The sequence below is a fragment of the Setaria viridis genome, chromosome 2 (assembly GCF_005286985.2).
Source record: "Setaria viridis chromosome 2, Setaria_viridis_v4.0, whole genome shotgun sequence".
Classification (NCBI taxonomy): Eukaryota; Viridiplantae; Streptophyta; class Magnoliopsida; order Poales; family Poaceae; genus Setaria; species Setaria viridis.
The window spans coordinates 14,897,084-14,965,491 of NC_048264.2; the positions used below are offsets into that span (position 1 = coordinate 14,897,084).

The 68,408-nt window shown below is 47.0% G+C and overlaps 9 protein-coding genes across 18 annotated transcripts in view; 4 read left to right on the forward strand and 5 right to left on the reverse strand.

Moving 5' to 3' along the window:
• Window positions 1-927, forward strand: part of LOC117842596 (probable 2-oxoglutarate-dependent dioxygenase SLC1) — a 3,508-nt gene extending 2,581 nt beyond the window's left edge. Inside the window, exon 3 of the mRNA XM_034723078.2 lies at window positions 1-927. This exon is cut by the window's left edge and continues 388 nt beyond it. The gene's annotated coding sequence lies outside the window, so the exon portion shown is untranslated.
• A 2,999-nt stretch (window positions 928-3,926) lies between these two features.
• On the reverse strand, window positions 3,927-6,119 carry LOC117846330 (uncharacterized). Its single transcript, XM_034727474.2, has one exon. The coding sequence runs from the start codon at window positions 5,044-5,046 to the stop codon at window positions 4,153-4,155; it is 894 nt and encodes a 297-aa protein (XP_034583365.1). The 5' UTR covers window positions 5,047-6,119; the 3' UTR covers window positions 3,927-4,152.
• Window positions 6,120-7,777: 1,658 nt separating this feature from the next.
• On the reverse strand, window positions 7,778-13,230 carry LOC117843135 (ACT domain-containing protein ACR10). Of its 2 annotated transcripts, XM_072292133.1 has the most exons (7): window positions 13,091-13,230; window positions 12,280-12,674; window positions 9,949-12,186; window positions 9,373-9,478; window positions 8,754-9,090; window positions 8,374-8,658; window positions 7,778-8,243 (listed from the first exon to the last, which is right to left on the reverse strand). In XM_072292133.1, exons 3-7 carry the CDS (start codon window positions 10,349-10,351, stop codon window positions 8,103-8,105), a joined length of 1,272 nt encoding a protein of 423 aa, XP_072148234.1. In that variant the 5' UTR covers window positions 10,352-12,186; window positions 12,280-12,674; window positions 13,091-13,230; the 3' UTR covers window positions 7,778-8,102. The 2 variants fall into 2 exon arrangements, with proteins under 2 accessions (XP_072148234.1, XP_034579591.1); XM_034723700.2 differs by lacking the exons at window positions 12,280-12,674; window positions 13,091-13,230 and having other exon boundaries at window positions 9,949-12,257.
• A 399-nt stretch (window positions 13,231-13,629) lies between these two features.
• Window positions 13,630-16,292, forward strand: LOC117843132 (protein SOSEKI 3). Its single transcript, XM_034723698.2, has 5 exons — window positions 13,630-13,883; window positions 13,973-14,121; window positions 14,261-15,290; window positions 15,580-15,870; window positions 15,968-16,292. Exons 1-5 carry the CDS (start codon window positions 13,630-13,632, stop codon window positions 16,044-16,046), a joined length of 1,803 nt encoding a protein of 600 aa, XP_034579589.1. The 3' UTR covers window positions 16,047-16,292.
• A 1,832-nt stretch (window positions 16,293-18,124) lies between these two features.
• LOC117843133 (uncharacterized) lies at window positions 18,125-19,912 on the reverse strand. Its single transcript, XM_034723699.2, has one exon. It carries the CDS (start codon window positions 19,812-19,814, stop codon window positions 18,441-18,443), a length of 1,374 nt encoding a protein of 457 aa, XP_034579590.1. The 5' UTR covers window positions 19,815-19,912; the 3' UTR covers window positions 18,125-18,440.
• A 997-nt stretch (window positions 19,913-20,909) lies between these two features.
• LOC117842197 (malate dehydrogenase [NADP] 1, chloroplastic) lies at window positions 20,910-25,286 on the forward strand. The gene is made up of 14 exons (XM_034722567.2): window positions 20,910-21,278; window positions 21,377-21,473; window positions 21,581-21,667; window positions 21,824-21,908; window positions 21,986-22,167; window positions 22,914-22,984; window positions 23,091-23,181; window positions 23,668-23,742; window positions 23,813-23,914; window positions 24,034-24,156; window positions 24,253-24,321; window positions 24,583-24,651; window positions 24,766-24,819; window positions 24,959-25,286. Exons 1-14 carry the CDS (start codon window positions 21,079-21,081, stop codon window positions 25,010-25,012), a joined length of 1,359 nt encoding a protein of 452 aa, XP_034578458.1. The 5' UTR covers window positions 20,910-21,078; the 3' UTR covers window positions 25,013-25,286.
• A 1,895-nt stretch (window positions 25,287-27,181) lies between these two features.
• LOC117843663 (probable pectinesterase 15) lies at window positions 27,182-28,708 on the forward strand. Its single transcript, XM_034724321.2, has one exon. It carries the CDS (start codon window positions 27,476-27,478, stop codon window positions 28,706-28,708), a length of 1,233 nt encoding a protein of 410 aa, XP_034580212.1. The 5' UTR covers window positions 27,182-27,475.
• LOC117843665 (uncharacterized protein At1g76660) lies at window positions 28,700-33,777 on the reverse strand. 9 transcript variants are annotated; one of them, XM_072292135.1, is made up of 5 exons: window positions 32,247-33,772; window positions 31,684-31,804; window positions 30,969-31,092; window positions 29,796-29,955; window positions 28,700-29,657 (listed from the first exon to the last, which is right to left on the reverse strand). In XM_072292135.1, exons 4-5 carry the CDS (start codon window positions 29,934-29,936, stop codon window positions 28,764-28,766), a joined length of 1,035 nt encoding a protein of 344 aa, XP_072148236.1. In that variant the 5' UTR covers window positions 29,937-29,955; window positions 30,969-31,092; window positions 31,684-31,804; window positions 32,247-33,772; the 3' UTR covers window positions 28,700-28,763. The 9 variants fall into 9 exon arrangements, with proteins under 9 accessions (XP_072148236.1, XP_034580213.1, XP_034580214.1 ...); XM_034724322.2 differs by having other exon boundaries at window positions 30,143-31,804; window positions 32,247-33,777; XM_034724323.2 differs by having other exon boundaries at window positions 30,334-31,804; window positions 32,247-33,776.
• Window positions 33,778-35,492: 1,715 nt separating this feature from the next.
• Window positions 35,493-36,787, reverse strand: LOC117843666 (uncharacterized). The gene has a single exon (XM_034724330.2). It carries the CDS (start codon window positions 36,690-36,692, stop codon window positions 35,712-35,714), a length of 981 nt encoding a protein of 326 aa, XP_034580221.1. The 5' UTR covers window positions 36,693-36,787; the 3' UTR covers window positions 35,493-35,711.
• Between the last annotated feature and the right edge of the window lie 31,621 nt (window positions 36,788-68,408).

Here is a 68,408-nt window from a genome sequence, read left to right on the forward strand (position 1 = left end):
AGTCAGCACGTATAGTACCTGCGGTTGTGGACCAAGTTGACCGGTCAAACCCGTAGCCCGACTGGTCCCATCTACTGCTGCTGCATGCTGTCTACCCTAGCTAGCTAATAAGCTATGCTACTTTATTTTCAGCTAAAAGAAAAAAATATTATCAGGATCGAGAAGCTTTATTTGTCTATATGCTGTGTCAAAGCAAAAGGCACAGGATCCATACGGTATAGGATACCCGTGCATGGAGATCCGTGCTGCATATGTAATCAGAGGAGCGGGCAGGGACCAAAAGCTAGGAAGCTTCGTCACCTGAACTGGAACCAGACTGAGCATCAAGCATTGACGGCTAATAAGGATCGAGGAGGGTCAACCAAACTACATTGCGAACGTGTATAAAAAAAAATTCATCCTCCACTACTATAATAGATCATCTCGAGTCTGCCGGATTCTAACCCTTATCGATACGGTAAAGTATAGTAGACGACAATAATCTAATGACCCGCAAATGTGCCGACTGTGTTGGATACTGAAAACGTCATTATCAGCAGTATCGGTGCTTCTCAACTACTGCACGGATAATATAGTATCCCTGCCGGTTGAGCCTTTGTGTTGGTCTGGATACCACTTGGAGACGACGAACAAAAGTGCAATTCACCGGCTTATCTAGCTAGTTATCGGTAGCAAACTCAATTCCAATACTTGTTCGAAGGGTGTGTTGGGTTCTGAGACGAGGTGGGATGGAACGATTCCACTCCGGTTTTGGGAGATGAGGCGGTTCCGTTTAGTATTCGATTGAAGTGGGATAGGTTCATATTCATTTCTTGTTTGTTAGGTGTTGAGATTGGTGGGATTGATGGTGTTTTTGACACCGTTAGCAACAGTGTTTAGTGGACTACATCTATTATTTAAGGTCCCAAATGTCATCCTCTATATTTCTTTTTCTTTTTGTCTTTTCATTTTTCCTTTTATCTTCTTCTATCAGCATCCATGGTTGCCCCGGCATCCTCCTCCACCCCAGCGTCCTCTTCCCCCGTCGGTTGCCTCCTTGCACGCTTCCTATGCCCCTGACCCCGTCGACCTCCCTTCCCATTAGTTCCCTCCACCCCAGCCACACCCCACATCCAACTGTGCTGACAGCCCGTTGGAGTAGGCACGCACATCGACAACACACTGAAGCCAGCTTGACGCGCCACCCCATTGGAGCTGGCTCAACCACCGCTTGCAGCGCCGTAGCACCGCCTGCTTGCCTTTGATAGGGCCGCCGCTCGCTCGTCATCGGCTAGTCTCCTCCGTGCCACCCTGCATCGCTAGGCCTTTCCCTCGCACACAGATGGAGAAGACGGAGCTGAGACGGGGCAAAGTGGGACGGTCCCTGTCCGCTCGTTTCAAGTGGATGGTCCCATCCTGCAACTGGAGAGAATATTCCCCTCCAGGAATGGATCCATCCTACCTGTCCTTCAACCCAACACTACATGAAACAGGGTGGACCCGTCCAGTCCCTCAACATCCGCCGAACCAAATACACCCTAAATGAATAACATAAAACATATCATATTCATCTACATAAAGATAGTTTATGTAGTTCTTTTCACGTGCAAATTTATCTATACCCCTCACAATAGTCCCACTTTTACCAGATAAGGGGTGATAGATTGTCTTACTACACTACCATGTAAAATTATATGTTCTAAATGTTTCCTCCACTTTGGAGCACCTCCACCAATTATAGGAAGGAACTTCAGCAGCCTTGTCCTAATTTATTTTTTTGGGCGGCCTTTGTAAATACATTACCTATATGGAGTTTTCAAAACTCGAACATACTTTGGATAGAGTTTAATGTTTAATTTTTAAATTTTAACCAACAAATGCGATTGTTGATTGAGAGATCATCTTTAACTAATGAAAACCACAAGTTGAAATTGTAATGTTCATATGATAACTATTTGGAGATGTTTGAAAGCAGATGCGTGTACAAATGAAGAAATTGCTACTAAATGCAAGCATGAATTAAAATACATATCATGGTGAAAAATTGTATTTAACCAAATATAATGTTTTTAGTAAATAAAACTAGAACGAATAAGTTTTTAATCTAAAAGGGAAATTAACATTAGTAAGTTACAAATAGTTGAATAACAATTTGAGAGCTCCAAAGTGGAATTACAAGATGAACTTCTATTAATTAAATTGATTCGTATAAAAACAATCTAGTGTTTCATATGAGTTACCATACATTGCTCATATGTTATAATTATTTTCATATCAAGTGCAATTTATGAAGTGGTTTAGCTGAATTCTAAAGTAATAGTAATAAAAAGGATTTAAACATGGCAACCTAAAAATTATGTTAAATGTGTGTTAGCATGGTCATTAACATTAAAATTGAGTGCATAAATGAATTTAATAATTTTTCTAGCATATTTACACATGTGACATGACTTTATCTTTTAATACATATTTTAGTAATGGCTTATGCTATCTTTATAATTAAATAAAATAAAAGGTATAAATACGAAAAATATGAACCATATGCTCAAAAAAAATTTACAATTTCAAATGAATAAATTTTGAATCATGAACATGTTTTGTTGTTTAAACAAACTCAAATTTGACATTTAAACACATGTTGCTGGAAAAGCCCCAAGTGTTGATGTACTTTAATTTAGCCATCTTTAGCAACTAATTCAAGTAACTTTTTACTAAACACAGAACTTTTGACCAACATGAAACTATATACTTTCATCTAGATATGTTGTGGATGTGTGAAAACTTTGTTTTGCTCAAAAATTTAATCAAACCTTGATCAAACCCCTGTTTTTACAAATTCTGAAAATTTCCAAGTCCTTCATTGGATTGCCCTAGCCTTGCTCTTTACATGCAGGCCAAGTGTGAAATTTTTAGAGTCATCAACATTCATTGGATTACCCTAATCCAACCATAGCAAAGTCGTAAATAAATATGTGACCTAATTCCGGGCAGGATTTGAAAATTTTTGGACTGTTTATAGTTGAGTTATGAATTTTTGAATCTTGTTATCAGAAATTTCCATTTCTGCACCTAGCTGTTCCTCATATCGATTCATGGGCTAATACCTTTTCTTGCAAAATCACAGAGGATATATTTATTTCTGGACCGGACCGTCTCATTTAACTGTGTTTGTAATATTTTCTTTTAAAATTTTATAAAGTTTGTTCAGTTATTTTTACATGTTTGATATTCCATCTTTGTAATTGAAGCTTATCTCTTGTTCTTCGGTTTTTCCTTTTTTCTTTTTTTTCTTTTTTGCGAACCGAGCTTGGAGCTTCCTTAGCCATGCCAAATTTTGAAGGTCAGCGAACAATATCCCGTTCTTCCGTGTTGTATTTGGTGATGATCAAGAAAACAGAAATGTGACTAAAGATCTAACCGTAACACTTTTTACATCGATATAAATTTGTTTTTAGGTATTTCCCAAGATGATAAGCACACTCATACATTAGTCAAACATTTTTTGCTCTGTACGAAGAATAATTCTCTTTGGACCTGAGGCTGAAAAGCAGATCCCTTGTGCTTGGATTGTTTGCAGGAAATAAAGGTACGATTTGCAAACATGCAATGTGTCGGCGATATACTGATGTGTGAAACGAAACACTCTGCATGGGGATTCTACGACACTATCCTGTTATGTGCATAGATTTTATTCAACACTGAAATTTGCTTTTCTGGTACTTCCACTTCTCTGGCAGCACTATACGAACTTTATGAAATGTAGCACTCCCTAGGCTAATTAGTTCATTTTTATATAGTAAACTCAAGTGGTCAATCATCCTGGGCAAAACTTCGGCCCATCGAACAAGTTTTGCTGCTTGCAGAGTGGGCCTTGCCAATGAGCCGGGGGCCAAATTCCAGCAAAGCAGCATGCAAGAGTCATGCAGGATCAAGAGAACAGAGAACTGAGATTAATTAAAACGACGAGACATACAGTACTGATACAAACCGACTACCTGTAGCTAGGTCCTGGTACGTACAGACACCTACGTACATAGGAGTATTACGCTTCCAACTAAGCACTTGAGACTACGTGCAACTCGACTGCTAGGTACGACGCGGCGCCGGCGACGGCGCGGTGCACGGTGGGCATCCATGACTAGCTAAAACATGCATGTCAGCTACTAGCTAGGCCTAGGTGTCGTCGTAGGACATGTACTTTGAGATGGCCTTGGTGCCCTCGGACATGGCGTGCCTGCCGAGCTCCCCTGGGAGCACGAGCCTGACGGCGCTCTGCACCTCGCGGGAGCTGAGCGTGGCCCTCCCCGCGGCCTTGGACAGCCGCGCCGCCTCGTCCGCCAGGCGCTCGAACATGTCCGCCATCATCATGTCCAGCACCCGCATCGCGTGCCCGGACACGCCCAGCTCCGGGTGCACCTGCTTCAGCACCCGCCACACGTACCGCTTGTACCCGCCCATGCCGCCCATGCCGGCGTCGCCGCCCGGGCTCGCCTCGCCCAGCCGCCTCCGCCGCCCGGTCTTCGCCTTGCCGCCGCCGCCGCCTCCACCGCCCCGCTTCTTCTGCTTCTGCGGCGTCGTCTTCGTTCCTGTTGTTTTCCTCTCCGACGCCACCCGCGGGGTCTCCGGCTCCTCCTCATCTCGCCGCCGCTGCTGCGGCGGCGGCTTCCTCCTCTTCTTGCTGACGTCCACGTCCTCCTCCTCCTCCTCGTTGGGCTCCTGGGTCTCCAGACTCTGCGGTGGTGGTTCTTGTGCGGCTTCTTCAGCAGGAGCCGGCGGCTTCTCCTCCTCGCGCCGGCCACCACGGCCTCTCTTGGCGGTGGGCTGCTGCTTCGCACTGGAGCGGCCGGTGGTGTTGTCGCTGTCCGGAGTAGTGATCTCGACGTGCACCACCTTGGAGCGCGAGACCTCCCCGGTGCGGGGCGCCAGGGCCAGAGCCCCTGGAGCCAGCTGCTGCTCCGGCTCACCGTCGGCGACAATGGCGGTGGTGACCTCCACGGTCTCCTGCACCACCTTGGTCTTCACCACGGAGCCGACCACCTTGCCACTACTACGCCGCTTGGGAGCCATGATGCCAACCAAATCTGCTACGCAGAGCAGAGGGTACTAACACTAACAGAGAATGCTAACACTAACAGTGGCGACGATGACAGACATGCAGCTCGGTGGGGAAGAGGCTCCTTTATGCAGGGCACGGCAGGGACACGTCACAGCCTCACACCAGGCCGGGGGTGGACACGCGGCTGCCTGGAAGGGCGAGAGGGCGACGTGGTAACTTCTGCCGCCTGGGGCTCCGGGAACAGGAAGACAGACACAGTTGCACTGCACGCTCGTGTCGCCGTGGTGACAGGTCCTCTCGTTGAGACAGGTCGATAAGATAAGTATGCAGGGCGAATGGAGGGAGAGGGAGGGATCGAGAAGGGCAGCAGCAGGTTCAAATTAATCCAGAGGACTCGTTGATCCACGCGCGCGCGGGCTCTCTCTCTCTCTTTGAACGGACGGCAAGAGCTTTGCCAAATTTTTATTAGATGGAAAAGCATAAAGAAAAAGAAAATACAACTAGCAGGGCCAACCGCCCCCCACTATGCAAGGAATAACTAATACTTAACTAAAAAATAGAGAGCAAAAGAACAACGAGTAAAAAGGAAGATGCTCGCAACTCAGAAAAATTGCATAGGTTTCGACCTGCACTCCGTTTGGATAACTTTAGTTGCTGGTGGTATTCCTTTATAAGATAAGCTACCTCCTTCACGATCGATGATTAAATGTCCTACGATTTCTTTCCTTTCATATGTTCCATAAAAAATATATGACCAATCCATCAAAAAATGATATGTTCTGTGTTGATATGAGTTTCCGGCCTTTTTTCCACCATCTATGAATGGAAGATGGTCCGTTTGTGACTGGTAGATGCGGTAGGGTAAACCATATTGCCAACTTATTCCAAACCGTTGCCGTGTAAGTGCAATTTTTGTATAAATACGTCGGCGTTTCTCTCTCTTGCGGTTCGAATCACGCTGGTCAGAAGTTTTGCGCAGTTCGCCCCACAATTTCGTAGGGACAGTCGTGTTCACTGCCGCGACGAACTACAGTGCATCGAGCTTTCTTAGAATCGTATCATAATATTTGACATACAGTGATACGAAGGTAGTATATCATACTACACCCACTTAATTAAAGTTAAATTTTTAGACAAAATTATTGACTTGCCCGTAGCCCTTCTAGGCCATTTCTCAATGGTAGTTTTATGGCTGCCACGTAGTCAATTGTGGTAATATGGGCATACTGTTTATGAGGTAAGAGAAGAAACTAGTTTCTTGGAGATGAAACCATGTATACACTATTTTCAAAATATTAATGTCTTGCATGTAGTCTTGGAAACAACAAAGTATGAAACAATGAATTGTATAATTTATTTTATCCTTGAATTAGATACAATCTTGTTTATGTGGTATGCTTGAAACATAAATATGAAACATTGCATTAAGAATGGTCTTACGTCTCTGTATGAGTTATACATTCATTTTTTTTCATTATTACCGATTCTGGCGTTTTTCGCTGATAAGTTAATGCCAACAAATAGCAACATAAATGTTGGGGGAAAAAAGGCATAAACTCAGAAGGTAGTAACCATGTGCAACGCCTCACATCTATTATTGTTGTGTCCAACATGCAGGACACCCACTTAATTATTGCCCGCTCTCTTTTAACTATGATCGAAAGGAGATCCAGTATGTACCTCCGCAGATGATCTGTATGTATAAGTATAATTTTTTCTTGTAAAGGGAATATGAATTCTACGCATTTAAATAGACCAACATACCAAGATCCTGTTTGTTTGAGCTTTTTGACAGCTTCTCAGCGTGAAAAGTCAGAAGTTCAAACAAACAACGATTTTCTCGTGTAGCTTCCGAAAAGCTGGAAGTTCAGAAAAGCTGAGTTTATATGGAAAGCTGAAAAGCTCAGTTTTATAAACTTTTCGAAGCTTTTTGAGCTTAGAAAACTAAACACATCTTCTAGAAGATAGTGTTAACTTTTTAGAAGCAAAAAAGCTAGCAACAACTTTTCAGAAAAGATCAAAAGCTACAAATCAAACAAACATGCCTTGACTCATCCTGAGCCCAAATTTTGTTTGAAGACATAACTTCAGTTCTAACTTCTAATCCCCGTAACCAATTCCCAAGCTACACTATGCGGCAGCTATAATCCAAAAGCAACTTAAATTATTCTCTAAATAAATCTTGAAACGTGACAATTAAAAATAAGTGTAAGTGTAGGACTGTTTCCTTATTATCAAAAACAAAATAATTTTCACTATCTTTCTAATTTCACTTGATTAGATTCTCTGGTAAAAAATACTCCCTCCATCCAAAAAATAAGTCATTCTAGGTTAAAAATACCTAGAGCCCCTTGATGCTCACTACCTTCCCAAAAAAAATGATCTATAGCAGTTTAACTCTTTAAGATACATTTTTGTACTTTAAAGAAAGACATTATATACATGGCAAGGATGCGCTCAGCACATAATTTATCAGTACTAGGCGACTACCACAAGACAGAAGTATACCTTTCCAACTGCTTTTAGCCTTTTAAAAACGAACTTCAAAGGATCCCCTATAATTATTTGTGAGCTTTCCATGATTTTTGGGATGCTAATATATCTAAAGAAATAGTGCTCCATATCCACACTGTGAATATTGAACCTCATATATCTTTGCTTCACTCCTTTAAAAATTGATCTTCAATCCAGATAATTGCTCATAACCACATAACATAATAGTGTATGAGAAGAAGATGAAGGTATGGTTAACACAGAAAGTTATATTTTCACACAGAATACTTGATCCTGGTTCAATGTATGTACACACATTGGTGATGGCCTGATGGCGAGCGAATTGAAGCTTGGTAAGTTGTTGTATGTTTAGGACCCTGTGTCCCAGTCAACAAATAGAGTACACTCAAGTTATCCAGGATTTAATCACTACAGTGTCTCTGGATTTGTTAAAAAAAGCTACATTTTAGAGTTACGTAAAGATCAGTTGGTTAATTTTACTTACACCTAAATTAGTTTTTGCAGGATTACTAAAGATAACGTTTCAGAATTCAGAGGCACAACAGCAGTGTCATCAGTCCCTCCCCATCAGCATGTTGGTGACTCCATCCACAATCTTGCTCCGCAGTGAAGATGAGAGATCATGCTCCTCACCAAAGTGCACCCTGTAGACTTCCCACTCCCTATCTTCCACAACGTGTCTGCCAATCTCAGCCTACAAACATCACGATGCTCCATTAGTTGTTACGAGATGCTTCTCATCTCAGTAAAAAATATATTCATCTATGATTGTAATAATTGTTAAAGATGCACAAGGATATACTGTACATTATATAGTACCATACCAAGAAGATTCGTTTCTGAAGATTCTTGAGAGCAAGGGTGATGTCATAGAACACCAACGGCCTACCCTTGCCAGAGACCTCAACGGGGTTTGCTACCAGCAGCTCTGTGTCAGGACCCCGGTCCACCAATGCCACACGCAGTGGTCGGAGGAGTTCCATCCTTAGGCGACAACACAGGGATCCCTGCCTTTGCAGATCAAGGATCTTCTTTCCATCTGATTGCACTACGAACAAATCCACATCACACCTTCGATTTTGGCTAGCATAGAATCGGCCATAGGAGATCTGACACCAAAGAAAATTGAACTTGCTTCTTCATTATTTTCCTTCGTAGGAGGGTGAAATACAACTGAAATTAGGCTTGTATCAATTGTAGTTACCTGAATGTTGCAGTCCTTGACTGTCCTCATGATGTCATATAGGAGGCCCTTACGATCACCACACTGAATCTGAATAAGAGTGTGCACAGAGCTTAGAGAGTTGTCCATTGTCACGGAGATGGTATCACCACCTCTTGTGCTGATTGACTGCTCCTCTATGAGATCCATGTTAAACATCTGTTCCACTACAGCAGGCATCAACGAAGCACAAGCTTGAAGGCAAGACAACATCTCTTCGGTGGCAAGATCTATTTCACGACTTGTCAAGGAGTCCCCTAAGACACTATCGAGTTTGTCGTACGCTTCTTCCCTTCTGCTCTTTGTGTGCAGAAGCTCCCTGAAATCATTCCAGAGTGTTCGTTTACTTTCTAGAGGAGATATGGAGCTCATAGTATTCTAAAAGGTGGAAATTAGTAACCATAAACCACAAACAGGCAGCACCACACTATGATGTTAAAAAAAGAATGGACGATTCCTGATATATCAGCAAAGATGCTTGATGAATAATATAATGTATGATTTCATCATATTATCATGGAGTAATAGTTTCTGGAATCAAGAAACAAAAAAAAAAGATCATTAGAAGGCACTGAAAAGGATGTGTTAGGAGATAAGAGACCTGGTATCTGTGATGAAGAAAAGGTCCAGCACATTCCCATCAGGGGTGGTAGAGACCTTCACCCTCCGAATCGTGAACTCTAGCTCACACAAGACTCGTGTCACATCTGTATACACAGAATTCCCAATACGAAGATCCAAATTAGACCTTTTCTAGCTGCATATATCTCCGATGAAACATCCCTTTCAGGACTAGCTGTCCTTGGTTACATTAAAAACCAAATCGCTAGATATGAAGCTACCTTACCTTACCTTATCTAGCAGTATTACTGCATAGTTGTACAGTGGGAGAAAAAAAGAATCCCCACAAGGTCCTATGTATTCAGTAATCAAATGGCAAAGAAATGCATGCTATGGGGTAATGAGAGACTGACAATTTTGTCACAAGATGTTTGAGTCTTTGAGAAATGAGATCAGTCAACGTAATTTTCGGTTGTCTGATAAGATGACTGGCGAAGAGGGAAACACTTTCCCCACTAATTTAGGCTAGCACTTTCCATAGAACAGAAAAATCAGGTAGCCTACGGAACTATGCAGGGCAAATCATTACTGAATCTATGGTAGCAGGTGGTGTTACCATGCAAGAGGCCCATCCGGTCGAAGCAGTATAGCTTGAGCAAGAAGAGCTGTGGCGGCGCGGGGTTCGCGGCGTCCTGGATGCCAGCGGCCGCGAGGCAGGCGGCGTCGAACCCGAACGGCGCCGCGACAGGGCAGAGCTGAAGCAGCCTATCCTTGAGGAGGTCCCACGGCACGGGCCGCCGCCCCCGGCCCCGCCGCGGCAGCACCCAGAGCACGATGTAGCACCAGCGCCCGTCCGTGCTCAAGTCCCCCTTGACGACGCTGAGGCCGAAGAGGAGGACGACCCGGCAGAGGTCGCAGCCGAGGCCCGTCTTGTCGGGGCAGCTGACGGTGACGACGGCGGGGTCGCCGGCGGCGTCGGCGTGGCGGATTTGCACCACCTCGTCACTGGGTATCCCCATAGTGCCCAGCTCCCGATTGCGGTCGGAAGAAGACAAGAAGTGGCGGCGATCTTGAGTGGGCTGCCGCGGCTGCGGGGACAGGCAGACAGCGGAGGCCGCGGTGGCGGAAACGAGAGAGATGTGGGCGGAATCTCGGCTGATGGATTCCCAAGATCCTTGTTGTTCTTCTTTTCATTTGGGAGAGGGGAGAAAAGGAATCCAAACAAATTTCGGGGGGCAGAAAAAGAAAGTGATTGATGTGTCGTGGACAAGTAAACAAGGCACATGGAAGGCTGAGAATGGTTGGGCGGTGAAATTTTTTCCTTTTGTGCACCAACCAGCCGTTTCCACTTTGCTCTGTTCGACTGTTCCAGACTGTTCCGTCACCTAGAGATGTTAGGATCTATGACTAATTTTTACTTCGGATCATATCGGATGTTTGATACAAATTAGTGAACTAATTATAAAACTAATTGTATAAGTCATGACTAATTCGTGAGACAAATCTATTAAGCCTAATTAATTCATGATTAGCACATATTTACTATAGCATCACACGGTCAAATCATGAACTAATTAAGCTTAATAGATTCGTCTCGCAAATTAGTCTTCATTTATGCAATTAGTTTTGTAATTAACCTATATTTAATACTCCTAATTAGTATCTAAATATCGATGTAATAGGGACCAATTCCTGTAAACAAACGGGGCTTTAGGTAGAACTTGGAAGAATTGCTTGAGGAAAAGTGCTGCCTGAAAGTTGTCCGCAAATTTTTGATAGAATCTGCCTAGCCTGGAAAACCTGAGAAAGTTAATCGATGAATGACTATGTCACGTATATGTAATTTTTTCAGTACATCTAATGTGATTGGTTTGATAATTTATATGACCCTATTATTAAAATATTGATATTAATTAATTTATAAGTCTATAAATTAATAATTTTCTATAAATTAATAAGTGTATAACAATATTAATAATTTTCAAATGGTGCCCCAAAGTATCTAGTTAAAACTAAAGAAGTTATAAAACAATGATAAATTAGCTGCACAATGTTTGTGCGTTCGGTATTCGTTTAAACGATAACTAGTAGTGAAAAGAAAGAAAAGGACGAAAAGGCAATACAAATAGCATTCTACATGCGTCCTGTAACTATGGTCAATTAACTAATGTAGTCATTACACTAATCACCGTTATTAGCTCAGGCAGCCGCAAGCAGCAACCCAAGCAGTCGATTTCGATCGCCTGGTGGAGGAACCAGCTGCCTGCGTCAGGCTGATATCGAGGGCTGCAACCAAACACACTCCAGGCAGGTGTCAGGCAAAATTAGCTCAGGGTTCCATCCAAACATACCATTTGTCCACGTTTTTAACCTAACCTAGGGTAGCTAACCTAACGTAATTTTTAGCCGTAGTTGCCCAAAGATGTACTGACGAAAGCATGTATTTTGTGATATCAAATAAAAATATACTTAAGTTAAAAGTGCCGACTGAGCTTTTAACGAGTCCAAAGTTGATTCGCACCTCCTAGTATACAGGCGCCTGAAAAATCTCACGCCAAATCGCAGTCGATGGTGACCGGATTGATTAGGAAACGGGTTTGGGCGTTTGGGAGTTCCGCAAATAACAATGATCCAAAGTTGCACTTGTGGGCAAGTTGAGACCGGGGTTCCTGTTAGTAAACATGCAAAGTCAAGGGGTCTACATCATCCGTGTCACCAGCGCAGCCAACTCACTGAATGAGTCAGTGAATAAGAGTGAAGGGATACATTTCCCGCTCCCCAGCTAGGACAGCAGCAGCCCATACATTTGGGTGGTCGTCCAGATTAGGTCGGCCCACCAAGGCCCAAAAAGGTACTGAATCAGAAGAGAGGAGTAATGCATGACATTGGCTAAAGAAAAAGAAAAAAAGTGAAGTCTAAGCAAGGCAAGAAAAGCGTACGTACTTACCTAGACCCTAGTAGGTGCACAGTGCGATCGTCGTACATCAAGGGCGAGGCGCTCTCCTCTTTATTCAATTATTCTCACGGACGGATGCAATGCAATTCCCTTTCCACATTTGCAGCACCAGCGTACCTGCACGCTGCAGGCTGCTCCACCGAACCTTACATAGCATATGATGAATGCTGCCAGGTTTGGTTGTTCGGTTCCTGTCTTGCTTGCACGGCATGCATATGCATCACAGATCCACAGCTCATACCTCGTCCGAATCTGACGCCAACCGCCAACGCCTGGACGCAGAGCAGGGGTCGGACAAGGCCATAGCTGCTGCAGCAGCAGCAGCTTCAGATTGCTCTGGCACCAACAGCTCTTCTTCCTTCAACACCGCGGACGCAGCTGCGTGTCTGTCAGTGGCAAAGGAAGAGCAAGTTACTGGTGTCAGCTTGGGAATGCAGGCCAGGCAAGGCGGCAACTTCCTCCTTTATTTTAGGTCAATTCTTCTTAAAAAGAGAGAATAAGATGGCCCCATTGATATTATATACTAAACTGGATCATATATCATGTGAACGAAAAGGTAGGGAAGAAATAAGAAAGTGACTACGCGGGGCACGAGGGAGTGAGATGCAAAGGCAGGTAAGCTCAGCAAAGCAGCCGTCTGTGACTCGCACCATGGATTGGAGGATGCCAGTATGGAGTAAACTACTGTCTAGCATTGAGCCTGCTTTCAACACCCGGTAAGTAAATATAGTCTCTGACAGCGCAGCTCAATGCGAATGCAATGTAGCCTCCCAACCAACCCAGCTGTACTGTACTAGCGTACCTTGCTCTGCTTTACTGCTCCTCCTGTTATTACCTTCTCGTGCCTCTGAGGACAGGACAGCAGGCCGTGATGCGAGTGAGATCCATGTGAGTGCTGGTAGCAACCAGCAACACAACAGCTAGCCCGCCCATATACCAAATGAGTACGAGTACCTCCTCCTCTCATACAACTATACAAGCTGAGCCTAGCCTCTCGTCTTCCTGGACAGGGGGAACAGATCAAAATCAGCTCTACGAGAAGGAAGCAGAAAAACGGCAGGCAGCAACAAGAGAAGATTTGCCAACCTCTGAGTGCTGGTTCTCGTGTTTATATAAGTAGGTATCTGCTCCAGGCTTCCACTCCCTCAGTCTGTCTATCACATCGCTTTCGCTAGCTTCTTCCTCACCACTTGCTTCTTTTAAACAACACAGGCTAAGGGAAGCTTCATTGCCATTCCCTGCAGCTAGCTAGCACTCTTCTGTTGCAGTGACTAAGCACTCGCTTCGACTGCATCGGTCTCATCTGCAGTCTTGTAAATTGCTTGGATCGTCCAAGCCGCCATGTCTTCGGAGGAAGGAGCAACACTAGAGGGAAGGGCACCTAGGAGGCGTCGTGGCAGCCCAGGCCAAAGTGGTGTGTCCATGACGGTGGTGTACTACCTGTGCCGCAGTGGACGGCACCTGGAGCACCCACACCTGATGGAGATGCGCCTCCCCTCCCCAAACGAAGCACTCTACCTCAGGGATGTGATCTGCCGGCTGGACGCGCTGCGAGGGAAGGGCATGGCTGCCATGTATTCCTGGTCCTGCAAAAGGTAACTGACCATCCAGAAGTCCAGATCGTTTGCTTCCTTGCTCGCTTGCTTCTGGCAACTGACATATGTAATGCACTGCAATATTGAAGAAGGTACAAAACCGGATTCGTATGGCATGATGTGCTGGAGGATGATATGTTGCTCCCCACACAGGGCAGCGAGTATGTCCTCAAGGGCTCCCTCTTGCTCCCCCACCACTCATCACCACCTGCGCTTGTAGCTGCACCACCACCTGCAGGTATATTATAAGTCATGCATGGCAGCCAATTGCGGCCTCTCATTTTTTGCATATTTGGCCCAAGTTGCTCTTCTTCAACCACTACTTACTGGATTAATTTACCTATTGCATGTTCCCATCCTGTAATTTGTTGTTTCAGATCATGACCACACGAATGTCGGCACAACCATTATCCAAAAGGTCCAATGCGTCAAGCCAACTCCTGATGAAGAGGCACCAACTCATTCCAGGGAAGGCTGGACTACTAATTCATCATTGTCATCTCCTCCCACGATCGAGGTTGATGTTGAGGTTGAAGCACCACCTCCACCTCTGCACCAAGAGCCACAGCCAGAGCTGTCGTCAATATCACCATCATCTTCTTGCACCACTGGGGATAGGGACGAGAAGGCAGCATCAGCACGTTCAAGCTCTTCAGGCAGCCCCGCCTCTCCTACTAAGCCAACAAGAGGATCAGCAGGAAGCGCACCTTCTACTTCAGGTAGCACAAGCTCTCCGACTCCTCCACCTAGCCTCATGCTTTACAACAAGCAGCAAGTGTCCATAATCACAGCACAAGGCGAAGCAACACAAACCCAAGGAACATCAACAGGGAGAGACCTTCACAAGAAGGATACTGGTTGTAGTACCGGTAGCATACTGATCAAGGCAACTGTGCCTGCCGATGATAAGCAAGCAGGACGGACAAGATCTTTCTCCTCCAGCACCAGCAGGAGTGGGACCTTGGAGTCCCTCATAAGGGCCGAGGCTCTTGGCAGAAGAGGTGCCACTGCTAAGAGGATCCTGGAAGAGGATGATGATGATGACAAAGAAGCAGTGCAGTCACTAGGCACAAAGCTGAACCCTGCCAACCTGCTGATGCGGCTCATGGCTTGTGGGTCGACGATGTCTGCAAGGCAGCATCTCCCTGCCTGTGGCCTCATGCGATCAACGCACAAGCCCCAGTACTTGAGCCAACATGTTGAGCTGCTGCCATCATCTCCAGTGTTGTCTCCCCTTGGCGCGCTCATCATGCATCCTGTAACTGCTGCTGGAGTTGGAGTAATTTCAGACTCAGGAGACTGCAGCAACTGCAGTGGGAGCATGCTCCAAACTGCAGTCAAGGGATGCGAGTCAGGCAAAGTGATGTCAACAAATATTAAGCACTCCTCATCTTATGACCAATACTGGTATGTAACCTGATTCCTTTTCTTGTTCTTCACTACCCTTTCCGATGAACAACTAGCTGATATTCTGATGCAAGCAAGAAACTTATGCCCACTCTTCCCCTTCACTAGCTGATATCCAGGCTTGAGGTTTAGCACATTAGCACAATGTTAGTCTTATAAACAAAAGCATTCCCTCATGCCCATCACTGTTTCAATGACTGTCTCCTTGACCATGATCTCTCTGTACGCAATTAGCTTTTTGCATACAGTTCTCTGCATAGATTGTGACCACAGAAAGAATACGTTGCAGTGTTTCTGAGAAAGAAGCCTCCGTAGGGAATTTGGATAATTTGGAGGGCAGAAGCAAAATTATCTCACAAACAATCAAAATGGCACCATGTCAGCAACCCAAAAGTGGGACATTGGTAACCATAACCACAGATGTCAGACATAACAATGGTGAACAAGGATGTAGCAATGAAGCTTCATCCAAGACTTTGTCAAGAAGTGCGAGCAAAAGAATGACCGATCCATCACCACGATCTACAAGAGTAGTAACATTTCATGATGAAAAAGAGAAAGCGGTTAAGATTGAAGAAAGGTCAGTAATACTCTCAATCTTTGCAGTTTGTCCAGTAAGGCAGTGTACGATTTTCTTTGTTTTTTATGAGGAATGAACCTTGCTTCCACCATTGCAGGCTTGCTTCTGGAGCTCGTGTCATAATCCAGTGTACGCCCTTACTCAAAGAAACTTATGCCAGTGCTAAAGCAATGTAACAGAGGCCGTTTCCATCTTGTTTGCCCCCTCTACCCTTTTTCTTTCTTGATAGTTCAATGTTATTGGCAGCAGCTGAAAGTGTGCGGTTCTATCAGATTTCTCATCAGGGTAATAATTAGCAGATGGGTTTCTGTACCTTTCAGGGTAGTTACCATTGTAATAAATGTCCATTGTCTGTCACCATAACACTGTACTCTCATTTCGGTAAAGATGTTTACACAGACACCACAGTTAGCATTCTTTCAGTTTTCTCTTATTTATCCTTCTGCTTCTGTAAGATTTCCCTCGTAGAGTCCCTTCTCCAAAGCAGTTGTTGGTGGCTGCTAGGAGTTTGGCAGGGAAAAGGGTGAAATAAACAGCACATCGCTGAGTAAATTCATGCCCTGGACATGATTACTGCCTCCTTTTTCGTCAGAAACAGGATTGAGCACTTCTCTGAAACCAATACAGGCCCTGCAGGGAAGCAAATTCCTTTTGCCTGCACTGTGCGTTACTGTATCAAAGGCAGAAATCAGAGTCGACTTGTCCACACAATAGGTTGACTCATGGATCACCTACTATCATACAGACTAAAGTCAGGTGATACTATAGTACAGCCAGTAGTAATGCCTGCGTGTGCTGCAATCCATCCCATCGTTGTGGTACTTGTAGATGCAAGTGCTTTCAATCTCCAGCCTGCTGTGCTTTACTTGTACCTGCTCTGCTGGTACCTGTTTGTTTCTAGATCTGCTGCGCATTGCTTGCTCTCAAGTCTCAAGTAGCAAACACCAGCATGTGCTCCATTCATGTGTTGTTCCATTTTGCTTCCAACATCATTATCTCAATGGGATCTCTTTCATCAGGTGACTGACTGTTTTTGCAGTCAATGTTGCTATTGTAACTGATTTCTGATTGGTTCGCCATTCATGGATAAACTGCAAATGCATGGCCACATAAATTCAGCTAGCAGCATGACATTCCTTTGCATGACCAAGTACTAGAGAGTGCCTTGTAGTGTGAGGCTCCCTTCCTGAATCCCCCATTCCACATCTGCCTGGCGCAAAAGGCCAGACAAGTAGCCCCGATAGGAAAAGGTCCAGGGCTCACCAAATGAAAATATGAAATCAAGTGTTTTGCTCGATTACCAAACTCCTTGAAGCAGATCAAGCTCAACATACTCCACAGAAACCCATTTCTGCAACAGTAAAAGTTATTTCATATTGAGTCAGTTTAGTATAAGCTCAACTTTCAAGCAACACTGTCACAGAGAACAAAAGTATATACATAAAAAAGTAGGGTTCGCTATCATATGTTTAGCAGTGTCATACAGCAACGATGGCCTATTGATTATGAAGAACCAATATCTGTAACCCTATATCAAAACAAACAAGCATAAACTCTGGAATATATATGCTCTAATGCAATTGCCTATTCCCTACCTTATCTACTCTTATCAGAACAAATTAGCTTGCCCCAAACATCATATATGTAAAAACAGATGGAGTAGGTAACTAGTAGTGATAAACTGAGATATGATGCAACATACTTTATACCTGGAAAGGTATTCTTGGTAAGAGAATTTCCATAGATTTAAACACATGCAGATAGTTGTAGCATTGAGCTATTTTGACCAGGATGTAGCATTGAACTATTGTAGAAGATTGCTCTGCTTCTCGGCTTATAAGCATCGGCCTGCAGGTAAATCAAACAGCAAAATCCCTGCATGAACTAAGATACCTCTTCACAAGCAAATAAAATCCACAGATTGTCCCAATGAAATATTTCAATTTCCTCATCACTTAGGTATTATAAGGGAGCATATAATTTTTAGAAAACAGTTCGCACCTGCTTTTATAGAAAGTACATAAAGAAGGGCGCATATATAACTTTATCTAGCAAGCAAATGCTCCCAAGGACTTCCATATTCTGTATATGTAGCAAGATGTATGTTCTCAGAAAGAGGATTCACAGCTGTACTTATGCATGTGCATCACTCAAACTCAAAGAACAGATACCCACAAAGCCAAAACACAGATGCAAATGAATCAATCATGATAATCACTTGTTTAAGTGCACTGTGGGAAAAAAACATAGTATATAGGTTATGAAATGAACTAAATAGTAAAAAATAATGTATAACAAATCCTTGTTACAGAATTTAGTTAAGGAACTGATCAGTTGGGTGGAACCAGTGCTGCCGGAAGTACAAAACTATATACATTGATGGTTGCCAAAATTTCCACGGAAGTGATAATGGCTAGCTAAATACAAACATCTACGGACAAGTCTGAGTACTAAATTGAGACAAAATGACATTTACAAGGCTTGCTTGACAAAAGCACGCCTTGTGATATCCAACAACTTATCTAGGACGTATCAACAAACAACTTATCTATTAGGGAGAAAAAAACAAATCACCGGAGCACCTCCGCCTTCTTCTTCCCCCTGAGGAAGACCTCCCTATCAACAACCTCGCGCATGTACCCATCAAACTCCACAGGAACCCCACCATTGAGCCTCCTCATCTCCAAGAACCACTTGCTGTCTGTCCCCCACAGGTCCTCAAACTCATCCAGGTGATGCACAGCGTGCTTTGCCTTGAGCGTCTCCACCAGCACACTGGTGACCCCCTCCCCTGCGACATACACCTGCCGCCCCGCATCAAGACCTTCCTCAACCCTCCGTCTAAGGTCCTCACCATTGGCATCAATATGGACTGAATCAAAGTCTGGTTGCATCCTTGAAACAATATCATCAACAATGTGCATCAAGCTCGGTGCCCAGCGTGTCGCCCACCGCATTGGGTGGAGCACGCCCTTGGCCTCACCGTCGCAGACATTGTACCAGTAGTTCCCTGGCTCCACGTCCCCGAATTTCCTGATGATGAGGGTGTCCCTAACCTTGGACAACTTGACAGGTACGAGCCGCGTGTCCTCAACGAGGCGCGCCCGGAGCTGGCCCTGCACTCCCCACCTGTCCCAGTCCGCCCAGAACTGGCTCTGCTCAATGATGGGGACCTGGGAGTGGAGGTGGTCGACGTCGACATAGAAGGCAAGGCGCTTGCCCTCCTCGGGCATTCCTCCCGTGCCCGCTGCGGCGTAGGAGGCAGCGAGGCAGAGGGTGAGATCAAGGACGAGGGTGCGATTGAGGTAGCGGGCCTCAGCGAGGGCGCAAAGGAGGCTGCGCAGGTAGTGCGGCATGGGCTTGCAGCGGTCGCCGCCGCCGAGGTAGGCGAGGTAGGAGCCCTGGGCGAACTGGGAGCGGGAGAGCGCGGGCGGGGGCGGAGGGGCGATTGTGGCGTTGGTGGCGGCGCGGCGAGGCTTGCGGGCGTTGGGGCCGGAGTGGTACTCGCCGATGGAGAGGACGGAGTAGGCGCACGTGTGGGGATCCCGGGCGATGGCGAAGCGGCGATAGTCCTTGGTGGTGGCCTTGGAGGGGGAGTCGGAGTCGGAGCGGGCGCGCCAGGCCATGTCGCAGGAGGCGGACGGGGGGTCGCCGGGGACGGGGCGGCCGAAGCGGGCGAAGTGGACGGCCGGGAAGGCGTCGATGGCGCTGCGCATCATGAGGTGGAAGAGGCGCGGGTCGGCGCAGTCGAGCGGGGAGGCAGGGTTGCAGGCCTGCTCCTGGGGCCTCTGGTCGGTGAGGGCGGGGGCGGCGCGCGGGGAGATGGAGATGGGGAGGCGGAGGAGCGTGGCGAGGAGGACGAGCAGGAGGAGGAGCGCGGTGGCGGCGTGGACGGAGGAGGAGAGGAAGGAGCCGCGCCCCAGCAGCGGGCGGCTCGGGTCCATCGCGGCCACACACGCACCGCGACGGCGACGAGATTTCTCTCTCTTTTCCCCCGCCCGGAAAGGCAACGACGGCGACGAGATCTGGTTGCTCAATGCTCTCACGCGCTGCCCTCTAACGAACATCAAGTGGGCCGCAACCAAACAAAGACCATGTGGCCCAGCCCACAAATACCGGCAGCCCGAGCGGGCAAAAAAGCTCGGAAGAAAGTAAAAGTACTTATCAGTCTAAAAAAAGGTAAAAGTACTTATCAGTCTTAAGAAAAGGTAAAAGTACTTATCAGTCTAAAAAAGGTTAAAGTACTTATCAGTCTAAGAAAAAAGGTTACTAGTACTTATTCTAAAAAAAGAGGTAAAAGTACTCTTGCGCGAGGGACACGTAAAGGGAGAAGTACGCTTCCATGGTCATGAGCGCAGGCCATGGATCGTGCTAATTTGGCTTCGTATGCCTGCAGGATTTTCCAACTTGACCTGACTTTGCGTGGTGGCGGATGCCTGCAAAGAGAGGATGGGGGGAGGGATGCAGATGACGATAGATCTCGCGCTCTAGGAGAGGAGGCCGCAGCGGAGAGAGGGAGCTAGCATTTTCGCCAGGTGTTTCTTTCTCTCAAAAGAGATTGTGAAAAGAAAGACAAGAAGGAAAAACGAAAGGAAGGAGCTTTATGTAATCGGAGGCCCGCACAAGTGGACTGATAGCTAGGAATTGAAGCTAGAGGGGCGCGTGTCGCCATATCGGAGTCGTGCGCGCAACCCATGCATGCACGCAGTAGGATTTCTAATAAGGTAGAAAAATGCACATAAAACATTTTTTGCCGAACGGTCCTGACATATAAAACATATGAAAGCCGCAAACACGCGCGCGGAACACCATCCAAGGCCGCGTCTGTAAAATAAGATATTTTTGTTCTTGGATCTAGTGAGTTTGCGACGTTGCTGCAAAATTCATATGTCGCGAGGCGGACTCGGTGCCAGGACCGCAAAAAATATATATATGTATGCTTCACGTGAAGAAATCAGAAACAGTTAGGCCAAAATCTTGGGAGGAGAGGGAGCGGAATCCATCCGATTTGGATGGGAATGGCCGAATGGGAGAGGGCGGGAAGATAACCAGGTGGCGGGTGGAGCTTTGCTGTCGTGCGTCAGCGGCAGCCTCATAAACCTTTAGCAGCTCGATCTCCTCCCTCTGGTCTCTGCTTCTCCTTGCTTCCGAGCAAGCCGTCCTGTATCCATCATCTTCATCTTGCTAGCTGCTTCCGAGTTCAGTCCAATGGCATTCATGGCGGCTGCAGCTGCTGTTCCTTCCTCCTCCTCCGCCTCAACCATCTTGCCGAGCCGACCCCAAACAAGTCCCTTCCAATTCCATGAGCACGCCGCCGCACGCCGCTCATCGCCGGCGCTGCAACGCCGCCGCCTGAGGTCGAGGTCGCGCCGCAACCAGCTGGTCTGCTGCTCCCTCGACGCCACCAAGTGCGGAACTGACAGCGGCCGGCCGGCCATTTCTTGTCTACTTTATTTCTCCTTTGCAGCTGACCATGCTCATGCATGTACGTGTGGCACGGACGCAGGCAGGTTGTGCAGGAGGAGCGGCCGGCGGCGGTGAAGGACGCGGCGGGGCGCACGGACTGCTTCGGGGTGTTCTGCACCACCTACGATCTCAGGGCGGTCGGTGTGCGACGACGCTCTTCATCTGAATTGTGGATTCTGCCTTTCAAAACTACTGACAGATTGAGATTGTTGTGTTCTTCCCTTCCAAATTAAATGAAATGTAGGACGAGGAGACAAAAACCTGGAAGAAAGTAGTAAACATTGCTGTGTCAGGTGCAGCCGGAACGATATCCAACCATCTCCTCTTCAAAGTAAGCATATCCAATCGACATGCTCTTCAAAGCGCGCAACACAATTTGAATTCTGCAGCATCACTTCTTTATTTCTATGTATTATTCACTTAAATCTGAAGTGCCACTACATACATACTCTCTTCGACGTACTCCGATTTCTGATCTGATCTGCAGCTTGCGTCCGGCGAGGTGTTCGGGCAAGATCAACCAATAGCGCTCAAGTTACTGGGCTCCCAAAAATCGTTCCAAGCGTTGGAAGGTGGCTGTTGCGTTCAGTTGTTGCTTCTGTCTGAAAAGTGAAAATTGATTAAATCCCAAGCGCCTGCGTACTTGCAGGCGTAGCAATGGAACTGGAGGATTCCCTGTATCCCCTCCTGAGGGAAGTCAGCATCGGCATAGATCCTTACGAGGTTTTCCAGGATGTCGAATGGGCTCTTCTGATCGGCGCCAAGCCCCGAGGCCCGGGAATGGAGCGAGCTGACTTGCTCAATCTCAATGGCCAGATTTTTGCGGAACAGGTATCAGCTAAAACTCCAAAATTATATGCCTGAATAGGCCACTAATGGTCCGAAAACTGCCCAAAACCAAATCGAACCTCCAACAAATTTCAGTCAAATTCACTAAAATTTTAAAGTGTAAATGTAGGATCTGACTTTTGACTAGGTCGCACATATAGTCATACTAGTTTTCTTATTATTGAATATTTTGAATTAATCAAACTAATTCCAACCAGCCCAAACCGTTACATTTGATAAACCAAACCAAACCCGACCATTATATATCTCACCCCATTGTCCACTAAACCAAGCTAGGCCAAGAAAACCAAACTACTAGAACCGGTTTGAGATCGAACCATTCCCAGCTTTACTGATTTTAGTGCATGCTAAAACTATACTCGCTCCGGTTATATACCTGATTTTTTTAAAAAAAAGTCTATTCAGTTAAGCCTGTGTTCTCAATAACTTCAAAAATTGGGGCAGTTTTGTGCTCCAAAATACAAAAAAGAAGCGTAACTCCGCCACACATAGCTTAAGAAATATGGAAACACAAAAAACACATTTGCAGATTATTTGAATAGTTAGCTTCCATAATATTTTAAATTTATTAGATATTATCAATATATCCTAATTTCCGATATAAAATGTTTTTAACCACATGGGGTACTTCAGACAGCAACCTATATTTATATATTTATTTGTTTCAATTATTCACTCATCCTATGACCCTAATGTGGTTTTCACTTCTTATTTGGTATTCTGAAAAGGGGAAGGCGCTTAATGCTGTAGCATCTAAGAATGTGAAAGTTCTTGTGGTTGGCAACCCATGCAACACCAAGTATGTACATGGATCCCATCCGTTTGGTTGCCGGAATAACAATATCCATTCACCATTGCTGCTTTGTGCTTAACACCATGTTTCTTAATTTGCTACTTAATTACAGTGCCTTGATTTGCTTGAAGAACGCCCCTGACATACCCCCGAAGAATTTCCATGCTCTGACAAGGTTGGATGAGAACAGAGCCAAGTGCCAGGTGCTTTGATTAAACTGTATTTCAAGTCTTGCTACAATCTTAGGCCTCGTTTGCTTCCGCTGACTTATTTTTAGCACCCGTCACATCAAATGTTTAGATACTAATTAGGAGTATTAAACGTAGACTATTTACAAAACCCATTACATAAGTGGAGGCTAAACGGCGAGACGAATCTATTAAGCCTAATTAGTCCATGATTTGACAATGTGTTGCTACAGTAAACATTTACTAATGATGGATTAATTAGGCTTAATAGATTCGTCTCGCCGTTTAGCCTCCACTTATGTAATGGGTTTTCTAAATAGTCTACGTTTAATACTCCTAATTAGTATCTAAACATTTGATGTGACATGTGCTAAAAATAAGTCAGTGGAAGCAAACGTCCCCTTAATCTGTATGGCATGCAGTGGTCTTCTGTTTTCAAGGAAGGTTAACAGATAGAACTAACCCTCCATGGACGTACATATTCTTGCCTTTCTTCTGTAGCTCGCGCTGAAAGCTGGTGTGTTCTACGACAAGATATCAAACATGACCATCTGGGGGAACCATTCAACCACTCAGGTGATACATCTTATTTAAGCATCTCTTCCGATTTTACTGGTGATTTGACTGTATTGTATTCGCTGATTAGGTTCCAGATTTCTTAAACGCAAGAATTGACGGCAAGCCAGCGAAACAAGTTATTGGGGACACCAAATGGTTAGAAGAAGAATTCACCAAAATAATTCAGAAGGTACATTTGCAGTTGCAGATAGTCCATCTCTATCTGTATATGCTAATATACACAGAGCACATACATGTAGTGAGAAAAAAAAAGATGATTTAATGTTGGGCAATTAAATTCACAAACAGCGTGGAGGTGTGCTCATCCAGAAATGGGGAAGATCTTCGGCTGCATCTACTGCCGTCTCTATAGTCGATGCCATGCGGTCACTCGTAACCCCAACCCCAGAAGGCGATTGGTTCTCTTCAGGGGTACTCGTACTTGGGCTTACACATGAATAATGCTGCTTCTCATGCAACATGGTATTAACATTTCGCTATGAAACTGTTTCTCTGAAAAATTTGAAGGTATACACGAACGGAAATCCTTACGGCATAGCAGAGGACATCGTGTTCAGCATGCCATGTAGATCAAAGGTAGTGATACTATGCCAAACCTGAATTGCCGTCATTACAATAGTAGGAGGTATTTTAGGTACGTTTGTTTGAGCTGCATTTTCTGAGCTTTTCTGAAAAGCTGGTGCTGGTTTTTTTTCCTGAAAAGTGAATTCTAACTTTTCAGAAGATGTGTTTAATTTTTTGAGCTTAGAAAGCTACCAAAACTCATAAAATTGAGTTTTTCATATAAACTCAGTTTTTTTTGGGCTTCTTGCAATTAACAAGTGAATTGTCATTCAGGGCGATGGCGACTACGAACTAGCTACGGATGTCATGATTGACGATTTTCTCTGGGAACGGATAAAAAAGGTTGTTGGAGTTAATTTGTTAGAAACCACTTATATCTGGTAAAAAGGAAAAAAAAAAGATTGTGCACTAGTATAAATTTAACTCGATTTGGTTGCGCGCGTTCTTCGCTTGCAGAGTGAAGGCGAACTGCTTGCTGAAAAGGGATGTGTTGGACATCTTATAGGACAGGTAAATAAATGGCACTCCAACTACTACACTCGAGGGGAAAATATGTTGTGATGTTTCTTGATCATAATCAGAATATGTAAAGCCCTAACGTCTTCTTTTGTTGTTTTTGATTTGCTTATGTGGTGTTGCATGCATGCAGGATGACGAATTGTGTGAAGTTACAGAGGATACGATGCTTCCAGGAGACAAGTAGAAAGGGAAATGTCACATTACATCAGGGGCATTACATAACACTCAAATTACACGGATTGATGTAGGTGAAGGAAAGGGAAAGTTAGTTATAGAAGAAGGCAAACGATGTTCCTACCTTTTTTTTTTAGAAACACAGAAATGCTGTTACTTATACTATATGTACCTATATTGTTTTATATTTATCGCAAGATACCTATAGGGGCTCAATAAGAGCCGGACTGAAATACTATATGATTTTGAGCTAAATAAATATAGGGGCTGAGTTGGATTGTGAAGGAGATATGATGGTCGTGATCCGTTACCATCCCTAGATACATATGATGCCATGTATAGAGACGGACTGAGATTGGTGGTACCTAGGTGATTGGAATTCAGAAGAAAATTCCATGCAACACAGCTGTAAATTTAGGGCCTGTTTGGAGTGGGGTGCTAAAATTTAGCACCCCACTTTTAGCCCCATTTTAGCACCTAGGTTCCCAAACAGGGGTGCTAAAGGGACGGTGCTAAAAGGTGCAAAAGATGCTAAAAGTGGTACCCCTGTCCACAATTTCCCATCGTTGCCCCCCCTCCCTGCACTCCCTCTCTCTTCTCCCCACCACACCCCCGTCGCCCTCCGCCGGCCACGCCGCCACGTCGCGCAACTCTCTTCCTCCCCAACCTCCCACGCCTCCCACCTCGCTCCTCCGCCGCTGCCACATCCCACTCTCAACGAGGAAGCCACAGGCGAGCCCCTTCTGCGCCGCCTGCGCATCCAGGAAGGGATGGGGCAACCTGGGCCGGCCGCCACCCATCCATCCTCCCCGCACTGCCGCATCCCACTCCCGGCGAGGCCTCCGCGGGCAAGCCTCTCCTGCGCCGTGTGCGGCATGAGCGCCTCGTCCTCGCCGGAGCCGATGGATTCGATGGATCTCAGCTCGCCGGACGCCGCCACTGCCATGGCTGCCTGGGGCGCTGATTCCATCGGGTTGCAGTGGGCGTAGGGGAAGGCAGGTGAGGCCCACAGCGCCGGTCGAGGAAGTGCCTGCGCGGGGCGGCGAGCTCGGCCGCGGCGGGCGCGGCGCGGGGCAAAAGCAGCGCTCGGAATAGGCCCGGCCATGCCTGGAGCGCGCGCTGTGCTAGGCCTCTGCCACAGCCGGCCCTCGAATTCGCCGGATTGGAGGCCTTGGTTGCCGAATTGGAGGCGAAGAGCTCGGAGCTGCAAGCGAAGATGGCCGAATTGGAGAAGCAATTGGAGGTGGCGAGGGCGGCGGTGAGGTTTGTAATGGCAAGAAGGATCTTGAGATTGGGATACCGAAGGAAGAAGTTGAGGAGGGGTAAAAGAGAGGAGGGAAACGAGGGGTGAATAAGTCTTTTGTCAACACAAGTGCTAAAGTTTAGCCTAGTTCCCAAACAGTCCAAGGGACTAAACTTTAGCCCTCCATTTGAGAGGGCTAAACTTTAGCACTGATTCCAAACAGGACCTTAGTTTCATATATATGAATGCCACGTGTCTTATGCTATCCAGTTACAAGCCAAGCCGGTCTTATTAAATCATTCTCCTACAAATGCAAAACCACCCCCTGGTTTGCATGAGCTTCGATATACAACATGAATAAAACTCCATGTTGCCACAAACAAGTAATAGTGTGAATCACATGCTTCCCCATTAAACTATCCTGCAGTCTTGCAACATCGGCAAAAACAGAGGATGCCATAAATAATGTCTTTCTTGAATCAACTTATAATGTGATGTGATGTGGTTTGAGCAAGCAAGTGAAGGGGTGATGGTTGTTGTACTAACCTATTCCTAAAGGTCTATTTGGATCCCATAGCTAATGGGTGAAAATGCTAAATTGTAGCACCTTTATGTATTAGCCTATCCAAATGGGAGGTCTAAACTTTAGCCCACCTCCAAAAAGTGCAAAAGCATTAGCCGGTAGAGAGGAGCTAATGGATGCTAAAGACTTGTGAAAAAGAAAAAAATAGGAGAGAGAAAGGAAGGAGGTGAGTAGATAAAAGTGACTTTTCATGAGTTTTAGATCTATCCATTAGCCATGTCTCCAAACATGAGTGCTAATGAGTGGAAGTGCTGAACTTTAGCCCTGCTAAACTTTAGCAATAACACATCAAACCCACCTAAGTAATTTTTATCCACCATGCAATGCCGACCGTCCTCCCCTCCCCCCATCATGCGCTGTATGTCTGCACAGAGCACTCGATCATCACAATCTGTTTTTGCTTTGCGCACACATTACGTTACGCATGGCTCATCATCATCACATTCATGTTCAAGCAAGGAGTGAAATCTAATCCAATGATCGTAACGATGGTAATGTCACACCACGCAGTTCAGTGTGCACCTCTCCTCCCCTTCTATCTTGTACCTTCTTCGTCATCGTGCCGTCGTCGTGGCGGTCGAGAAGAACACAAACTCTAGTCGTCAGCACTCAGCAGCTCACTGATCAGCAACGGATCGGAAAGGAAGATGAAGCTTGGGTGGCGCCGTACAAGAATTCCAGCCAGGGCTGCTGCTAAGCCGCTGGTGTTATGGGCAGCGTCGGCCATCTGCTCTGCCCTGGTCGCCGTGCTGCTCGCCTCCAGATCATTCTACATCCAACAGCAACCTGACACCTCCACCGGGGCGGCGGAAGAGGGCCGGCACCACCACCGGCGCCGAGCCTGCGAGGAGCATGCCAGATGGGTGGCCAGGATGGCGTCCCTGCACAACGCCTCCCTGGTCCTCACCGTCGACCGCAGGGGCTGCGCCAACTTTACCAGCGTGCAGCAGGCCGTCGACGCCGTGCCCGACCACGCGGCGGCGGCGGCGGCGCGCACGCTGATCGCCGTCGACGCGGGAGTCTACGCGGAGAAGGTGGTGGTTTGGGGCAACAAGACGGGAGTCACGCTCCAGGGCCGCGGCAACCTCGAGACCGCCGTGGCGTGGAACGCCACCGCCAACTCCAGCGGCGGCAGCACCTCCGCCAGCGCCACCTTCGCCGTCCTCGCCGCCGGCTTCGTTGCCTACAACCTCAGCGTCCAGAACACCGCCCGCCCCGCCGCCCCGGGGGACGCCGGCGGCCAGGCGGTGGCGCTCCGCGTCGCTGCCGACCAGGCGGCCTTCTACTGGTGCGGCTTCTACGGGTCGCAGGACACGCTGCTGGACGAGCGCGGCCGCCACCTGTTCCGGGAGTGCTACGTCGAGGGTTCCATCGACTTCATCTTCGGCAACGCGCGGTCCCTCTACCTCGGCTGCACCATCAGCTCCGTCGCCGACGCCGGCGCCGGCGGCGTCACGGGGAGCGTCACGGCGCAGGGCCGCGCCTCGCCGGACGAGAGGACTGGGTTTGCGTTCGTGCTCTGCAGCGTCGTGGGCACGGGGCGGGTGTGGCTGGGCAGGCCGTGGGGCGCCTACGCCACCGTCGTCTTCGCCAGGACGTACCTCGCCGACGTCGTCGCGCCCGGGGGATGGGACGACTGGAACGACCCCGCCAGGCGGCAGTCGGTGTTCTTCGGCGAGTACGACTGCACGGGCCCCGGCGCAGCCGCGCAGAGGGTGGCGTACGCGAGGCAGCTGGACGAACGGCAGGCCGCGCCGTTCATGGACGCCTCCTACATCGACGGCGGCCAGTGGGCGGTGCCCCCTCTGCTTCCGCCGGTGCAAGGCGACGACGTCATATCTGCTGAATACGCCAACACCATGGCCGCCGGCAGCATGTAAATGTACTGTACTATACTAGTACTACCCAAATTCAGTCTGCAGCTGCGATACAGAGTCAACCATGAGCAAGGTGAAAAGGCCACTGCTCGGTCGCGTGTCCCAAGGCCAAGGATCCGCCGCCGCCAACCTCACCGCCAGCCGCCGCATCGGCATTGTTTCCGAACACAAACTCGCCCCCGCTCTTGGCCACTTCATCGTCTCGTGTGTCGTCGTTCCTGCTCGCGCCGCCGCTGCCACAGCCACCGCCTTCCTCCGTGATGGGGATGCGCCCACCGTCAAGAAGCGACAGGCCATCATTGCGCGCTCGCACCGGGCGCCGCACCGTCCAGGACGGCGGCGACGAGGAGGTCGATCCCGTTCCCGGCGAGACGAGGATGGGGCTCCCCGGCTGCAGCTGGTACGCGTTGAGGAGGAGGCCCTCCGCGCCGCCGCCCGAGCAGTGCTGCTGCTGCCTGTCTGCCGCCGCGACCGGGGGGCAGAGGAAGCGGGCTAAGGGGACTTCCGGCGAGGACGGCGTGGTGGTGGCCAGCAGGTGCGGGCTGCAGCCGGGCTCCGGCGGTGGCGTGAGCGGCGCGGTGGACGGCTCGGTGTGCCCCGCGGAGAAGGCCGGCGGCGACACCAGCTGCTGCGGCGACCGGGCGTACGGGCCGACGGCGAAGATGGAGGCCGTGGGTGAGCTGTAGCAGCTGCTGATGCCGGCGTTCAGTAGGAGCACCGTGGGCGACGGCGACCCCGAGGTGAGCGCGGACGACGCGGGCGACGGCGGTGGCGCCACGAACGCCACCACAGGCTGCGGCGCGTGGCGGGCGTAGTGGTGTAAGCTGCTGGAGCCGGGCGCCGCCTGCTCGGCGCCCGTCTCCGGCGACGCGTCGAAGATGCGTTGCGGGTGGCCGTGGGGCCGGAAGCACGCGAGCTTCGCCTTGAGGCGCGACCACCATCGCGTCTTCTTCTGCATGCCATCATTCCGAAGTTCAGGCCCAGAGCAAACAGACAACTCAAATGATCAGAATTCAGAAGGATGTAGCTGGAAGGAATCCTTCCGTAATCAAACAAGTAAGACGACAGATAGCACAACAACGTCACGTACGGTGGCGTGGTCGTCGTCGTCGTCGTCGTCGTCGTCAAGCTGGTGGCGGAGGTGCTGGTGGCCCGTGCTGGTTGTTCTCGCGGCGGCGGCGAGGACGATGGCCGCGGCGTTCGCCGTGTCATCATCCTGCTGCCGCTGCATCCTTTTCCCAATTCCCTTTCTGCTCAATAAATCAATCGATGTCGATGGATCAGCCTTTTGCTTAATTGTACGTACGTATGTATCACGAACAAACGAAGCTCGCTAGGCTGATGGTCTGATGGACGACCATGGATGGAGAAGCTCCCTAGGCTCAAGCTAAGGAAGAAAGACGACAGGACTAATACATGGCCGGACAGGACGAAGACCTGAGAATGAGAAGACGAAAGGAACTATGGCCCGGGACGCGTCACGCCATGGCGTGGTGGGAAGGCAGCCGAGATGATCTTTCCTAGCTCCTCCGTCCGACGGAATCCAACCCAATCCAACAATCCAATCCAATCTTTTGACTCCATTGTTGACCACGGAGCTAGCGAGAGTCAGTCAAGAACGCACTTACCGATCGTCCAATTAGCGACGAGAACGGGAGGACACTATGGACTTGTTCATCCATTTGTCCCTGTCAATCCAGGATTCCAAGTCCTCGGACGGCTCCTCGTGGGCTCGTGCGGCTTGGGCGCCCCCGCCACGTGAAAGCAGAAGCGTGTCATCGTCATGGACGACACCTCCGCGCACGGGACAAACGTTAGACTCGGGCAAATAAGGGTCCCGATCGATTGGATGTCCGAACCCAATCAACCTCCAAGGCTCCAATCAATAATATCTGTGCTCGGCTCGCACGGTCCGTCACGGCACGCGGACGTCCATGTCCGTGTCGCAGCTCTAGCATGACCTCACTACTCGTGCAGCCTCCTGTGATAGCATTTTTCTTTTCTTTTCATTTTTTTTAAAACTAGAATCGTGCCCGTGCATTGCTATAGCAACAAAAAATCTAATTCATTCATAAATAAAAAATCTAAATCATTCATACGGAAGTGCACAACATGTCAAAATGAAATAAAATTAACTCAGGCAATATGCATAACACTAATGATCAATGTTTGGGTCAGTCAATATATCAACTCTACATCTAAACAGGCTAGCTTCCAAATGCTGAAAACTAAATGTTTTATTTAGGTGTGGATATAACAGTACCAAGCATCCATGTGTAGATGTTATAGTCGTTATGGTTGTATGGTTGGTACGAATATGGCCTGTGCAGCCAATCGCTTAGTGTCATCCGGTCTCATGCTATCCAAGAATGCTGTGGAGTCTCCGTCTTCAAAATTGTTTCTCAAGAATTAGACTTATAACCAACGAAACAATGTCAGTTCTAGAATGGTGCACTAAAAACAACAATAAGTATTCTTCCAGGATATTTCACCATGGATTTGAAGCCATTTGAAAAATACACAAGCCATGCGTGAATTCTTTTGACATTTACTTTTGAAACGTCTGTTCTTGGATCATAAAAAACCATGAAATTTAACACCATGTTTCAATTGAATTTTGCACATTAATTGTCTCCTCGGTGGAATAACCATATGATATTTACTCGTAAGAATTACACTGTACATTATATTCCTAGGGAGATTCGAGAAAAGTAATAGGAAAACCAACTGCTTGTGTTCTTCTGTACCAGTGAAGCATTGCAATATAACGTGCATAAGTATTTAGATTCATGTAATTATGGTGCAAACAATATTAAATGTCATTGCAATTGCTTATTATTTTGGTGTCAGGTGACAGAAAGGGCAAGCATCCTTTTTGCACTCGCTGGAGCCATGGGATATCAATTAATATCTTTCGATGCATAGACATGTAAGATCCTTAGTTACATAGTAGAAAATAGGTACAATTATAACTATACCACGAGTACTCACACCCTGCGGTGGCTGACCCTCCACAGCACGGGAGCTCAGTGTTTGTACATAGGAGTAGAAAATACCTTCGTCCTCAAAATTCATAAACAAGTAAATCTACAATGTAACCTGAAATCCATGAAAGTAGCAATACATCAGGGGAAATAAAAAGAAACTGCAATTTCTTTCACCTGTCAAGTGTGCTGTGGTAGGGGTTTAAACAATGAAATTTCTGGTACATACTTTCAGTACTAATGCAGCTACATTTTTATTTGGTTCATTTTTATTCAGTACTCATGCTTGCTTTTACAAAGTTAAGGAAGAGATCAGAGCATGGCAAATATTAGCAGATCACATATGTGAAGTTAAAAATGGTCTTCGTAGCAAAAGAAAAAGTAAAGATTAAAACACACCATTTGATTGACTAAGAATTCTAGCATTCTATAAGACTCTAGCTCAAACGGCAACCACAAACTAAACTGCTATGAATCAAAATAATTCAGAACACACAGTCTAAAAGGGTGAGTTGAAGAGTGCCAGCAAGAATCCGACGCCCTCAAGCAGTATGCACCTTCTCAACTTGGTCGCCGAAGAACAACTCTGCTTTAGCTTGTTCCCACCGGCCCTTCCTGCTCTGACTGAGACTGTCCATTCCTCATCCCTTCTTGTTACCACCGCTCCCTTCTGTCGCTCAATGTTTGACAGTGCAAATTGCTTGTGCCAGGTTCATCATTATTCAGTTCTTTTGGGCCCTTACCTACCAGAAACAATATTGACAAGAAAAGAATCGTGTTTATATAAGAAATCAAGCAAAAGCATGGGAGAATGTCACAAGCATATAGATGAAATGAGGCCTATAATTAGACAAAACTACCATGAACGACAATTCTTTCAAGTTCTGAGGAGTTTCAGAGCATTTGGAAGATTAGCAAAGTATATTGATCCAAACATATATTATCATTATCAGTCATTAGGCAATCAAAATTAGCCACTGCTGTGCATAGTACCAAGTCTTAGTTAAGCAATAAGAAATGTGCAAGCATAGTAACCACAGCTCTTCATTTCCTGATCAAGAGAACGAAATCAAAGCATAAGATAGAATATGGTAACGAAGGCAATCAACATCATAGACTGAAAGAATGATTTATAAGCTTGAAGTGGCATTTCATCAAACACTTAAGTGCAAGCATTAGAAGGATAGACCGTCAAGCACAGCATATCACCTTGGGTGTCTCGAGAATGACCTGATTGACATGGAGCAGTAAGCACAGCAAAATCACCTCGACGTGGCGAGCTTGGCTATTTTGGTGGACGGCAAGCACAGAGCAGCAAACAAGGGCGACGGCGTCCTTCTGCCTTGCTGGCACTGATGCCTTAGCGAGCTCCATGGTGGTGTGGCGGATGTACGTCCTCAGGCATGGCTAGCGTGGCCAGGTCAACGCGAGGCAGACGCCCGTCGGTGCCTGTGAGGACCTTCTATCGATGGCTTCGCTGGAGATGGCAGAGAGGGAGGGGGCAGTGGGGCTTACATGAAGATGACCCATCCGCCGAGCAGGCTGTCGGCGTGGCAGGCGGTGAGGCGGAGGCGCGGGCTTGGCGAAGGAGAGGAAAGAGGGGCGGCGGCGGGCTTGTCGCAGGGGAGGGCGGCGCGCGGCGGCGGCCATGGGGTGGGATTTGGGGCAGCGACCGCAGTGTCGCCCTTGGATGCGGAGGCGGCGGCGGGCTTGGCGGCGGAGGAGGTCGCGGGCATGGGAGCGACGGCGGCGGCGGGGATGGCCGGCTTGGGGGCGGAGGAGGCGGCCTGCTTGGTCGTCTCTAGGAGGCGCTTCCACATGGGTGCCAAGGCGACGGTCGGAGAAGCCGCCGCCGCCGGTGCGTGATGCGGCAGCAGCTTCCGGCGGGCGCGCTTCGTTGGACGCGGGGGCCGGGGTGGGGTCGCTGGCGTGGCGCGGGTGGGCGAGGAGGTGCGCGTGCGGGAATGGCGGCGGCGGCAGCGTGGGGAGGAAGATGCGGACGAAGACGGGGAGGGTGGAGGGGGAAACAGGAGGCGGAACGGGACTGACCGTAAAAACGTCCCCCTCTGATTGTTTTAGCTGTACAGAAGAGAAAGACACTCAAAGGTATATCATTTCTGATGTATACTCCCTCTATTCCAAGTTAAACTTCAGATGGTTTGATTTGGAACAAAGTTTGACAAATCTATGTAAAAAGTGGTAACACACAAATAACAGTATCGTATTTCCAATCCTCTAGTTGTGAGGCTACCAACAAGAGTTCAAACCCTGGATCTCACATAAAAATAGACTCCTTGCTGTTATATTGTGCCTTCAGAGTCCGAGACGAAGTTAGGATTGAAGTATAGAGGGAGCCAATATAGTAGTGAACATGCCTTAGGATCCGAACATCGGATTAACTTTTAGGGCCTGTTTGTTTGAGTGCTTATGCATAAGCAACTTAAAATAAGCAAATAAGTTGCTTATGAAACCAATCACTTTTGCTTATAGGGTTGCTTATGAGGTTGCTTATTATAAGCAAATAAGCAACTCTTGGGTTGCTTATGGGGAGTAAAAGGTGCACTTTACATCTCCTGCCCTCATTCAATGCACCCTACCCTCCTCTCTCTCCCCCCTCTCCCGTCACCGAGCACCACTCCCCTGCCTCCGCGCCGCCGGCCTCCGCGCCACCCGCTGCCCCCGGCTGCCGTGCCACCCGCCGCCGCTCCCGCTCGCTGCTGCCTCCGCGCCGCCCGCCTCCCCGCCTCCTCGCCGCTCGCCGCCGCTCCCGCCCGCCGCCCGCCTCCACGCCATCCGCCGCCGTGCTGATCCACCCTGGTTCTAGGGCTTGGAGGCCGGGATCGGGTAGTGCAGGAAGAAGAAGGGTGGGGAGGCAAATTGGAGGGTAGCAACACAAGAGGCAAATATGACAATGTCCATCTCATAAAGCAAGGGTATCCAAACAGCTTAGACTAAAAATAAGCAACTCCAAATAAACACCTTTGCATCTTACCTTTCATCCAAAGAGGGCCTGAGAGCAACTCAAACCAAACAGACCCTTTTTCATGAGCTCCAAGAGGGCCTGAGAGCTGTCAGTAGTGTCGGGGCCAGCTGTCACATGATAGCATTTCCATTGCAAATAGTGTTTCATACGTGGTGGTGAGTCAGGCCTTGTTTAGTTGGTCAAATTGGGAGGTGCCAAATTACTGTGCTGGCACTGTAGCACACTGTAGCGTTTCGTTTGTATTTGTGAATTATTGTCCAAACATTAACTAATTAGGCTCAAAAGATTCGTCTCGCAAAGTACAACAAAACTGTGCAATTAGTTTTTAATTTCATCTACATTTAGTACTCCATGCATGTACCGCAAGTTTGATGTGATGGGGAATCTTCTTTTTGCATAGTGGCAAAGTTGGGAGTTGGGGGTGAAACAAGAGCTCCTATGGTTTCAGTAAAAGTGGCATCAGTACTTTGCATCCTACCTTTCATCCTGTTTCCCCAACGTCTGAAGACGAAAAGGTAATGGGCACGGGGCCACACATCTCCTTCTCGTCTCTCTAACCAAGCAAGGGATCGGGGTACGGGACCCACCCCACCCCCACCATAAAGAAAAAGAGGACAGGTCCTCTCACTCCCACTGGGGCGTAGAATCATCGTCCTTGATCCGTCAGAGCGTCTCCGGCAGGCATTAAAGAATTGGGAGGGAGAGCGGTCGTCAACGCCGGCGCCGGTGGAGCAAATATCTGTTGCTGATCAACACAGATACTACTCACGAAGCTGCTGTACCAGGAGGCATCCATGCAGATACTATGCGGGCCAGGATATCATGTGGGCAGATTGATTTATATTTTGCAGTGCTCAGATCCTCGGAGAACGATCTCAGGTCTCAAATAACAACATTCTTAAACACGACGCAGGAAAGAACTTGAAGAACAGGATTTGGTTTGCCGATTCAGACACACATAGGAAACCATGGCTATCATGCGCGGCGGATCGATTAGCACAGCAGCCGGCGAAATGACTGGATCCGCGTCCGGATCCGATCAGTAGTCGTCGTCGTAGCCGCCGCCGTAATCGTCGTAGCCGCCCCCGTAGCCGCCGCCGCCGCCGTACGAGTCCTCCCTCTCCAGCTTCTCCTCCACCCTCTCCGAGACGCGCTCCTCCAACTTGTTCTCCAGCAAGCTCGCCCCGCCGGCCAGCGCCAGGCCCCCGAGCACGCCCGCCGCCGCGCCGACGGCCAACCCCGTCCCCATCCCCATCTTGTTGCTCTTCTTGCCGTCGGCGCCGGCGACGGGAGCAGCAGCGCCGTACGCGGGCGCGGCGCCGCTGTACGCAGCGGGTGCCGCGGCGCCGTACGCCGCGGTGGCAGCGGGAGGAGCACCGTACGCCGGCTGCGGCGGAAGCGGCGCGGAGCCGTAGGCCGAAGGGTACCCTGCCGGGGGCGCCGCGGCGTAAGGCTGCGCGGCGCCGTAGCCACCCGATCCGTATGCGCCGCCGCCATAGCCGCCGCCGGAGCCGTAGTAGCCGCCACTGCCGGAGCCGTAGGGGTCACGGGTGCCGTGCTGCGCGTACCCCGCCGGCGCCGGGTACGGGTTGGGGTCGTAGTACCTGGCCGGCTCCTTGATGGCGACGCGAACGTCGAGGCGGCCGTGTGGCCTCCCCGATGGCCGCTTGAGGCGGAGGTTGCGGGAGGCCTTCCCCCCGATCCCCGCGTCGTCGAGGACGTCGCGGAGCGGGAGGCGCGCTGAGCCGACGAGCGGCTTGACCCCCTCGGCGGCGTTGGCGTGGACGACGTCGAGGTAGAGGACGGCGTCGTCGAGGCGGGAGGAGGGCGGGAGCGGGACGAGGAGCTTCTCGTCCCAGGAGGGGCTCTCGCCGTTGTCGAGGTCGACGCGGGTGGAGCACTTGGCGCCGGAGTCGACCCAGACGACGGCGTACGGCTTGAGGTCGCCGTTGCGCCAGTTGACGTTCTTGAGGTCCCGGGCCGAACCGACGGTCACCTCCACCTCGTAGCGGGACCCCATCGCCTCTCCGGCCGGCGGTGGCAGGAAGGGCAGACGGAGGGGAAGCTTGTGCCTTTTGCTTTGCTAGATTAGCGACTGGATGGAGGAACGGGGAGGACGGCGACCTGTATAAATAGGGACGGGACGTCTCGGGTTGGGGTTTGGGTTGGGTTCCACGGCACCGCGGGGAACTGCACGCGGGGGGACGGGAAAGGGGCTGCGGCGTCACCCCGTCATCCTCTGGCCGTGGTTTGACTGGGGGAGTGGCCGAGTGGGCCAGTGGGGACAGTGGGAAGGGCTGCAAGAGATAGGGATCGCGGCCACGCGGTTGGCATGGCCTGGTGTGCGCGGCCACTTGGCGTGGGAAGGTCCCGCGTTGGACCCGACTGGCTGCGGCGAGGGGCCTGCGCGGCTGCACCAATTGTTGAGCAGATCAAACTGGGCCCATCTGGCCCCACACCACGGCGACCCAACCACCCCCGGCGCCCACACGCCCCGTTCCACGTTCCACTCACGGCGTCGTCGCTAACGGAAACGGCAGCCACGGTCGTCGTCCCTCCCCTGTCCCCTCCCTCAGCGCTCTTCTGTCGTCTTCCTTCAGATTGCTTGCAAGTCTTCTCTGGCCTGCGGTGCCTTGGATTTCTTCTTTGCTTAGCTATTAAGGGATGACGTCATTAATAACCTCGTTAGGTGCCAGCAGGCTCCGTCCCCTACGTATTATGACTGTATATGTATATGGTCTCCGTTGGAAAATATTTTAGCTGGCTGTACTGATCAGACCAGTCACCGCACAGTCGCACAGAGCAACTTGCTGCCGAAATTTTAGATCCTAATTTGAACTTCGGACCTGATCGACCAAATTCGCCAAGAAAGCAACTACTCCTATTACATTGCACTATGTCATGGTTTGTAGATACTAGTAATAATACAAAATGGGACTAGCCATGCAACTAAGGGGGTGTTTGGTTCCCTTGCTTTTTTAGCACGTGTCACATCGAATGTTTATATACTAATTAGGAGTATTAAACGTAAACTATTTACAAAACTCATTACATAAGTGGAGGTTAAACGGCGAGATGAATCTATTAAGCCTAATTAATCCATCATTAGCAAATGTTTACTGTAGCAACACATTGTCAAATCATGGACTAATTAGGCTTAATAGATTTGTCTCGCCGTTTAGCCTCCACTTATGTAATAGGTTTTGTAAATAGTTTACGTTTAATACTCCTAATTAGTATCTAAACATTCGATGTGACACGTGCTAAAAATAAGCAACTGGAACCAAACCAGGCCTAAAACATGAAGTGGGATGAAGACGAATAATAGGAAATAAATATATTTATGGATATGCCGCAGTGGCTGGGCGCGGTTATATATTTTGCTGAAGTGATAAATAAGGACTCCCAAAAGTTTGCAATCCTTAGCACGTTTTGATCTCGTTGATGTAAAATCTGGACTTCAGACTTTAGGCTTCTGCATTGAACAACACGGAGCACCTGGGAGATCTGTGCAGGCCCCAAATCGGCTCACGAAGGTGCAAGACGTGCTAGTCAATTTGACCTAAAATTGACAAGGGAAACGTTAAATTCTTGAGTCGATAGGCAGCTAAGTCTTCGAGCTCATAAACATGCGTTACTTGGAATAACACCATACCAGTTAGATTTTCAATGTAATCATACAGTGTAAATAAACAGAAGCATTAATGGTATGTGCCATCGGCTATATGAGCTGATGGGTTAGAATAGATGCAATATAAAACAATAGTCATAAAATGAGCCCTTGCTACCTGTTGACGGCAGTTAGCACACCAAGTTGTGAATCGCAAGTGCACGGATCATCGTAACTTTTCCCTTATGGCCTGTTTGGATCTATGGAAATAGACTGAATTGGAATCCTTTTCCTTCCTGGGCCGGCCTGTTTGGCTGCACATGGAATTGGAAATTGTCTTTCCAGTACTTTCTACCGGCCGATTTGCTTGCCTACGACATATTCTGCGGCTAAAAACAAGAAATCGATTCCATCCGCAGCTCATCTCCCCTCCCAACTCGCCTCCGATTCGTCCCCGACATCGCGCGACCTCCCCTCCTGACTCGCCTCCATCCACGATGTCGTCTTTTCATGTCGAAGAGCTGCCTCCCCTCCCGACTCACCTCCATCCCTAACGCCGTGCCGCCTCCCCTCTCGAATCGCCTCCATCTCCGAGCACCGCCCCGCCACCTCTGTGCCATGGCCTCTTCCTTGAAGCGTCCCCACATCAGTGGAGACTAAATGTGATACAAATCCTAGGAGGCTGATAGCACATTTATTCAACAGATGGTTCAAAAACCTACAACTCTCAAGGGAGTGGGTGCGGAAGCCATGCCGAAACGATAAGTAAATAAACAACAGCAGTGAGCCAAGCTACTGTCAAGAGACATCACTCGGGACTACACGACAGCGGAAGCATTCTACAAATGCCAACACCACAGGCAGCGTTGGGTGCGGAAGCGACCTTCTACTCGAAATCCTCGGTGACGAAGTCCGGGTCTTCCTCTGAAGCAACAAAACAAGGGTGAGTACAAAAGTACTCGATAAGTCCAACCCCATCCACGGAGGGGGATACAATCAAGAATATGCACAGGATATGTCAAGGATAAGGCTAAGGTTTATTTGCATCAAAGCTAGATTTTTCAACACATGCAAGGGTTCATTTAAAAAAGGATTTTCACAAAGCATTTTCTTTAATAACCGAAGCATTAAGTGGGGTTGATCCTACACAAAGGATCCGAGTTTTAATGCTACCGGATTCCCCGTCTGCGGTAGCTCACGGCACAACTGCCAGACACTTTCAAAATCCAACTCACACCATGAAAACCATCCATCACCCAAACACTAGTTATGTGTCCAAGCTGTAACTCGTCCCATGCCGTGGACACGGCTACTTAGATAGATTTTAACTCTGCAGAGGTTGTAAACTTTACCCACAAGTAGGGTACTGCAGCACGATCACCTTAGTGTCGGTGCAGATCCTATCAAAGCCATTACCCACCTTAGCTAAGACTGACTAGCCAACGCGGAAGCAACCAAGGGGTTAACGACCTACCAATGAGGTTTTAACCGGGATCTAAGTTCACACAGTTTTTATTCCTTCTCCATGATCTCTCATTGCTTACCAGCTCTCCTGATGGCTAACAGACCAGCTAGTGGGATTTATGCTAAGCCGCCGCCCATACAACGGTCGAGTGGTTGCACGGTAGTTGGGTTAGGCAAGATGGCACATCAACTCGGTCCTTAACTGTGACAAGATGGATATCTCCCAACCTTGCTCAACCATTAAGGTACGAGCCCAACTTATTGGCATTTCACACAAGAAACACCCATCCATCTCATCTAAGCATTTCTTTTCTTTATTTCCGAAAACCCATTTTTCTCATTTGAAAACACTCACACATTTATTCTTTAAATAAACCATTTTAGTCATGATTGAATTGAGTAACAAGGTCTTAAGCATTCTAGCAGTAATTATCATCCAAATAGAGCAAATCATATTTAGAGATAATTATAGGACAATCAAGGAATGTTCATAGCAATTAAGGGGTGGCTATCCAACCGTATTTTCAGTAGTAAAACAATATGCAATTTTGTAAAATAGACCAATGGGTTGTGTTTGAAAAACTAGGATAAATATGCATCAAAAGGTGAGATTGAACTTGTTGTCCTTGTAGCTGGCCAGGAGTTCTTGCTCGCAGTGCTGGTTCTCAGGCTCGGGCTCACGGTATTGGTCGTCAAGCTCCCCTTCGGGCTCCTCCTCGAGCACTCCACGATCTACAGCACACACAATCGAGCACACAATAAATAAAAGAAAAATAAGATTTTACCTGTTGAGCTCGAACAGAGAAATCAAACAAAAAATAGGAGGAATGAGTATTTTTATGGAATTTGTAGATGACTTGGTGGGAATATAATAGAGGATGATGTGGTCGAATTTGGGATTAATTGGAGAAAGTTTGGCGCATGAAATGACGAGGCGAAGGTGTGTTTAGGGGTTAAACGGTGAATCAGGGGCTTGTTTGCGAGGAACCAGGGACCTATTTGTAAATATTTTTGGGAGGTAGAAGGGCTGATCTGTGAAAAGAGTATGAGAGAGGTGGGAGGGCTGTTTTGCAAAATAGAAAAAGATGGGGGTTAGATCAAAATTGGGGGGAGGATTTTCCCCTTCTTCGGTTCAGGAACAGAGAGGGTGGGGGTGGAGATGGCCAGTGGCGGCCGGCCGGCCGTGGCTTTGCCGGCGGTGAGGCCGAGTGGCGGGGAAGGTGGAGGAGGGGGAGGGGATCCTATTTGGGCCCGCACCTTGGGTGGGCGGCACCGGGGAAGGGGGCGCCGGCGGTGGTCTGGGCGGCGGCGGTGGCGCTGCGTATGGCGCAGGGAGCGGGCGAGGAGCTTGGGCGGGCGAAGGGCGGGGAGCTTGGGTGCAGAGGAGGTCGGGTGTCGCTCCTTTTATAGCCGACGGGCGGGGATGGCGACGTACGACGTACAGGCGGCGGTAGGGGTCGGTGGCCAGCGAGCTTTGAGTGGCGGCCGGTGGCGAGACGGTAGGGGCCGGTGGCGGTTTAGCTGCAGGGGGGTGGGTGAGAGTTGGGGTACGGCGGTAACAAGCTGGGTGGTGGGGGACGGGGCGCATAGGGGCCGAGCGCCGGGCGCGGCGACGGGGCCGGCGCCGGTGTGCGGCAGGGAGCGGGGGGTCGAGCAAGGGCCGAGCGCCGGGATGGCGAGGCGCGCAGGAGGGGGGCCCAACACTAGGTGCCGTAGGTGAGGGGCCTGGGCGTGCAGGCACTGGGGGGAGCAGGCGCTTGGCACCAGGGGAGGGGGCCGACGGTGCAAGCCAGGCAGCAGGCGCAGCCAGGAAGAAGAAAGGAGAAGGAAGGAAGAAGAAAGAAAGGAAGAAGGAGAAAGGAAGGAAGAGAAGGAAGAAAAAGAAAAGAGAAAAAAGGAATAGGGGAAAAGAGAAACAAAAGAAAGGAAGAGTCGGCGGAAAATGGTCGGGCACGTGCGAGATTTTTGTCGGGCACGCGGCGGGGAAAACGAAGGATGAAAATGATGGCGGGCGGCTCGGATGCCGGGACGGCGAAATCGTCGGGAAGATTAGATTTTCCGGGAGCTCAACGGTCGAAAGATTTTGAAAGCGAGTTTAATGAGTGATTTAAGTTAGTAAATTTTAGGGATGTTACATTCCTCCACCTCCTAGTTCCACCTCCTCCGTCGCCCCTCCTCCTCTTCCTGTTGCCGGCTCTCTCCCGACTGCATGGAGGCTAGTGTTTCCTAGTGTCTCCCCCACAATCACATACAATCGCATCCATGTGTCGCTCTGCCGCGCTGCTGCCTCCTTGACTCGCTCTGCCGCGCGGCCGTCAGATCTACACTACGGCAAGCCGGTGGCCCTCACCTCCGCCGCAGACCGCACCTTGCTGCGGTGAGCCCCCCTTACACCTTCCTCCCTCTTTACCATGTTCCACTGATTGGTGCTCTGACAGCCTCCTCCCGCGTGCTAGGTGTGCTACTGACGGCTTTCTCTGTGATACCTGTGTGCAGGAAGTGGAGAGCGCCATGCAGGCCCTCGAGGCCCTGGGAGGCGTTCTTGATCCGGTGCGTGTGCCGTTCAATTTCTATGTGCTCTGCTCCACTGTAATCTAGTGTGTTCTAGTCACAGCTAGCTTGCTTGAGGGGGTGCTTGGTGGTTTTGATCAGTAGATTCAGTTGTCAATGATTCAAGCATTATATGCAGATGACTTGAACCTTTCTTACTCAAGTTGAAGCCAAACTGAGAACTTATGCTGGAATTTAAGTTTAAATTAGTAGGTTTCCTGCCTTAAAGAAATAATATGACGGAGATGGGTCTTGATTGCGTAGAGCTTGGTATGCTTTTTTTTTTTTGCAGAATGAATCATTTAATTTCTTGAAACTTATATTGCAAACTGCACAAGCTTAACTGCACGGCACACTATTATTTGTCTTGGTAGAATTTGATTGAGACCAGGGACAAGTTCAAGTTTGATTGAAGGTTGCTGGCAGCTCATCTTCACTACGAGACCGGGGACAACATCCCCCTATTCAGGTTAAGAAAAAAAAATACAATTGCTTCTGTAGAGGGGAAAATAATAGTATTTGATCTACTATTTGCCTCTCTGTTCTTTCAACTTTGGATTGTTCAGTCTCTAGACACATGACTAAAATTATTGTCATTTCGCATTGCCTGCAGATGACTTTTGTTGGAGTTGACTCTTTCAGGATCTTCCAGGAAGTTTACCTCCGGACAGATGATCCAAGGGTGGTTAACGTTGTAAGGTTTTCAGAGTCAGTCGGTGATCTGAAAGTAGAGGTAATTTCTTTGTCAATATCACACAAGTTTTAACTATGCACGGGCTTTATAGATTTCGTTCCATCCTGTGTGATACTGTATCTTTTTGTGATTTCTGCATTACCAAAGCAACTGTAACACCCAAAATTTCCAACCTTGCATTTCACTAAAATTTGCTAGAAACAATTTTTCTTGATTAAGGCATATAAGGTTGTTTTGCATTTTCTAGGCATTTAAGCATTTTCTAAATGAAATAATGAAATATAGGAATTTATTTGCGCATTCATGCTGCTGCATAGATTGCTTGATTTAGAGTTTGTGTTTTGGTTTTCCTTTGCTTGATCCTTTCCTCTTTTCAGTTTTGCTTCAGTAGTTTCAGCAGCTTCTATTCAGTTTCAGGAGTTCAGTTTCTGTCTGAAGTTTCTGGTTGGCGCTGGAGGATTCAGTCTGTTGTTTGAGCGTTCTGGAACAGCAGCTAGCTGCAGGCGCCAGCTCCACCTTTTTTTTCAGTCCGTCGCCGTTTCTTTCAGCCCAGCGCAGCGCCCAGTTTCCTTTCCGATCGGCCTCCGTTTCGTTTCACCCGCGCCGGCCCAGCTGCTCTCTCCCGCATGCAGCACCCCTCCAGTCGCCAACGCGCGGGCCCCGCGTGTCATCCCCCTCCTTCGACCTCTCCTGCACGCGCACAGCTGCCGCGCCGCACCAGGACTCCGCCCGAGCACGAGTCTGACCCGGCCGTGCCCTCGCTCCACGTCCTCCTTTGTTTGGGCCCGCGCGCTAGGGCGTATAAAGCCACTGCCAACCGAGCCGCCAAACCCTAGCCATCTCGCGTCTCCCCGTGCGCCGCCATCCGAGCTCCAGTGCACCGCCCACTGTGCTCGATCTACACCGCCGTCGCCTCTCCGTCACCAACAATGCCGCCCAAAGGACCGCAAGAGGTTGACGAGGCCGCCCGTGGGGTTTTTGTGCTCGCCTGTGCCTTTTCCTGCTCGCCCAAGCTCACCGGAGTGCTGCCGCCTTGCCGCGCTACGCGCCGCCGTTTCCCGCAGGCAACGTCCTAAACGCGCGCGCCGCGATCTCCGCTACCTCCCAGTCAAACCCTCGTCAAAAACCACGCCTGGAGGCTTGTTTCCAAGCCACGCCGGCGACCCGCCACTGTGCGGCGCCGCGCGCCGCCCGTCCCACCGCCGCGCAGCGCCCGCCGCCGCCAGCCATCAGATCGAGATCCAACGGCCCCGATCCGCCCGCAGACCGGTCAACAGCCGCGTGTCGTGCCACTTTTGCAAATGAGCCCCTGCAGTTTTCCCTTTTTACGCATGAGTCCTTTCGTAGTTCAAAAGTATTTAAATTTTGGTCCTGTTTCTTCTATTTTAGACCTTGAGTTTCTGCAAAATAGCACCCACAGTCCATAGTTGCTCTTTTACGTGTTAAACCTTTGGTTTATGCGCGTAATTGTGTTTAGGCCCTTGGTTTCTTGTAGTTAGGCCCCTGAAAGTTTAGTTTCCTCGCAGTTAGGCACCCGTAGCTTGTTTTAGGCGTATCTTTTGCGTCCTAGCTCCGTTTTTAGCGTTCTTTATGTCCACGCATTCATTTTGACGCATAGAAGAGTTTTGTAAGCTTGTTTTCTTCTATTTATATTGGTTGGTGTACTTTTTTCTTAGTTTATACTTTTGTTTGCTTGTATGTGCTCGTGTGATGCGTGTAGAAGGACAATAGTTCGAGGGGTTCGAGGAGCAAGCTTTTGAAGAGTACGAGCAGCAGGAGCAAGTGCAAGAAGGCAAGTCGTGTCCTTGATCACATCTATGAGTCCCATTACACCTTTACTTTCATATTCAACACAATGTTCTCTTTGCACTTTGTAATATAATCATGATGGGTCCCAATTAAGGTTTTCGTAGATTTCATTCTATACACCTTGATCAACCGGGTTTACTTTTATGCTGGGTAGTTCATGCTTATTGCTTTACTTGGGTTATGGTGGTTTTAATGAACTCAATGATTAAACTTGTTTTATTTATGCTATACCTTTCAATAATACAAGATCACAATGCTTAATTGGAACATGGAGCGACCACCCAGGAAAACAGTGCAACCACAAGGACTATAATGGCTCTGGTCTTGGCTAATTAATTAGGAATTTTGGTTAGTGGTAGCTTTACCTAAAAAGGGCCAGAGGGAGAGACATTAGTTGGTGTATAAACCGGTCCTTTTGGGTAGGGAGCTTGGGTAAGACCCTATGCCACTAGGGAGGTTTATGCATTGCGCTGATCATGAAACCTTAGCGAGCTATCCTAACTGGGGAAACTTTTTAAAGGCCTCGTAGCGTCTCTATACAATCACACCTTGAAAGTGTGGTATGGTGCCTTGCAAACACCGCATGGTTGGGTCCAAAGTTCTTTTGAACTTTTACGCAACTTATGGGTAAAGATGTGCAACCTCTACAGAGTATAAAATTGATCGATCAGCCATGCTCACGGTTAAGAGCGGCATGGACCCTCACATGATAAGATTATCGAAAGATGGACTTAAATTGCTATAATTTATTTCATGGTTATTTTGTTATACCTTATTTATGTTCCTGCTTAATTGTGGGTGGTATAAACTTACATTTAGTTAAATGCTAATAAAATTTGACCAACTAATTAAAAGTTGATGCTGGTTAAACCTTAGCCATACCTTGGTTAGCCTTACACTACACTGTTCCCCATGACTTGTTGAGTACCAACCATAAGTGTACTCACCCTTGCAAAACCGCTATTCAGACCAAGTAAATTTGGAGGAGTATCTGCAAGACTTCGAGGAGTTCTAGGTGTACGTTTCTTTAGTCAGCTGCTTGTGGAGTCATCGCTACTTTTGGAGTTCCGCTGCATAATAATTAGACTTTGTGGTTTATTTGAGACTTTCGATCCTATAATAATGGTTAATACTCTCTTTATGTCGTTATGGTACTGTCTTTGTTATTCACTTATATCGTACATGTGTGTAACTTGGTCCTGATGCACATGTATTCAATGCACTTGGTTTTGTCCTTAAAACCGGGTGTGATAGAAGTGGTACCAGAGCCGTGTTGATTGTAGGACGTTAGCCTAGTTAGAAAATGGTCTTATTTAAGGACTATAATAATCTAGTAGCCACTCCTACCTTTTCTTAATTTAAATCTGCTTGAATAGGCTTAATCTTGAGTTTACCCCATCCTTACTGCTATGCTTTAATTTTGCTGCAGTCATTTCCTTCATTATTTATTTTAATCTTTTATTTTGCTCCTGCCCTTGTTCTAAAGGATCTTTCAAAAAAATGTCTTAAATTAGTTTTATTTTATTTTCTTCTGTTAAATGGCTCGCACCAGACAGACATCCCGCAAGAGCACCCGTCCTCCATGTCGTGAGCATCATCCTCAGGTGTCCGATGACGAGCCTGAAGAGCAGCACTACTACTTCCAGCACCCTGGAGATGATACAGATGAGGACGCCGTAGCAGTGGAGGGAGTAGAGCAGGAGCTTGCACCAGCTTCAACTCCTGTGCTTGCGCCAGCACCTGTTGCAGTCAACGTTGCAGACTCTGATCCAGCTTCAGATCCAGAGGCAGATCCGTCTAAGCCGTCTGATCTAGAGTCTGACCCCAAAGTGGATACACTAGCTCCTGAGCCTGAGAAGTGGACTAAGTGGGTGAAGGAGGACAATGGGGGTGGGAATCACTATGGCTGACAAGTTGAGGACGACCTGGCACCGTTTAGGACATGTCATGAGACCCAACTACAAGTGTGAGCGGTTCACGCACCCCGGGTATCCTATGTATTGGAAGGTGAAAGTGACCCTCTATGAGCTGCACGAGGATGGTTAGGAGTTGGTGTCTGTCCACAAGGATGTTGCACAGAGGACAACTATGAATGCCGGTATCGCCGAGGTAGCTAGGAGAACACTTGAGGTTCTCTCTCACAGGGAACATCCACGGCTGCAAAACACCTACCGCCGGTACATACCATTTAGGCCCAATGGTGAAGCTAGGACGTTCATAGCCCTCAGTGGAAACAACATGGCAACAGACTACCTTCGGAAGTATTTAGCTGCAGCCCTCACTTCTTTGAATGACGCAAAGAACAATATTCATGCGACCCAACAAGAGTTACGTGAAGTCAGGTGGGAGAGGGATGTACTAGTTGCTTCTACATTAGGAGCACCCCCTTCAAAGTCGCCAGAAGAGGTGGAGTTTCCAGTTCAATTGCCATCACCCAAGCGCCCCTGCTACAGCTTCCTTGGCGCCACTAGAGAAGATCTCTAGGTTCTAGGAGTGTTAAGTTAGTTCTTTGTAATCATTAGAACCGCCGTCGTTAGAGTGTGCTTAGCTTAAAGTGTGTTTGGATGCTTGGTCTTGTGATAAACAATTGAGTTGGATCTTTGTAATGATTGCGGTGTGTTGTGGGGTGATTGCCACAATGACATTGGTTTTTGGTAGTAAAGTGCTTGGTTTGGGTTTTTAAGTTCTATTCTAAATCAGCTCTTATCCCTCTTAATCTTGATAATTTATCTATCTATATCTATCTGTCATGTGAGATATGTGTTGCTCAAATATGTTCTCATCATCATGTGACCTGCCAGTACTATTTAATTTATATCTCGAGCTACAGGATTCCAAATGATATGAAATCAGTTGGGTTAGTTCCAGAATTTTGTGGGTTATTTCTGTCAAATTTTCAAAATTTTTGGATATTCTGTATGGGAGATACATACGAATTTGTGAAGTGATCAGAACCTGATACTGTTACATGATACTGCTAGCTTGTTTAATTCATATCTTGATATATAGACCTCCTATTGATGTGATTCTAGTTGGGTTGGTTTGAAAATTTGGTGAATTATGACCTGATTTCAGTAATTTTGAGTAATCCTACTGAAAGCTACATCTGATTTAATGGAGCTAATAGAATCTGTCTTATTTGGATATCATGTTACTTTATCTTTCTCAGTTACCTCCTTATGCACCCATCTAAATCTATTGTTTCTAATGATCAGATGGTGAACACCAGGTTCGGATCAGGAGTGGACCAGTCCGCAGTGCCCCATCACAGGAACACCAGCAACTCCAACTCGACACCTCAGCAGAATCAGCAGACACCTGCAAGGGTGGAGCAGTTCCTTGCAGCTCAGACCCAACTACTCCAGAACATGGCCAACACCATGGCAGCTATGCAGGCTCAGCTCAACAACAACAACAACAACAACAACAACAACAACAACAACAACAACAACAACAACAACAACAACACAATCAGCAGCAGCCGCCAAGGGACAAGCACAGGAAGTTTATGAGCCATAAGCCCCCAACATTCTCACATTCTCCAGATCCGCTTCATGTTGATGACTGGCTGAAAACCATGGAGAATATGCTTAATATCACCCAGTGCTCTGATAGGGAAAAGGTCCTGTATGCTTCAGGACGTTTGGAGGGACCTACTGCAGACTGGTGGGATGCTTACACCACCGCCCATGCTAATGCTAATGCTATCACCTGGGAGGAATTCAGGACTAATTTCAGGAGTCACCATATTCCTGCTGGCTTGATGAAGCTCAAGTATAAGGAGTTCCTCGCTCTCAAGCAGGGGAACATGACAGTGACTGAGTATAGGGATAAATTTATTCAATTGTCCCGCTATGCTCCTAAAGATGTTGCAGATGATGATCAGAAGCAGGAGTTGTTTCTGGAGGGTTTGATTGGATCACTCCAGTACCAGCTGATGTCATACACTTTCCCTACCTTTCAGAAGTTGCTGGACAAAGCAATTGGCCCTGAGCACAAGCGCAATGAGCTAGGGGAGATGAAGAGGAAATTCAACTCACAGACACAGTCAGTAAGCAGTACTCGCCCTCGCTTTGCTTCATAGCAGGGGACACCACTCCGCCCAGGGGGCCCGAGTGGGAATTTTGGGCAGCAATCATTCCAGCGCCCGGCTCAGTAGTTCCAGCGCCCCAACCAATAGTTCCAGCGCCCAGTGTTGCAGACCCCACGCCCCAGCTTCCCGCAGAGCCGCCAGATGACTCCTGCAGGAACACCAGTGAGGCCTAACACTCCAGTGGGCAACACTTGTTACAATGCGGGGAGGTTGACTACTATGCCAACACTTTCCCCAAGAGGAATGGGCCGAACACTCCCGTGCAGAACAACAACACTCCTCGGCAAAACCAGCAGATGCAGCAGCCAAGGAATGAGAATAAGACCCTACAAGGCAACTAGGGGCAGCAGAGCTACACACGTGGCAAGGTGAACCACGTAGGTGTGGAGACTACTTAGGAGGCTCCAGATATAGTGCTCGGTATGTTCCTCGTCAACCCAGCCCCCGCATTAGTTTTATTCGATTCTGGAGCATCACATTCTTTCATTACCTCTCATTATGTGGCCAAGCACAATCTTACCATCTACGCCATGAAGCATCATATGTTAGTTAGTTCAACAGGGGGGTAGATGAAAGCTTCATATATGTGTCCTAAGGTTGATCTTAAGATTATGGGAGTTGACTTTTTGGCAAGGTTGATAGTCCTAGACTTAAAGGGGATTGATGTTATTCTGGGCATGAGTTGGTTGAGTATGCATGGTGCAATCATTTAGTGTGCCAAGAGGTCAGTTATCCTGACAAGTCTTGATGGAGAGAAGGTTGAGTTTGTGGCTACCCTACCATCAGTAGCAGATTGCAAGGTGAATTAGTTGGCTAGGAAATCTTTAGAAGATATCAAAGTGGTGTGTGATTATCCAGATGTGTTCCCCGATGAGTTACCAGGTATGCCACCTAACCGTGATATTAAATTTGCTATTGATCTTTTACCTGGTACTACACCTATTTCCAAACGACCATATAGAATGTCTGTTGATCTGCTAAAAGAATTAAAGCAACAACTAGAGGAATTATCGGAAAAATAGTTTATTCACCCTAGTTCATCACCATGGGGACCACCGGTTATTTTTGTACCAAAGAAGGATGGTACGCAGAGGATGTGTGTGGACTACAGATCACTCAATGAGGTAACTATCAAGAACAAGTATCCATTGCCCCGCATTGAGGATTTGTTTGATTAGATGAGAGGAGCCAAGGTATTCTCCAAGATTGACTTGCGTTCGGGTTATCATCAGATGAAGATCAAGCCATCTGACATTCCCAAGACTGCTTTCACCACTAGATATGGTCTTTATGAGTATACAGTTATGTCTTTTGGGTTGACAAACGCACTAGCTTACTTTATGTATCTAATGAACAAGGTATAAATGGAGTATCTTGATAAGTTCGTGGTGGTGTTTATTGATGTCGGCCTTTATAAAAGTTATAGCCCACATCTTGAACTCCAACTTTTATTTTTGGAAATGCAAGCACAAAGATCAAACTTGGTGAGAAAACACACGTTAAACATGACACCTTTGCATGACATGCATCACAAGCATCTTTGTGCATAATTAAGCATCATTAATATCATTTGTGCATAGTTGAGCATCATTTGTGCATAAATGAATGTTTTTTCCATGCATTGTTAAGTGCCCAGAATTTTGTTATTTATAGGTGAAAAATCAAATTTGTGAAGGAACCCCAATTTCTTCCATACAACTATGCCCCTAAATATTTTATTTAAATACTAGACACCATTTAGTGATTTTACAATATTTTTACCAAAATTTTTAGAGATGTTTTATTGTGCCAAAAATTCGTTTAAAGTTCAATTTTAGCTATTTTGTTTTATCAATTGTGTGCAGACATAGCAGATTTGGAGTTTATTCTTGTGGCAATAGATTCTTCATGATTTTATCTTTCCAACGAGTATTTTTAAGGAATTTTCGGACATCTGTTGTAGCTAGGTCGTTTAGGAGCAAAGTTTAATGGCTGAAAAATCCACGGACCCACATGGCAGTCGCCCCATCTTCAACCTCATGCCACCTACACACCCGTCACTGGTACGCAGCACGAGGATCGTCGGATTGGCCCCTCCTGCCTGCAGGGCTCCTCCTCCGCCCATTGGCCAGCCGAGCATCCTCCGACGTGCCTCCCCCGCCGCGCCACGCCTCTCTTCGCGCCCGGTTGGGCAGGAGCCCGCTCGAACGGCATGGGCACAGGTGGTCGTCGAACTCCGGTGCTGCCCCTCACCGCCAATGTTCGTGCCCGGTGCTGTGTCACCTCGCCATCCTTATCTCCTCGCCTCGCCCAGGCTATAAAACGACCCCTTCCCAAGCCTCCTGCCCCTCCAAACCGAGCTTCTCCTCCATTGATGAGCTCCCGAGCTCGTCTCGGTTCGTCGTCGATTCCTCCCATCTCCCTTCGTCTCCCTTCGATTCCTCTCACCCAAAGTTTCATCACTTCCCCAGCTACACCCTTAGCCCCTCCTCTCCCTCAATCGTCCACCGAATCGATGGGAATTGAAGTTCCCTCAAAGTTACAAAAACTTTCAACCGATGGCTCAACCCCACCATGGCGCCCCACCCTCTGGTTGTCCTCGTCCTCAAACAAGTACTCAAATGGAACCTAGGTGAGCTCCTAACCGTGATGCTCGTGTTCGTTTTCCATTTGCATCGAGTTTCCACGGGCGTTCCCGCCGTCATCGCGCGTTCGCGCCGCTGTCCTAGAGCCCTCCTGTGTGCCTGCTCCCCCCAACGCTGGTCTCGCTGGCGAGTCTCCTGGCCCCAAGGTGCCGCCCTTCTCCCTCCACTAGCAGCGCCCTTCCTTCCCCCTGCCATGCGCTGGCCCAAGTGTTGTACCGTGCCTGTGATTTGTGTTGTGCGTGATGTTCTGGTAGGGAGGTTAAAGAAAGGGCCTAGGGACCCGATTGCTTTTGGGAAAGAAAGTACAGGGGGTCCTGCATAAAGTCTTAGGTTTATGTTTAAGTGGGATTGTTTCCAGGGGCTAGATAGCAAAACGCAGGGGGTAGAACGTTAAGGAAAGGGCAGATCCGTGAGGGGAAAATGTTTTCTAGGGGCTAGCTTGCAAATAGTTTCGGACTGGTTTTAAAATGGCTAGTTTTGAAAATGTTGACAACTTTGAAAATGCATAGAACCTAGTAGAAAAATGATAAAAATGTGATTCTTGTTACATTGAATTCCTTATGAAGTCTAGTTTATTTTAGAGCTGAGTATGTGCAATATGCTGCCATGTATTTTGTGCTATGTTTTTATTTTGTGTGAAGGCCATTAAATGCATTAGAAAACACCTAGTGCTCTAAAAATGGTGAAATCACTTTTGTTAGTTCACTTGTGGCATGCATGTTCAAGATCTAAAAGTTGTGCTACTAGATTAGATGGTTTTCATACTGTTTTAGATTTAAAATGCTTGTTGCCATCTTCATATTGCTAAGTGCATGATAAATAGTGAAAAATTGGTAAAATGATGAAACCACTTTTGTTAACCTTTGTGTTACATCTAGAATCTAGGAAAAATGTTGTGGGTACTTTTATGGTTGATTTACATGCCTTTTTAGATTTAATATGTTAAATGGTAGTTTAACTTGTTTAAGCTATAGCTACACATTAAAAATTGATTTTGAAATGAATCCATCTCACATAGTTTTGTGTTGCTGTCTCCTGCTAGTGAGATTTATTTCATGTTTATTTCTCAACAAAAGACTTGAATTTTACAAATTCGTGCTTGTTTAGCTTATTGTGCAAAATGGTTTCTTTCGTCGTTCTTATGTGATTTCATATTGTTGTTAGGAAGGTTGTTTTGTTACTCGGTGATTTCTTACCGTTTCTTTTATCATTCCATGCATTTCATGAGCATTTGCACTCATAGCATCATCCCTAATGCATGCACGCATTTCATTCTGTTAGAGAGCATATTGTCGGAGAACATAAACCTTGAGCCAAGGCCGGCATAAAAAAATCAAGCCTGAACCCAAAAATAAGTAAGACCAACCACTTAGCTTCTAGTCGCTTACTGTTTAAAATGAAAGCGTAACTAGGCGTCACTATAGGTTTCTTTTAAGTTATCTTAGCACTTTAGTAGAACCTATGTTTTACTGTGATGACCTTCCTAGCCTTGCTGCCATACCTTGTCACTCGAGTAGTGTTAGTTAGTAACTTAATCTTGCAAATTTACTTAGTCCTGGTTAGTCATAAAATGACCACTGGATAAAAAGAAATGGCAGCATGATAATCAACACTTTTTCTAATAAGATTCTTCCTTAATGTGGTTTAATAAACTTAAAATATAATAAATAGTTAACATACTCAATAAATGTTGGAAAATTTGGAGTAGCCTCTGTTAAGACTTGGGAACCTTATGTAGAATCTGTAAATTCAGATTGTCCCTGAAACCTGAGTTAAAAATAGATCTTTACAATCTGCCATTGGATATTGTTTGAATTTTAATAATTTTGGTAGAAGTCCAATGAGTCCCAAATTTTTACAGTAACTCACTGATGACTTTAAGAAGCCTCTTAAACATTTTCAGCCCCATATCACACTTTATGCAACCAGAAACACTTTTGAAGTGAAAGCTAGTTAAATGGAATAAAAACCAATATTAAATAAAAAGGGTAAGATAAGCAATGCTAATCTAAGTTGTTTAATAATTTAGAAATAGGATAACTTTCCAAATGAATGCCAAGCAACACTAAAATAACCACCACCTTTCTTTTATAGTTTTGAAGTTATTAAAATCCTATATCTGTACACAATCACCGTCCAAGTAAAGCATGAGTTTTAATCACATCCCACCTTGCTTTACAAGAAAAGACATAGTTATAACCTTGTCTAGTTAAGTGTGTCTAAGAGGAAAGAAATGTTTAAAATCTTATCTAAATAAATGTGTTCCAGAATACACCCTATGCTTGTACCATAATTAACAAAATGCAATCTACACATAAAAGCATGTAACTAAAATCTTGCATTTGCATCTCGTGTAGAGCTAACCGCGCTGATGGAACGTACGAGCTCGACCGGAACACGAAGCAAGAGGGTGTTTGCTGAGCTAGACATAATCGTGACAAATCAAGGCTCGAACCATAGTTCGGAAGAGCCCAAGGCTGGGTTAGGGCAAGAAGGCAAGTCCCGGAGCATAACCCAATTTTCTAAATTTACGCACTGCTTATGATTACTTATGTTTGTGCATTTAAGTTCATAGGAGTTGCTTGAAACCCTAGTTGCATGATCCTAGGTACCTATGTGCTGAAGACTAGTACGTTAAGTCATTTAGTTGCTATGCTAAATAGGAACACGATAAAAGTCGAGTGATTTCTTGTTACTCGCGAGCTATAGGAATTGCCTGTTTACTTATGTTGGAATCATAAGGATTGATGGGCGGGGCTGGTCTATATGATTCTGGATTGGTGGATTACCCTTTTTGTCTAGTGGAAAAATATGCTAAGGTCGAACCATGACAGTGATTGTTGTGGTCAAGTGTTTGAAAGTACTAATCTCATACCTAGTATGGGATGGGGAAGTCTAGTACCTGATTGAACTGGGACGTGGGCGTACCTCCCCACTATCTCTGGAACTTGGTTCCCCTGCTGCAGCATGTGGGTACAAGTGCAGTCACGGTACGACGATGTTCCGGGACCGTGGGGCATTGTATCCAAGGGAAGTGGGCCCGACCACGTGCCTGTGGATTGATGGGGACGGCTGACAAATGAAGCAACCCGTCATGGTGCGCGGATGTCGTGAGGTTAGGTTCACCTTGCAAGGTTTAAAAACTCGATTTGAATCGTCTGTCTCTCACAGTTTGAGACTGCTTGATCACTATGTTGCACTGAGTAAGAAGTGAAACAAAGGATGATGAATAATACTGATGCTTGATTAAATTGCTTGTTCACATGCTTGCTTAGAATAGGCACTTACCTAGACTGGTTAATCAACTAGAACCTGATGCTAAAATTTGAAAGTAAGGACCTACTTTAGATACTTTCAGCAAAACAAACCTCTCGGCCAAAAAGCCTTGCATGTCTAGGAGTCGGTGGAGTAGTTACCACCTGACGGATAAGCCTTGTTGAGTATTAGTATACTCAGCCTTGCTTGTGGCTACCTTTTTCAGGTGCTGTTGTTTGCTTGGTTGCTAGTGTGACTCGACCGTCTCAACTCCCTCTGGGTTGGACTATCGAGTGGGGCCCATCCTCGGTCGGTGAGGATCGTGGTGATTGATATCATGGCAGGCTTCACCATGGTATTTTGTATCGATATTAGACTATCATTTACTTTTCCGCTACTTTTGAACTCTGAACTGTACCGTTATGCTTTTGAACTCTTGAGTTGTAATAAATGAAGTTGGGACTTGTATTAATCTACTTGGATTGTTGTAATCTCTGAACTCATCTTCATGCGAGTATGCTTTGTTTTGATCCGAGACAAGTGGTTTTATCGGGTGAAACCCGACGAACTGCCATTTTAACTTGATTAAAGTGTTGGTTCGCATGTGAGGCAACATTGAGTACACTTTAGCCGGGTTAATCTGGACAGTTCCACTACACATCGGCACATCAACAAAGTCTCAGGGTCTAATGAAGAAGACCTTCAACTGATAGCCGATGTTGACCAGATTCGCTTGCGTGCGATAGAGGCCATTGAAAGGGCCATTGAAAGAACAATTAGTCCTCTTTCGAATTCTCTTGTAATTTGTGTGCAGTTACTTTACCCTTTGAAAGTGACCTTTCAATTCTATCCTTTACTTTTTTTGACCTCACGCAATGAATTTCTTTACCACTTTTAGGCCAGGTCAACTATCACGAGAACACTATTGCCTTGGTGATCTGTGAAAGCTGAAAGATTCATGCCATTACACCTCACGAGCTTTCTGTATTGCCTTGAAGATACACCAGCAATCTTGTTATAAATAGACCACTAGTGCTAGCACTTTCCACCGCAAAGAACCATGGCTCAAAGAATAGGAGTCGTAGCTGGAAGCTCATAATATTTGAAGCTCATAGAGGATCTATAACCACCAGATGCTACAAGAATTCTCGTGAAATTGAATAGGATGCTCCTTCCCTTCACAGCCTCTTTTGTGAAATATGGAGGCTATGATGCAAGAAGAATTCTCTTGATTTATCTCCACAACATCTCCAGTGAGCTTCTCGAAGATGCCGTGACAGAAGGACACCATCCCTCGTCAAACCAGCAGGGCACCCCACTGTTGATTGGCTGCCAGGACGTCACCACGCGAAATTCCACCTTTGCCCTGCTCCTCCTCGCCCTTGCAAGCCCAGCCACTGGCCAAAACCGTCCTTCACCTCCCCAACCAGCAGAAGCGCGCCGCCACGCGGCCGTCATCTCCGGCGACCGCCCCTCATCGCCAATAACCGCGCAGATCGGCCCGCTGCGAGCTGAGCTTGCTCTTGGACGCCTTGCCATCCTCATTCACCCACACCAGCCTTTGAACCAGCTTCCCCCAAACAACCTGCCTCTATTACAAGCCACCGAGCTCCTGAGCTGTCTATGTTCGCCGGCTGATTCCTCCGCCATCCCTCCGCCTCCACCAAATCCCTCTCGCCCGCACCAAGTCCACTCCCTCAGCTACGCCCTCAGCCCCTCCTCTCCGTCCACTAGCCATTGAGACACCGAGAATCGAGCTTTTCCCCCTCCGCCCGAAGCTTCAACCGCTGCCGCCTACCTCGTCGTGGAGCACCACCTTCTGGCCTTCCTCGTCCTCAACCGACCGCTCAAATTGACCCTAGGTGAGGCCCTGGTGCTCGTGCTCACGCTTGTTTCCCATGTTGGTTAAGTTTCCACGCGCGTTCCTGCGCTTGCCGCTGGCTTGCGCCACCGCCTCCTGAAGCCCCTGCTACGTTGCCTTTTTCCTCGGGGTGGACCTGCTACTGGTGAGCCTTTGGCCTTGCTGTGCAGCCTCGCCACTATCTCCTCCCCCACCGCCGCGCAGTTCTCCCCTGCTGCTGCTGGCCTATAGCTGGGTTAGGTCCAAGCCCCGTGCCTGATCTGCTTCTGTGTGCATGTGGACGTGTTTGGAGAAGAAGAAGGAAGGGTAGGGGGTTTTGTATAAAGGTTCCGGATTTAAGAATGAGGTGGGATTTATTCCAAGGGTGTAAGCGCAAGATGTAGGGGGTTAGATGAGAAAGGAAGGGTAGATTTGGTGAAAGAAAGTTTTCCTAGGGGCCTAAATGTGAAGTTGGTTTCGGTTTTGATTAAATTGCTAGATTTAAATTGTTGCAAACTTGGAAAATGCATATAAAAGTGTAGAAAAATGTTAAAAATGTGAATCTTGTTTTGTTGGGTTTCTAATGATATCTAGTTTATTTAAAAAATGATTTTGTTCATGTTACTATTCTGTAGTAGGTGATATGTTTTATTTTGTCTAAAAGTCATTAAAAACCTTATAAATCATATGATGAGCCAAAAATAGTGGTTCTGGTTTTGTTGTTTCCTTGTGAGGTCTAGTTTATTTCGAACTTGAGTATGTGCATTCTACTGTTATATATTTTGCTCTATGAATTATTCATCTGCTCTATGAATTATTCATCTCTAGACTTGTTAAATGCCTTATAAATCATGTGATAGTCTAAAAATTATGAAACCACTTTTGTTAGTTCACTTGTGACATGCATGTTCAAGATCTGAAATTTGTGCTACTGGATTAGATGATGTTCATACTGTTTTAAGTTCAAATGCTTAAATAATTATTACTAGGCTTGGTATACTCACAAGTGATTGTTAAGCTTTCCATCAGTAGCATGCTCATATCTAAAAGGTTTACTAAACAGTACCAAAACACCACCATCCTTTCTTTGTGAAGTCTAAAGTTGTTAGAATTTTATATGTGTACACAATCACCATCAAGTCAAGCCCGAGTTCTAAATTGCAACACACTTTACTTTACGAAGAAATCAAAGTTTAATTCTTGTCTAGGTAAATGTGGCCGAAAATGCACCCTATGCTTTGGTAATGAATAACGAAATGAAACCTACGTCGTGAAAGTTTATGAACGAAATGTTATGCATATGCATCTCATGTAGAAGCTAACCTCGCTGACGGAATATACGAGCTCGTACCGGACGACGAAGAAGGACAAAAAGTAGGAGAGATGAACTTGATCGAGGCAAACCAAGGCCCAAACCAAAGTTCGGAAGAGCCCAAGGGTGATTTAGGGCAATAAGCCAAGCCCCGAAGTATGACCCTGGTTTCCAAATTATGCAATGCTTATGTTCCTTATGTTTGTGCATTAAGTTCATAGGAGTTGCTTGAAACCTTAGTTGCATGCTCCTAGTACCCATGACTTGAATACTAGCATGTTAAGTCGAGTAGATGCTATGCTAAATAGGGACACAGAAAAAGTTGAGTGATTTTCTGTCACTCACGAGCTATAGAAGTTGCTTGTTTACTTATGTTGGAATCATAAGGTTGACGGGCGGGGCTTGGTGCTATGTTTTGCAATTATTGATGCCCCGTCTGTATAGAAGAAAAACTGCTAAATTCAAAACGTGTGGGAGTCTTGGTCAAGTTTTTGAATGTACTAAACACATGCTGAGAGTATGGGGAATCAGTAAACCTAGTACCTGATTGAACTGGCATGGACCTTTCCCCTGCTCTCTCTGGAACTGGGTTCCCCTGCGGCCGCATGTGGGTACAAGTGCAGCCACAGTACGACGTCGTTCCGGGACCATTGGGGCATTGTATCCAAGGGAAGTGGGATCTGGATAAGCGTCGTGAATTGATAAGAACTGTTGATATATGTGAACCTGTCACAGCAGTAGCATATGTCGTGTGTTTAGGTCCACCTTGCAAGGTTAAGAAATTTGATTCAAATCATCTGCTTCTCACAGTTTGGGACTGCTTGACCTCTTTTCCTACATTGAGTAAGAAGGTGAACAAGGATGATGCTTAATATTGTTGCCTGATTAAATTTCTTGTTCTACCATGTTTGTTTAGAATAGGTGCTTACCTAGAATGGTTAATCAACTAGAACTTGATGCTAAAATATGAAAGCAAGGACCTATTTTAGAAGCTTTTGGCATAACAAACCCCTTAGCCAAAAAGCCTTGCATGTCTTGGACTCAGTGGATTAGATACCACCTGATGGGTAAGTCTTGTGGAGTATTAGTATACTCAGCCTTGCTTGTGCCTATGTTTTCAGGTATGGATGTGAATGACTTGGTTGCCAGTTTAACTTGGCCGTCTTAGCTCCCTCCAGAATGTACGGTTGAGTGGGACCCGTCCTTAGTCAGCGAGGATCGTGGTGATTGATATCATGGCAGGCTTCACCATGGTATTTGTATTGATGTTAGACTTATCATTTTTTTTCCACTGCTTTTGAACTCTGAACACTACCTTATGCATTTGAACTCTTGAGTTGTAATAACTGAATTTGGGACCTGTAATAATTTATCTGGATTGTTGTAATCTTTGGACTCGTCTTCATGCGAGTATGCTTTGTTTCGATTCGAAACTCGTGGTTGCATCGGGTGAAACCCGATAGACTACTATTTTAATTTGATTAAAGTGTCTATTCGCATTTAAGGTGATGTTGAGTATTCTTTAGTTGGGTTAACTTGGGTGGTTCTGCCACACTTATGATGATGAATACAATCATTGGCTTTTGTAATCCATTGATATGAATAAGTTCGCACGACAAAGCTTATTTTGATATGCTTTTAACATTCATCGGCAATAGTCTTTATTCCAAAGGAAACATTATTTATTTATATATTTTTTATGCTAAAGGCAATATTAACAAATATTGGCTTTCTAAGGCGACGAATCATACATCGGCTCTTACATACTGTCGGCTCTGACCTATCACCTATGGATATAATTCTCTAGCAGGTCAGCCGACACAACCGCTCATATTTGCTTCATTCCTCCTCATCGGCTGCTTGATCCTGCTGAAAAAAGAATTTTGCAGCATCTATGAGTTCATCCTCCTCCAAGGCTTTACTAGATAAGCAGCGCACTTTGTCAGACTCCCAAAAAGGAATTCCGGCTGCAGCAATGGTAGCAGTGTCAGATTTAGTAGCCCAGCAGTCCACCAGGGGGTTACCCAAGTGGTTTATTTGTAGGTAGGGAGGATTGCGAAACTAAGAACTCAAAGGTAATCATGAGAACATGAAGGTTTATATAGGTTCGGATCTCCGGAGAGTAATACCCTACGTCCTGTATGTTGGTGGTTTTATATTGCTTTGCACTAGTGCCAGGAATAGTTGGGATTGGGGTTACCGGGAGGCACCCTTGGCCACCTTATATAGGCTGAGGACCTAGGGTTACAAGTCAGTTTCAACCTAATCTACTCGGTTGTTACATGGAAGGAGATCTGAGTCAGATTACAATACGTATCCCTCAATATCTGGGCTGATTTGAATCGCACAGCCTCCTTGTCTTGTGCTCGAAGTCCTTGGCCCGCACGTTTTGGTCGGGTGGGCCCACTTGTCAGGACCGGCCAGTATCCTGGTCGGTGGGGACCCAAGGGGTACGCATATCCCTCAAGACCCCAAGCAATGTGTAGGCGAACAGGAACCTGAGGTTATCACAGCGAAGCTTGGAATGTAGTCAGCTAAAGCTGCGATGGCGTCATAGTGACGGAGACGATGCACAGTGCTCAAAAAACAAGAAAATCCGAGCGAACGCAGAGCCATATGCGGAAAGTGAAGTCGAGTGCCGAGTTGATGGATGTCGGGCATCTAGCATGTCGAAGTGAAGTACATGGAGGGCGTCACAAGATGCACTCCATAGGAGTAGCCCCCGAGCATTGAAGTGATTAGTATAATCGGTCCAATGGTAGAAAAAGAAGAGATGATCACAGAAGCAGGTCCTAGTGCCCGAGCACACGGATAGGTGAAGCCATGGAGGCCCGTCAACCAGAAGTGAGCGCCCAGTCCCCGAGTATGAGGACTAGCGGAGCCACGGAGGCACACCGACCTGAAATAGGCACCCAACCTCTGAGTACGAGGAATGGCAGAGCCATGGAGGCATGCTGACCTGAAATAGGCGTCCAGCCCCTGAGTATGAGGACTGGCGGAGCTGTGGAGGCACGATGACTAGAAATAGGTGCCCAACCCCTCAGTACAAGGACTGGCCTAGCCGAGGAGGCACGCCGACTGGAAATAGGTGTCTCGCCCCCGAGTACGAGGATTGGCAGAGCCGAGGAGGCACGCCGACCAGAAATAGGCCCAACCCCTGAGGACAAGGACTGACGGAGCCGCAGAGGCACACCAACCTGAAATAGGCGCCCAGCCCCCGAGTACGAGGACTGGCGGAGCTGCGGAGGCACGCCAACCAGAAATAGATGCCCAGCCCTCGAGGATGAGGACTGGCGGAGCCACGGAGGCATGCTGAGTCGCATCCTACCCTGAGCTAGAGAGGTCAGCTTAGCGATAGGAGGCACGCCGAGTCGTCTACGGTGCCTAGCCCCCGAGCCTGGGAGCCGACCGAGCCACAGAAGCATGCCAATTCGCCTCCCACCCTGAGCTAGAGAGGTCGGCTAGGTGGCAGGAGGCACGCCGAGTAGTTTTTGAGCTACAAAAGGACAATACAAACATTATGTAGCATAGTGTAGATCATTTAATAATTGAACAACTTAGAAGTTTAATTTGCTGTATAAGTAAATTCTTGCATGTCTTGCTCTTGTAGGTCGTGTAATTTCCCCGGATAGTTAGCCTGTCACGTTTAAGCACCTAGCCTTGCTGACCACTACTCACGGAGAGGATGGCTTATCTCAGGCTATAGCGTTGGGGCTGACCCGATGCTCGCATATAGGAGACGCGCAGGATGAGTCAAGGTTTCACGGATTAAGGTGTGTGCTACCCGAGTACTTTAGCAACCGTTAAGAGGGACGGACAAGCCGCAAAATAGTCGGAACTGTGCAAAAAAGCACCAGCATAAGCTGGGCACCCGTGGGGAATAGCCCTGACTGCCTGTGTAGTGGACGGACCAAGCTGTATAGGTAGTCGAGATATGACAGGGTGGTCGGCAAAAGTCACGGAGACATAGGAGAGTCGAGGCGGTCGGCGAAGCCGAGGCATATGTAGGTATACAGAAGCCGTAAAATATTTAATTGTAAATAAGACTTAGCTTGATTCGTGGTCGAGTGGGAGAACCTGTGTCGTCTTCGTGTTTAGGCTTAGAAGCAGCCGAGCGTAATCTTGATCATCGTGCCTAGCTAGACGGTCGGCAATGAAGCTAACCAGTCGGGATCCGAGTGATTGAGGTTGTCGTTGAATCGTGAGCGAGTGAACCTGCTGACCCCGTACGGATGTGGGGGCCTCTACGCCTGCTTCTCACCTAGAATGCAGGGCTCCTTCTCTTGGCCATATCCGCATGCAGTATGCAGCGTGCATGCCCTATCCCCTGATTCCCTTGCAAACAAAAGTAGCTCGGACCGGTAGTACATGCATGGTCAGCTAATGGAAATTATTAGGTGTATAAAAATATGTATTGACAGGAAAAGGAAATTAGAAAAAAGCAAAAAGGAAAGAGTATGCTCCCGTTTGCACGTGTTTGTCAATCAGGAAACCCTGATTCAATCTTGCATGCATGAACAGCCGGTGTACATAGATGCATATGGGAGTCATGTCCCTATGTCCCGGTGACCAGAGAAAAGCGGAGGCAACCTGGTAGCATGACCTCGGTGGCAAGTACGATGATGTTGACGACCATAGCCAATCCAGTGATGAAGTCCTTTATCCTCATTGGTGGAGCGGCAAGTGTACGCTAATCCTTCTTGCGTGCATGTAATCAGCAACAACGGCTGCATCATCATGCCCTTGCTCACTCACGTGGTGGCCGCCTGGCCAGGTCCATCGAGCGAGCGCATCCGCCAATGCTGCAAGACGCCGATTATGTTGGAGGGTGTGGGTGGGTGGGCACTTGCGAGGAAATCCTTCATGCTCTCGGGGAAGATGACGCTAGGGCGAGATGCCATCAAGCTCGATGGGGAGAATCTCACAATCACCCCTACCTGGTGCACCAACTATCAGATTTAGTAGCCCGACAGTCCACCAGGGGGTTACCCAAGTGGTTGATTTGTAGGTAGGGAGGATTGCAAAACAAAGACCTCGAAGGTAATCACGAGAACACAAAGATTTAGGCAGGTTCGGGCCTCTGGAGAGTAATACCCTACATCTTGTATGTTGGTGGTTTGTATTGCTTTGCGTTGGTGCGTGGAATAGTTGGGATTGGGGTTGCCCTCGTGAGGCGCCCTTGGCCGCCTTATATAGGCTGACGACCTAGGGTTACAAGTCAGTTTGAACCTAATCTACTCGATTGTTACATGTAAGGTGATATGAGTCGGATTACAATACGTATCAAGCAATATCTGGGCTGATTTGAATCCCCTGACCTCCTTGTCTTGTACTCCAAGTATCTTCAAGTCCTTGGCCCACACGTTCTGAGCAGGTGGGCCCACTTGTCAGGACTGGCCAGTATCCTGGTCGGTGGGGACCCATGGGGTACCCATATCCCTCAAGTAGTTTCATCAGCTGGCACGATTTCCACCATATATCATTCCCATTGAATTAGCAGCTGATGCATCATGGACGGAATATAGCAATTTGTATGGATCCAATCTCGACCCAGAAGAAGACTGTATGAACCTTTGCCATCGATAATGAAGAAGGTAGTAAGCAGGGTTTTGCTACCAATCGTCAATTCAACATTTAGGATGCCTTTACCCTTTGACCTTTGACCTTCAAAGTCTTTCAGAATCATATTAGTCTTGATCAAGTCTTCTGGAATCTTCCCAAACTTATGATAGGTCGCATATGGCATTATATTCACAGCAGCACCACCATCAACCAGCATCTTGTCCATCGGCCGACCATCAACACGAAATTTTAGGTACAAAGGCTTGAGGTGGCAGTGTCTCTCATCCTCTGATTTCTCAAATACAGCTTGCTGAGCTGGCAATACCAATTGGGAAACCTCCTCTTCATTGCTATGACATATCCCAAATTCAGTAGGTAAAATAAAGACCATTTATTAATTTCAGCTGATACCTCTTTGCCTTTATCCGATTGCTTGACGCGCCACTCCTGGTTCTATTCCTTGAAGCGTAGGCACTGAGCCCTTCTTCTCTGAGTCTTGGTTAACCCTTCTGGGCACCAACACTCTCTAGGAATTAGCTTCTCTTGATGTCCGATACATTCCTCCTTGGACTCATCGACGACAACAGATTTGCGCCTTGGAGGGAAGCTTAGTCTCTCATGCACAAATTGGACTTCCTTTTCTTTATCGGACCCTTCGACTGCCCAATGGTGCCTTGATGACTGATACTCCAATCATTGATGCACCGATCGACATTATCGCTTGGACTCACGATAGCCTTGATACTGTGAACAGCAGTCTGGGCAATCAACAGCCGATGGTAACCTCAGCTTTTCATTCCAGTAGTATTGGAAGAAAGGACAGTTCCAATGTGACTCAAACTTGCTCCAATCATCATCTGCCCTAGCTTCCCGAACCTCCCGTCTGCGGTGGTTCTTGTTGATGAGCATCATGGTAGTCACTTTAGGATTCCTAGCAGACTGGCTGGCTTTAGCTTCCTCTACTTCTTGAGACCAGGTCACCTTCTTTTTGTAGTCCTCAGCCGATATTTGCACCCGCAGGTCCATTGCTTCATATTCTTTGGCTCTCTGGGACGTGAGAAGCTCTAACCGGAGCCTGGTTTCCTCTTTTCAATCAATTGGGATAGCTTCTACCATGTTGACTGCTGGGAAAGGGTGCTTGTCAACCTTCATCGGTTTCTTGTTGTCGTCAACCTTTAACCTTCCTTATTCTATGACGGTTTAAATCTGTTGATGGAACACCTTGCAATCATTAGTGTGATGTGTAATAGAGTTGTGCAGCTTGCAATACTTCCTCTTTTTAAGCTCCTCAGCCGATGGTATCTTATGACCTTGAGGCAGTTTGATCTATCCCTCTTGCAGCAACAAGTCAAATATCTTATAGGCCTTAGTAATCTCAAAGTCATATGTCTCTGTATTGGTTTAGATCCATGGACATGAGACCGACTTCTTGCTCTTGACCCACTCTGCTACACCAATCTCCCCTTCTGCATTGGAGTCCTCATTAGATGAATCATATGCATTGAAGTTGAAGACTCCATACTTGCCCCTACGCAAGTTCTGGAATTGGCTCTCATGAACCAAGACCTTATGCATTAGTTGTGCTAAGCTTTCAAAGTCTTAAGGAGCAAACTTTTCTTTAATAGGATCCAGAAAGCCTTTATAAGCCAATTCAACCAGCTGTCCATCAGTTAAGAATATATTATAACACTTGTTGCGCACATCCCGAAACCTCTAGATAAAGGCAACCACCATTTCCCTATTTCTTTGCTTCATCATCATCAGATCCGTCAGCTTCATCTCCTGGGTTTCTACATAATAGTGCCTATGAAACAATGTTTCCAAATTTTCCCTATTGTTGATGAAGTAGGCATGTGAAAGCGGGTCCTATCAATGATAACGGGAACATTCGCACTTTAAGTGCGTCCATGGTAGCCGTTCCACATTGGACAAGGAACCGGCTGACGTGTTCCCTTGTAGACATATTTTCTTCTCCAGAAAATTTAGCAAACTCAGGAACACGATACCAATGTGGCATCACCACTTGATCAAACCATGCAGGATATGGGTGCTGGTACTTATAAGATTGTTCGTTGGGGTGCAAAACAAATTGACTCCTCATTACCTCATCAATTTTTGCAGCCCAATCTTCATTATTCTGCCCATTTCCTTGCTATAAATGTGGAGAGGTGGGGGTACAAATCCATCTATAACATGAGGTTCTCGAATATCAAACACCCTGTTTCCATCAGATGTAAAATTTAGCTGCCTTGCTGGCGTCGAGTGTTGATTTGCAGTCTGCATAGGAATTGATCCTGATCTTTGTCTCGGTTGGCCATCAGATGGGTCGACCATCGGCTGTCCGGAAGATGAATCATGTGCACCAACTCCATAACCAGATGTGTTAGCCGTATATCTTTTCTAAGACTGCTTGTTGACATATTGCTCCACAACCTGCAAGATCTTTTTTGGATTACATTTGCCAATACCCTAGTTGGGCTAATCAAACCATTGTTGACCATAGAGTTGATCTTAGACTAGAGCTTAAGGTCATCTTCCTCAGCCACCTGATTTTTGTCTCTGGGTGGTGGAATTGGCACTGGCAGAGGATGCTTGTTGTGACCCCCGTTGCAGTTCATGCTAAACAATTGCAGACAAGCTGCTTGGAACTTTGCAGTAGTGTCTTCTACTTCTTTGCTTTGTAATTCATCAAGTTCGTCCATGGTAATCTCAACTGCCACAAACTGCTTGGTAGCTTTGGGATCTCCAGATTGATCATCTCCAGTCTCATCGGCCATCTGGTTGAAGTTGAGGCAACGACGAGCACTAATGATGTTTGTTGATTGTTTGTCCCACCAGGCATGTTAAGAGCGTGTTAACGCAAAATCTGGACTTCAGGCTTCTGCGTTGAACAACACAGACGACCTGGGAGATCTACTTAACTTCAGTGTAGGCTCCAAATTGGCTCGTGAAGGTGCAAGGTGTGCCAGTCAATTTGACCTAAAATTGACAAGGGAAATGTTAAATTCTTGAGCTGGGCGGCTAAGCCTTTGAGCTCATAAACAGGCGTTACTTTGAATAAACACCATAACAGTTAGATTATCAATGTAATCATGCGTGTAAATAAACAAAAGTAATAATGGCATGTGCCATCGGCTATACGAGCCGACGGGCTAGAATAGATGCAATATAAAACAATAGCCATACAAGGAGCCCTTGCTAACCATGCACATATCAGATAAAACCATCAAAGGAGATACTTAGATTGCTAAGAACATGAACACATCTATTACTTCACCATGAATGATTGTACATCACAAGATCATCACCGGATCCTACCTTAATCTTGATGACTCCTAGCTCCAAAACTCCAATGTGATCTTCCTTGCAGGGTGATCACGCCGGTAGAGGTTCGCCTACGCTAACCCCTGAAAACTACACAGCCCTTGGCTCTCCAGAGAAGTGTCCCTCAAACTCCTTCTGCTTCTCTGTTGCTTCACGTCGAGTACATCATCTTCGATGATGGGGCTCGGTGGATTTTTAGGGTATTTATAGTCCAGAGGGCGCATGGCAAAAATTGGAAGGCGAGGGGGCGAAGAAAACCCCTAGGCCGATCGCCTTGGAGGGTCAAGGCCGATCGGCCTGGGCCTACCTTTTGGCCCCTCGTGTCCTGCTTTGTCTCCTTGTCTTCTTAGATGCTCAGGAGTCTTATTTTTACTTGCATGTGGGCCTGGCACATTGGTAGCTTCGGGATTAGATTGATCTTCAATAACTTTCCAAATTTTCGCTTGATCTTCTTTCATTCCTCTTTGATCTCGAAGTCATCCTTGCCATATCTTTACAAACTTATCCCTTAAGTCATCTCAGAGGATTGCTTCCCAAAGATGGGCATCAGGGGGCGCTAGAAGACCCTAGGCTGATCGGTATGGGCTCATCTAGACCAATCGGCCTAAGCCCTACCTAGGCTCATTGGACTTCATCTTCATCTAGTTCGATGCTCGTTAAGTTCTTTATCCAAAAATATGCTTTTAGGTCCAATTCCCTGCAAAAAATAGAACATCCTCCAAAATATGTTGCACATGGGAAAATGACCAGTTTATTAGGTGTGATCATTAGTTTAGGTATTAAATTCATATCATTATTGAAGATAAACAGGGGTAAAAGTATGTCAATAATGAACGCCAACAATCCCCCCATGCTTAAACCTTCTCATCCTCGAGCAAGTCCATGATACTTGCTTAATGAAGAAATCAGCATTGCCCTTCGATGTCATCCCTACACTCAATTATACATAACAAAACACATTGCTCTCTTAAGTATTTAGCATTTAAAGTTCAAGTTGTGATCGGCTACATTTTCATCATGAAAGATAGACTAGCAATAAAAAACATGCCACAATAAAAATAAATACAATGCTCTTGAACTTAAGTGAACTTCAGACCTTTACCTATCATGAAGAGTTTTTTGGAAAGATGCAAATCCAACAAAAGTGACATTCTCTTGCAAAAGTTCATGGAAACACTCATCTCATCAAGTCACTCAAGCCTATACTAGATTATTTTCAACCTATTCTACTCATATATGAAAGTGGAAGGCTTATGTGGAGCTCAGTAGGTTGAAACAATCCTAGAAAAACATTATATCTAAAATATTATCAAACTAAGAGAGGGATCTATTGGGATTACAGAGACTTGTCAAAAAGGCTATAGAAAATAAATGTTGGAGAGGGACAGGGATGAAACACACACATTTTAGTGGACATGTGCAAGGGCAAAGGGTGATCGCAAGACACAAATGAAGTTCTCGTAATCGGATTACACATGATTGAAAAATGAGTATGGATCAATCCGTAATCTTGAGAGCACTGGGAACTTTAATGAGGCTCAACGAACTGAGGAGCATTTTATTCCATTTCTCCTTTATTATTTTTTCCTTTTTTATTCC

What these genes read in the sequence shown, in the direction of transcription:
- LOC117846330 (XM_034727474.2), bottom strand. Translation starts at nt 5,046, where the DNA reads ATGGCTCCCAAGCGGCGTAGTAGTGGCAAGGTGGTCGGCTCCGTGGTG.
- LOC117843135 (XM_072292133.1), bottom strand. Translation starts at nt 10,351, where the DNA reads ATGGGGATACCCAGTGACGAGGTGGTGCAAATCCGCCACGCCGACGCC. An exon ending in TCAAGGACTGCAACATTCAG is followed by an intron (nt 8,659 to 8,753) that starts GTAACTACAATT and finishes CTTTGGTGTCAG; the next exon opens with ATCTCCTATGGCCGATTCTA. An exon ending in TTCAGAAACGAATCTTCTTG is followed by an intron (nt 8,244 to 8,373) that starts GTATGGTACTAT and finishes TGATGTTTGTAG; the next exon opens with GCTGAGATTGGCAGACACGT.
- LOC117843132 (XM_034723698.2), top strand. Translation starts at nt 13,630, where the DNA reads ATGTCTTCGGAGGAAGGAGCAACACTAGAGGGAAGGGCACCTAGGAGG. An exon ending in TATTCCTGGTCCTGCAAAAG is followed by an intron (nt 13,884 to 13,972) that starts GTAACTGACCAT and finishes GCAATATTGAAG; the next exon opens with AAGGTACAAAACCGGATTCG. An exon ending in AGCTGCACCACCACCTGCAG is followed by an intron (nt 14,122 to 14,260) that starts GTATATTATAAG and finishes TTGTTGTTTCAG; the next exon opens with ATCATGACCACACGAATGTC.
- LOC117843133 (XM_034723699.2), bottom strand. Translation starts at nt 19,814, where the DNA reads ATGGACCCGAGCCGCCCGCTGCTGGGGCGCGGCTCCTTCCTCTCCTCC.
- LOC117842197 (XM_034722567.2), top strand. Translation starts at nt 21,079, where the DNA reads ATGGCATTCATGGCGGCTGCAGCTGCTGTTCCTTCCTCCTCCTCCGCC. An exon ending in CCAACCATCTCCTCTTCAAA is followed by an intron (nt 21,668 to 21,823) that starts GTAAGCATATCC and finishes TCTGATCTGCAG; the next exon opens with CTTGCGTCCGGCGAGGTGTT. An exon ending in GCCAGATTTTTGCGGAACAG is followed by an intron (nt 22,168 to 22,913) that starts GTATCAGCTAAA and finishes TATTCTGAAAAG; the next exon opens with GGGAAGGCGCTTAATGCTGT.
- LOC117843663 (XM_034724321.2), top strand. Translation starts at nt 27,476, where the DNA reads ATGAAGCTTGGGTGGCGCCGTACAAGAATTCCAGCCAGGGCTGCTGCT.
- LOC117843665 (XM_034724322.2), bottom strand. Translation starts at nt 29,936, where the DNA reads ATGCAGCGGCAGCAGGATGATGACACGGCGAACGCCGCGGCCATCGTC. An exon ending in ACGACGACGACCACGCCACC is followed by an intron (nt 29,658 to 29,795) that starts GTACGTGACGTT and finishes GATGGCATGCAG; the next exon opens with AAGAAGACGCGATGGTGGTC.
- LOC117843666 (XM_034724330.2), bottom strand. Translation starts at nt 36,692, where the DNA reads ATGGGGTCCCGCTACGAGGTGGAGGTGACCGTCGGTTCGGCCCGGGAC.